We start from the raw sequence: 71,720 nt of genomic DNA on the forward strand, positions 1-71,720 counted from the left end.
CGCGATGCTTTTGAAGTTCATTTTGCCAATATTTTTTAATGAAGGCAAAACATGTTTCGGATGAAACATCATCCATCGTCAGTTGTATAATGAGAAAACAAAATGAAATTATGAAATGAATAGTATGGCAAAGTGTAATGTTAACAAGAACAATTAAACAGAAAAAAAAGTGAAGCTACTTAAGCTAAGAAGGGATAAAGGGATAGGATGTTTGACCTGTGAATTTAAAGACGGCTGCTCTCCATGGATGTGCATGGCTTCCTTGATTTTCAATTGGAAGCTTGTGGAAGCAGAGTCCAGAATTTTAATACAATCTTCTGAACAAAGGGAGCGACAATTTCAGAACCATTCAGGTGCTTAAAGACGTGGGAATGTCTGTCAGAGGAGAGATGTTCGCAGATGGCGACGTTCTTGTTGGTTTCACCAACATAACAGGCGCTACAGCCTGTACTTGAAAACTGATAAGTAGCTCGCGATCGTAAACCCACAGGGATAGGATCCGTGAACCCAAGCCAACTCTTAATTTTAGATGGGGTGAACACCACCTTAATGCAAAGGTCACTGCAAAATGTGCTTACTAATTTCTAAATTCTGCCTTGCGTTGTGAAGGAAATAGGACCGATATACGGTAATTTAAAATACAGACAATTTTCCTTACGAGCATCACTCTGAGAAGAATCGGAGGTGAAGTTGTTGTCAAGAAATTTTTCTTACAGTCATCGAAAATGTTGTAAGTGTAACCGGTTACCATTTTAATTTCACATCATCTTTCAAGGTCATCCCTTCGCTCAGAGTATTAAATGTAAAAGCTGTAAAACTCAAGCAAGACCTCTCCTCTAATAGGAGGCGATTAAATGAAGCAAGGAAGGGCGACTGAGTTTTCATGGGCGTTCACTTCCAAATTTCAAATTCACTTGCAAATCAGTATCAAGGTGATCTGACTCATAAATATAACATAGTAAATTCTGGATGGTAATAGTCGTGAACGGCCTTCACAGCGGGGTTAACGGTCAATTCGCCACCACTGAAAGTCAAATCGCCATCGCTGGCGATTTTCACTTAACGGTTTACATTTCCGAATTGAGAGGCTACCCATAAATTCCGAGGCCCTTTTCCTTTTCGCAATATACTGCTTTACCTTAGCTTTCGTTTAATGTAACTTTCATACGACAGGCTACACATAACGAAAAAGGTAAATCGCCGCCGGTGGCGTTTAGTGTTGTGTTTTGTGATGGCGAGTTTGTTGTGTTGGCGAACTGACAGGATACCCACAGCGGGCTTAAGTCTTTGAATCCAGATTTTATCTGCAGGGCATATGGTTAACTGCTATAACTAGTTACTTCATCTGCATCACCATTTTTATACAGCTGCCCTGTATCCGTGCTACTCATTAACATCAAGCACCGATTGTCGAAAAGGGATTTCACTCTATGTAATTATAACAGAGCAGTGTTTGAAGTAAATTCCCTCCATTGCAGGCCAACATAATTCCCTAGGATTATTCAATCTTAACGAATTTGAGGACCACATAGGTATAATCAATCAGCATAAAAGTCGATATTCACAGGACGTAAATCTTACTTTTTTTGAAAAATGTAATGTGACATCAATTGGTTTCTTTTGCATCGCCACAAAGTGAAATCTGCTCAGTACACTAAAGGCCACGCTTTTAATACTAGGAAATGCATGTATTTTCTTATACATCAGGCTTCTTACGACAAAGTAACCTTACCGATTAACTCTCTCACCTAAGAGGTGGGAAGGCCGTAAATAACATCCCTATTTACCTTTGTTAGTTCATGTAGTAATGTGAAGGTATCATCCAGATATCTACGTCATAAAGGAAGTAGATTCTTGGCCAACGTCATCGCTCCCTCCTCGAATTTCTCCATGTAAATAGAGGAATTGGAAGAATTTGAAGAGAAGTTAAGATGCCAAGTGCAAATTGTTACAATACTCTGACGAATGAAAACAAACAAACAAAGAAACAAGAAAAACAACCGAAAAACCAGCAGAAACAATCAACCAGCCGCCTGTACCACAGTAGTATCTGTAAAAGCATTCAGCCACCCTCGCACTCATTATTACCAGAACAGAAATCCCTATACCAAGTTATTCAATGTGAGATTAAGCTGTAGGCTCGAAATCATCCACTAATTCCTTGAATTTTGTGAATCCCCAAAATCTGGCACGTTGAATATTGGAGATTATCAAAGCCTAGTGTTGCGTTCTGTGAGGATCACTCTATTGCTGAATCATGATAATGCTGGCCATCGGACCAATGACTTCAACGTCCCTGGAAATCGTGAAACCCCGATATCTGGCATTACGGATATCGCATATCGTGGAAATTCATTCAGGACCCAGCTTCGACATTACGAAGCTCTCGACATGGTACAGGAAGAGCAACCAAACAAATTTATTCTACTAGAAAATGCACGCTGCTCGCTTATGGTTACAGTTTTTATTTAAGGACGCGTTTTAACTTTCGGGGTTTAATATACATCGAAATGCATGCTCATTCCACACTTTGAGTGTTCATTAGCTCACTGTAAATGCAATAACGACAACAATTTGTCCAGTGCTTCCTCGGCTAAAGTTTCTCAGCAATAGATATGTAGAATTTAAACAAAACTTTATTTTTTAGCATAAATTTCCTTAAAGTAGGCTGAATACTGCTTAAAGTTCGCAGTTATCCAAATTAAATCATTGTAATAACCATTGAATGTATATCGATGTAAAAGGTAAATGGTCACCAATTTAACTACATGTTAGCAACAACTGCTTGCTTTACTTCGACTTGCTTTACTTCGACTTTTACTTTGCTTTATGGGCTGGGTACTTCCCTTGGTTGTTAGCTGCATAGTAACAGGAACATCAAGTTTTAAAATGTATATTTTCAAAGAGTGTGTAGAAGAAACTGTTTCCGCCTATGGGGCTAATCCATGCTTGCGTAAAGGATGTTATCATAATGTTGCATGTTGATGAGCTTCTGCAAGGAAAAATAAAGAGAAAGTCGATTAGACGACTTCTAAATCAAAAAGTGACTAAGCCTTACTTAAATTTATTACGAAATATTTCACCTGATGTTGATTTTCCATTTCCTTCAAATCGTTCCTTAGATTCTCAAACATTGGGCGATCATCTGGATTCTCTTGCCAGCAGTCTTGCATTATCTTGTAACTAGATAAAATTTTAAAAAAACTTGGGTTTTGATGGTACGAATTTTACTGAAAGGCTCCTCACAACATATTCTACACAGTTACCTAAGCATGAAAGTTGGAGCCCCTATGCTTAAGAAGTAGAAGAAAGTAGTGATCAATACATTGATATTTGATTTTTTTTAGGTATGTAACCATTCTCATAGCTAAAGAGTTATAGAGGTAATGAAAAAAAATTCGAAACTTTACATATTAATTTCATGAACAGTTAAATGAATGCACCTATGGCCTTACAGGGTATCCTCCACGTGCCGTGGCTTAGGCATCCTGTAACCCTGAGTCAGTAAATCTGCCATTTTTCGTCCCTGAATCCTTGGATAAGGAGAGCCACCTAAAACGAGAGGTTAAACGTAGACAGCGGATCGATCAAAAAGTGCGCTATCCATCTAAAATACACTAAAACACGATTATCTGACATACCTATGGTGAAAATTTCGTAAAGCACAATTCCAAAACTCCATCTAAGTAAAGAAAATGTCACCAGGCTTCATTGTAAGTTCACAAACACAGGTATAATTATATTATAGGCCAATAATGTTTAGATTTGAAATATTTCTTTTCATTCTTCAAAACTGTTTATCAGCTTATTAGATACACTTACACATCACTTTTCGTCGTATATCGTCCGTATAACAGCGCTTCACAAGCTGTCCATTTCACCGGCAGTCTTCCCTATTAAAACATGTTGAAAGGAAATGTTGACGAGAAAGAGCAATGATTCTTCATTTTTTTAATACCCGCAGACTTTCTGGCGATGATGTACTGTGAAGAATTATTGGGAAACAAAGTGACAAGAGGTTGAGATAGCATATATCAATGCTAATAGATAACGATATTAGCCAAACACGCAACATATTGAGGTATTGAAACCAGAAACCTTTGATTTCCTTTCGTAGATGTTTTCCTGGCATACGTCTCTTGCCATTCCAAAATCGGTTACCTTACATCGTTCTCGTTCTCCAACCAAGACGTTCCGGGCTGCAAGGTCGCGGTGAATAATCTGTCGAATATTATACAAGGCATTAATGAATCATTAAAAAGCGTCCACGGAATATCATGTCCATCCTCTTCTGATCATTGATTTTAAGCCTAAGTGGACAGGGGCCGTTTTGAGATGCGAGACTTGCAACTCGTGGACGCAAGTCTACGAGTTTCTTCCACGAAAAACACTTTGTTTTGAAAAAATAAACTTTAAATTTTATTCTTTTATTAGACGTATATAGAATTTTTCACTGTTTAAATATCATTAATCTTGAAAAATTAAGCAGAAAATGCTCCCTTGAAAATTGCAGAGCTTTCTTGAAAATCTTTTTGTTTTACAAACAATAACTCAGTTTGCGCTACTGAAAAGCGTTTGAAGATAAAACTTTCTTGTTTGCAATGAGACAAAAGTGACTGACGCAATCGACGCTTTTGATCATTTCAAACAGAAAGCTCTCACAGGACGAAATCACATGTTTCCGTATTTCTGAAACGTGGCGGAAACATGCAACTCCATGTTTCCGTTATGTTTAACATGCACAAAAAGTGATCCGGTTCCGTTGTATACGCAGCAACGGAAACGCGAGAAAACGTCACGAAACCGGTGACGGAAACACAGGTTATCCGTCGTGTTTCCAGAACGGTTTAACATGTTTCTTTAGTCGCTTGCATCCAAGTATATTTTATCCACATGAAAATTTTAATTAAAATTGAAATGAATAAAGTATTCCCTACATCAACTGCCGCCGAGATAGCAAAGTTATTCGTACACTGAAATCAACTTACATTTTTCGACGACAAATAATGCATACCATCAGCCACTTGCCAGGAAAACTTCATTAGCTGCTGGGAAGTCAAACTCGTCTGTGGCTTAATATCCGAGTCCTTGAAGTAGTTATCTTCTAATTGTCGGCTCTTTCTCAAATAGCCCAGGAGATCTCCATACGGGACATACTCGATAAGTACAAGCAAAGGATCTAAAAATATGTTTTTTTTTCAAGAAAACAGAGCACTCGTCTACATTATCACTTAACAGTGGTAATTACAGCGATGGAAAACGGAAATAATTTGTATTAGTGTCGAGGCTATTCAAATTTCAAACAAGGATCTGCAGTAAACCGGATCGATAAAATTAAGTAAAATGAATTAAAGGGAGCTCGTAGCGATAAAAAGATAGTATAATAACAATCTTTCACCGGTTACATATGTAACAAACGCCCTTTGTTAATGCTGTTAGGATCAGCAATGACGAGACTACATGTAGCGAGAGAGAAAGAAATATGAATTCAGTTAAAGTTCGGGCATTAAATTAAAATTATTACTTTAGTTGTCGAATTTATTTTCTGTACCCGATTCAGTGACGCATCCCAGCAGCCTGATAACGTGAGGATGAGGCTTGAGTTTCTTCATGACTTCAAGCTCTGACAGCAAATCCTTCCTCTCTGTGTCTGTGGCGTTACCTAAAGCAAAGGACGACTGTTCAGTAACAGTTAAGCCTTATCCTCACAAAAACGCTTTTACGACAATGAACAGAGTACCTTTTAGCATTTTTATGGCAACTGTCATTGTCTCCTCTCTTCCTCGAAGGTTTGAAGCTTTTCCCTGAGCGACTTGACCAAAGGCACCTTTTCCGATAACCTTTTCAATCGTTACATTTTCTCTTTCCACTTCCCATGAGCGCGTTCCTGGATGCAGGGGAGCATATTCGTTTATTTCTAAATAACATCGCGCTGGGTCTGTGGTAGGTTCATTCAGTGGTCTAACTTCATTCAGGTCCATGTAATGTCCAGGACCATGATGCACCACGGTGCTAAGGTTCCCATTGCTACTTTCCAGTTCAAATACCTCGTTCTATTTTCCAGCGAAAAGAGATTCACTCTTAGTCTGGCCTGTGTTGATGGATCGGTAACGTGCAAGGAAGAGGTCTCTTAATTCTTGGGGAAGTCTCATGCGAAATTTAATGGGAGCATCATCTAGTCCATGGTATTGTAGGTTTTTTCATTTAAATTCCCTCGTTTTGCGACCAAAACAAAGAAAAATTACACACCACCGTAACTTCTGTTATGACAATCGGATAAAATTTTAGAGAATTCTGGAATACTATGATGTCATCCACTAAACTTAACCTCTTTTCGGTCAGCATTTGCGAATCAATACTAAGAAGATTTGACTCGTTAATACAACAGCAATTTCTTGGAATAGTGTAAAAGTTTGGCAAAGCGCACTTTTAATCCAAATTTAATCTGTGTGGTAGATGATAGACTGCTACAAACTAATCTTCCTTGTGTTACTTCCTATGTGTCGCCATTTTTATTCAACTGCCTCACGATATTGAAGTCCCATGGGCCTAGAAAAAATACTGTGGGTATGCGTGCTTTGCTTTATCTTTAAGCATTTAATTGCCAAAAAGATATTTGCTGATCATCACAGGGTAAGTAGATTATTCGAACAAAGTGCACTCCATACTTACAAAGTAAGGCTCACGTGACTCCTTAATGCCTGTATCAAGTCTAAAAGAAAAATGAAATACTATAAAACTAGTTTCTGGAAAACTAACTAAACCTCACAAACAAAATATTTTTTTGTTGTTTTTTTTTTTTTTAACTGACACATGTTGGTTTCTCGTGCAACGCAACAGCAACAAATCTGATTCAGTCAGTTTTCTTTCTCTTACTCCTGCGTTTTTATTTAGCCAAATAAATCAAAATAAAGTTCTCCTAACGATAGAAACTTTTTACACAACGATAAATACGAACAAAGGCTATTTTCTACCAATCTGATCTACGGATGCTCTATTAACTTTTCATGGCAATGCCATCTTACCGATCATCTTTTTCACCTAAGAAGTGTAGAAAGAAAGAAATGATATCAGATAAAGAGAAAGCAGCTGCATTTATTAATTTACCTTTCAAGAAGTCTTCATCAATTATGCTTCATGTATTTCCAGCTCTTTCGCTTGTAAGTACTTCCAATCAGTAATAGTAATACTATATATTGCACGAAAGTAAGCATAACGCTGCTAATTGGGTCATGAATTGAAAGACTTTGCGAAATGTGTAGGCAATACTGCAAGTTGTCCGACTCCTAGCTGTTTTCCTTCTTTCCCCCTCTCAGTTTCCATGCTATTCCTCAACTGGATCTCCCTTTGTCAATCGTTCACAAATCATAAATCTCAGTTACTAGCATCTCGGATCAGAACTTTTACCAACTGAATAAAGTAATTTACTCTACTTACGTTTGTATCGTTTCCAGGCCAAGAAAATGATGATGAGAGCGAGAATCAAAGCGAGGACTCCAATAACTGAGCCATAAACAACATCCTTGTTCACCTTTGCTGGTTCAGATGGAACTGGACCAGGAACAGTAGCTGAATCTTAAATAAATGACCTACATTTCACCCAAACAATGCCTTCCTTAACTGTTTAATTGAATTACTTGGAGTGAAACTAATTTAAACACAGCTATGCACATGTATCTGCAATCCAGAACGGGTAAAGAACTCTTAAAATATCGCTGAAGTTTGCTTTCGCCTTGTAATCAAATAATGTTTTTGGTGTACACCCAATGTGCAAGTGCATCACGAAGATGATTTTTAGACGAGCTGAAAGTCAAAAGCGTAGGTTCAGAGAGTTTCCACCCCGGAGGTAATGCATCTGTAGTACAAATTTGCAGTTCACGGACCCAACTTTTATTAGAGGCACTCTGAATTACCTTCGTCGAAAGTTTATACACACCTGAAATAGTTGGTCCTACGGAAAAACTTTCTACTTTTAGGTTGCCAAGGCTTCCATCATTACTTGCGTCTAGAAGCAATGATTCTACTTCACTTTCTCCAACAGGCTCGTCAAAGGTGAGCGATATTTCTGCAATAACACTTCCCTCTCTATAAAAAATTAAGAAAAGTAAATCCAAAACACCTTCAAATTTTTTGTTTTGAAGAATATCTCAACTAGAATATTAAGATTTTTGTAAACAGAATAAGAGAGATGGTAAGTTTTTAGCTCGGTAAAGAAATAAATGAAGATGGTTTTCGTCTCCTCACGAGCGTGGGATCAAGAAAAATTCAAATTCCCATAAGGAATCAAACCTCAGACCTTCGGATTCCGCGCTCCGATGCTTTACCTTCTTTCATCGGCCAAATTTCGATATTTTCATCTTAATCGTACAACGTGTTCATTAGCATTTATGCACTCTTCCTAGCTTTCAGTAAAATTTTTCAGCTCAGTGCTTTAAGATTCCATACTCAGCCAAAACTACTCATTGCTTACAATTACTAGAAGGCATAGTATATTGGTCGTTTGCGGCCTGAGCTAAATGCTCAGATACAAACTAAGTAATGATTAAAAAAAAACTTTTACCTCAGTTCGAGGACCTTAACGCTAGCGAGACTAGTACCTTTGAATTCTTCCATCGTCTGACAAAGGAAAAAAGACTTAGAATAAAACAATTTAAATAACTCGTGCACTTTCCCAATTTTATAGTGAAATGGAATTTCGTTCCTACCTGTGTTTTAAATTACAGAATTTGAATTTATGCCCCAATCTGCTGCTTTAAAACGATATTAAGAGCGAAGCCCTTCATACGAAATAAATTCTTCTCCTATCAAAATAAACGATGATTTCTTAATGAAAAGCAATACACTCTGCTCTATTTTTAATGAAAAGGTGCTAGGGTAGAAATTGGACCCTTTTAAATTATGATAAGCAGCGGTCTCTCTTACAAAATAATTCTTGCTTTCCGCAATATATTACATTATTTTTTCTCAGTTCGTAAGCATATCAAACTCATGGAGTACAAATAGTCTTAACATGAATATAGTGACCATTCCCACTTCAACACCCCACTCAAATCGAGTGTAATTTTCGAATGTTTTACCATCGTGCGGATTCTCTACGGAAAAAAGAATTCAATGTACCTCTGAAATATTAAACTATAATATTGTGGCTTTCTATTTCGCTAATTTTCTAACTTGAAGGTAAAGTTTTTCCCTCGTCATTTTTACCTTTTCTCCGAGCGGTTGCGTGAAATTAACAAGGCGTTTTTGATCAAAACACGACCGAGCGAAGGGTCTCGGGCGATATCTCTTTTACGCAGGCGCAAACTAAAAATGGACGGTCAGAATCAAAAAGAGGAACAAATTTCCTTTGTTTTGATGTGTAAAGTGTCGAACAAAAAGCAGATTTAGGCTCGTCAAATGGCGTTTCAAAACAGCTTTATTTCCTCCCTTTTGATTTTTCCTATTTTGTAAGCGTGAAAGCAGTAGGAGAGGGATCGGGAAACTCAGAAAGCGCTTCGAGAATTAATCTGACATCGTTTATTTACAAGATAAACAGGTAAGATTTGTGAGGTTCGTTGAAATATGAAGTCTAAATAAATGCCCCTTTTAAGCTTGTTTGCTGGATTTTTCGTAAACTTCCTTGATTAATTTTTCGTTTCAGCTTACTAATCAATACTATTTCAAAGCAATGTAAAGACGAAGACGGAGAACCATGAGTCGTTCCTTTCAAAAATCGTAAACAAAGTGTTTGAGCAATCAGATCTACGAGGTGTAATAATCAATAGCCGCATATCAGAAGTCTTCAGAAAGAAAGTATTCTGTCTTCAGAAAGCTGTCAAGAAAGCTAGTAATCGTGGAGGAAGGCAACTAAATGCACTTCTTAGCAAGTTGGAAACGGGTCCTCGGTATCGATTTAATATTATATCAATCTCAATATCATACAGTTTTGTATCTTTCATCTGTGGATTCGCCTTTCTAACGAGGGTGTATGTTGAGTGTTCATTGCAAAATCGCTTTGTTTTTTTCATTTCCCTCTTTGGCCTGTCCGCTATTTTGAAAATTCGTAACGGAGAGCATGCGCATTACGTGGGGTTAGTGGTTGCGTACACCTGGAACCGAGCAAAAAAAATGTTCGTCGCACTGGGGAAAGAGTGGAGAAAGGAAATATGGGGCGGTATTCTACAAATCCTGCAATCTGATTGGTTCCGAGAGCGGGCAGTATTCTTCCCATCCGGGGAAAGACTGGAGAAAGGAAATATGGGGCGGTATTCTACAAATCCTGCAATCTGATTGGTTCCGAGAGCGGGCAGTATTCTCCCCATCCGGCCCGCTCACAGCGGGCGGTATCCGAAAAAATGTTTCGAAGTTTTCTTGGAAACCTTTTAAATCACCTCTTAATATCATTACGCAAATAAATATGTTTTGATGAAACCTCTCTCTTTCATTTGCATTGCCCTTGTTTTCTCTACCATCTACTCGCTCATAAATTGTTCCGTTTATGGAGAATCTTGCCGTAATTACAGCCCTTTATCATTCATTTTCTTTTCGCAAACATTTGTTAGGTTTTAGAAAAAAATAAAAATTTTATTCACCAGCCAAGGTCGGTCCGTATTGGGAAAAACTGTGCCCTCTGTCTTGTGTACCGCCCTAAGCCGTAGGCCGTAAGCCGAGGGCGGTATCCAAGACCTCGGGCACAGTTTTTCCCAATACGGACCTCCCGTCTGGTGAATAACATATATATACTAACTTAAAAGTTAATTATAATTATTACCAGAGCACTCACATTTTCTTCAATATCTCGGACAAGCATTTTTGTCTCTGGATTTTCCAAGTTCTCGTATACTTGTTTGAACTCTCCCTTGAGTTTCAGTACCATAACAAAGTTTTTCTGGGGTTCCTCTGTTAGGAGCAAGAGAAGTATGAACGTTACAAAAAGCGAAACTGTAGTAAAAAAATAACACGTCATAAATGGTTAAAAGATCGAACACCTTCAGTTTATCGCGAAGCTAGATGTACTTTTGCGCAGCAGAAAGATCGAAAGAACATTTGCCGTAATACCGCCACTTTGGTAAATGAAAGCAAAAAGTTAAGTTAGTTTTCCATTGTACATGTTGTGGCAAAGAAGCCAAATGTACAAAATTTAAATGTACATGTGCGCATGGTTAGGTGTTGGTTTTTCCCTTGGAAGGTCAGAGTCTTATTCATTAGAGAAAAACATCAACTTTCGATATATGCGTACATGGGTATATATATTTCTTTGCTTCAGAGTGTTAAAGGATGATTCATTAGAGATCAGCATCGAGTTTGAATGATCATGCTGTCTATCTATATGTGGCTTTACCTCAGTTAAACACAAGTTTCAAAGACAAAGATCTTAATGCGAAGTATCAACAAAAAGATGTGAACAGCAGCGTGTAAAACAAATATTTCAGCAAAAGGATGGTATATTTCAACTGTATGAGCTCTTAATATAAGGCTGAGAAGATAGCAAAAATGAATCAAATTCAACTAGAGGGACTTTTCTTCTAGTAAAACTTTAAATGTTGTTCCAACCTGTTTCCTGGCAGTTTGCTCCTGTTTTTCCCGGAGGACAGATACAGATGTATGTTTCTCCAAACTTGCGACACGATTTTGCAGCAGTACATGGTTTCTCACAAAGACCACCTATAAAGAATGAGAGTTAAAAATCACGAAAGATTAACATTTCCACGTTTTAAATAAGCTCAGGGTATATGGTGACCGTAACAATTATAGATGAGTTACAGATCCTAATTCTATTCAAACAAAATACAAAACAAAACAAACCTGAAAAAAACAGAGAAAACATAACTCTTTTCAACTTAAGAAGCAGTGTAGAGCTGTAATCTGTTTTTCGAAATTTTGACGGAGGTTTGGAAGAACCATTTCTCTGGAATGTCTCCATCATACATAGGATATTTTTAATCTATTAGAGCTGTGATCACATCGCATTTATGTTGCACTTGGGGACCAGCACTCCCCATGCCTGGTTCGGGCTAATCAGGTTCCAAATGATTTCATAGCAAAGATTTATTCACTAGTAACCTAGCAATACCAGCCGACAACCTCTTTACATTCGGTTATAGAAGTATCGCCCGTATAAACTGGACGCACTTACCCTCATAAAAGATAAAGGTACTTTTTATTTCTCCTCCATATTTGTTACTGGCATTACACCTGTATTCTCCAAGTTTCTCTACTTGGATATCTTCAATACTCCATTTTTTCTGGTTCCATGTTTTGCCTGATTTTACATGAGTCCATAAGATAGAAAGTGGCGGCGTCCCAGACACACTACAGTGAAGTACAATAGTTCCACCCTTAACGACAGTGTGTTCTCCCATGGCCATAACTGCAGCAGGAACTATAAGACATATCACAAAGACTAAAAGTTAGCAGTCCTCTGGTAAAAAAGGCGGTTTTGTCATAAAATCATACACCAGACAACCTGCATGTATATGTAAAGAAATTATAGGACTATTTCTCATAACCTTTCTAAGCTCCAATCCGTAAACCCTCTTTGAATTAGTTCCTATCTGTACTAGCGCTGTACAGGATTTGAGTTTACCGGTTATTGATACTTTTGATTTTCACTGAACTCTGGGTAAGTGGTGATTTGATTGTCGCCCACAATTGCACTGCACAAACATACCAACACATACATGTATCTGTGACTGTTACCAGGCCCCTGTTGTTCGAAGGCTGGATAACGCTATCCGCTGGATAAATTTCTGTCCGATGGACAGTGTAGTACGTTTACTATCACTTATCCGTTGGATAGCGATTTATCCGTTCGATAACGTTCTCCGACCTATATAAAACTGGGCCCAGAACACTACTAAAAGACATGTATATACTTTAGCAACAAAATTTTTAATCCCCACACGAGGAGGCTAAACGAGCCTCCAAATAGGCAAAAAAGTACTTGGTGCTTTTGTTACTTAGGGGCACTTTGCAACCGAGTGTCGAAAAACCAAAACAAAAATAAACACAGCAACCAACAATGTTAGCATTATCATAAGCCGACGAGAACACGAATTGAAAACAAGCAAACTTCTTGAGGTGCGGGGAAACGCGAATGACAACGTCGCGGTTGATTTAAGTTTTGTGTAATGATTAATGTGTAATAGTTAACCATGATTGTGTAACTTCCGTTGGGTTATGAGATGCAAATAGCTCAGCAGATCAGTTTTCTTAATCGAGCGTGTGAATATAGTAGCGTTGATTACTCGAAAGAAACCGAAAGAAAAGAGTTAAAATTGGAGAAAGAGGTATGGTTTGTAGTTGTAATTTGTATTAATCTATTTAGTTATAGTATTTCTCTTATATTATTGCTCGTGATTAGTGTTATTTTGTGAATTTCTAGTACCGTGATACGCCCCCTTTTGCCTTGTTATTGTACAATCGATGTTCTGTGCGAATTATAGTAATAGGCCTTTCGTTGTAATTATCCTTTCAGTTTTTACGTAATCAAGTAAATCAAGAAATTAAAGAGCTTTGATCGATACGAGTGGCTTACTTGGTTTCAGTATAAAGCCTTATCTAAATATCGCGTTCGGAGCAACGATGGAATGTCTCTAGATCCCTCCGTCCGCTACATTTTGCATCTGACTGGTTGAGAGAATGGCGCGAGTTTTCTGGACCAATCAGAGAGCTAAGTTACGCAAAATCAAACCAATCCCGGGTTCCTTTCAACACTCAATTGAATATTGCCAGCTTGAGATCAATCAAAACACAATCATAACAGCCTTAAACTACACCACTTACAATGGACTGTCACGTTGACAAACTTAGTTACAGGGCTTCCAACACCATTCTCAGCGGTACATCCGTACAATCCTTCATCCTGACTACCACGGATGGTGAAAGGAAAGTTCACTTGACTGTTATCAGCAACTTTTATCCAAGTTATCTTTGGTGCTGGATTACCTTCCACCTCACAAAACAAGCCCACCACGTCACCTTTATTCACGATCTGCTCACCAGAGATGTTTGTTATTCTTGGTGTATCTTTAAAACAAATCATCAAAAAAGTCATAAGATTGTGAAGGGTTTTACTTCCGATACAAATTTAGATAATATGCTTTCAGATTTCCCAAGCGGTAATGTTAAAGTACGCCGATTAAGATCTCAAGTTCAAAGTAACCACAGTAAAAGCAATAAACTATCCACAAAACTTACACAGCACATGAATGGTTGCCTTCTCTGTTGCATTACCACACTCACTACTGGTTTCACATTTGTATTCACCAGTTTGACCCCTCTTAATGTGTGTAACCTCCAACGTGTGTCCATTGTGACGGTGACCACCAGGCTTAATCCAAGACACCTTTGGTTGAGGCACTCCAGTTGCACTACATGTCAAAGTTAAATTGTCACCTTCGGTTACATTCTGATCTTGAATTGATTCGATGTTTGAAGGCACTGTTGACAAATACAAACTTAAATACTGTACCAAAACCTTTAGTCGGTAAATAACTATTTGTGTAAGCATTTCATTTATTAAACTTTGCATTTATCAAACAAATTTACATCGACATATTAAAATACATGTATGCGTTGCTGGGGTCCCTTGAAACAATCTAATTGAATGATTGCATCCAAGGAGTTCGTCAATTTTTGATCGAAATCACTTATTGGGAATAAAAACAACATAATTTCTTTTTTACATTGCTCGATTGAACGATTGTATCCAAGGCATCCGTCATTTTTGCGTTCTTTAGTCCAGAGCAGTTACAGGGAATGAAAACAATTTAATTGGTGTCTTAACTTTTTCAGATTGCTCCATTTCTTTGATTAGGTAACTCGGTTAACCGTGGTGGAACTAAATGTGCGGAAGTACGCATTACTAAAAAAGAAAAGGATTTGACATCACATACTTTTTCCCTTTTAATCAGAATCATTTGACAAGGACAAAAGCAATACCCAAACGCGCTTATCCAAATCTCTAAAACCCCAATCCTCACTCTATACTGTATATATTCTCCGTATACACATGCACTAATTTGTTTCAATAAGCAGAACAGCTAACTCAATGATGTACATTGGTAAGTGTATGCAAAAGAACAGCTTTCAAGTGTCAGTACATTGCAAAGTTATCTCTTTTCTATCAAAGTCGTTTGAAAAGGATGAAGATAATGTTCGGACGCTTTCCGCTTCTTATCCCACATTAAAAATTCCCACCCCTTCCTTGACTCTTTTAGTGTCCCCAGTAAACATATGAACGAGTTTGTTCCAATAAGCAGCGCAGCTAACACAATGAAGTAAATTAATAAATTTGTGCCGAGAAAAATATTCACAGCTTAACTTAACTTACCATTCACTATGATCATAACAGGTGAACTGACTTCTGATCCTAGAGAGTTGTTGGCCACACACTTGTACATGAACAGTCCGCCCGTTAGCACGTTCCTTTTCCATATTCCTGAAAGGTTTGCGTCTACGATGACTGTCCCGTTCTCAAACAGCTGGTATGACGTCACTGATGGATTAGCCTCGGCAGAACAGGTAAAGCCAATCATGTCACCCTTACATGCTTTGTTATCCATGACAGATGTTGTCAATTGCACATTCCCTGGTTTGTCTACAAGAGTTACAGAAAAATTGTGTCAAACACTGTAGATGGTAGAAAGCTCACTGCTGGCAATTTTTTTTTAATTTAAGTGAAAGTTTGTATGGGACGTCAACAGAACCATAAATAGAATAATATACTTTACAGCACTGTATGATGTAAGACATTGAGTGTTTAAAAATGTAGTAGGTTATTTAATGTACATAGGTCAGTGTAAAAATAAAAAAATTGAGGGATAATTTGATCAAGTAGTAGAATAAGACCGAATGTAATATGATAAAAGTCTTAAGATGAAGAGATTAATTTACGACGATCCTTTGGTGTTTGCAGAAGAGAGGTCTGACTGTATCACAAATTGTACGCATTAACCTGCGTAAATTTACCGACACCTTAATCCCAATTCATACAAAATGTACACATGTACATTATACATGTAATAATAGCAATCGAAAGTGTATGGATTTATAATTACCAAACTCCTTTCCTGGCATTCTCAGAAACTCTACTTATATCCTGGCTAAATATACTCTCTTATAGGAGTAATTATTTTCAATTGATAAAGGCTTTCAAAGATATGTTGAGCAATGTATGAATCTTTGAAAAAATTGTTGTAAACTTGATTAGTTTTCAAACAAAATTTTGATGGTCTTATAGACTGAAACTATTTGACTTGCAAACTATATTCTAGATTAAAAATACATGAGAACCTTGTTGTCTGTCTTAAAGGCAATCTGATATGATCTTTCAGGTTGCCGCTGATGCCATTGAAAGTTCAAGTAAACTTTTAAGGAAAAGAAACTGCCATACTTACAGTGCACAATAATGGTTGCCATCTCTGTTGCATTGTCACACTCGTTACTGGCTTCACATTTGTATTCACCAGCTTGACTTCTGTTAATTTTTCTAACTTCCAGCTTGTATCCACTGACACGTTGACTATACGGTGTCATCCAAGACACCATTGGTGTAGGCATTCCGGATACATTACACATAAGAGTCACATTGTCACCTTCAGTTACATTCTGATCTTGTGTAACTTGGATAATTGAAGAAGGCGCTGCAAAATTTGAAAACGAGGACAGGTTTAAATAGCAATTTAATCTTCACCTCGATCGCCTTTTACAAATAAGAATAAAAGATTATGCACGTGTACACTCGACTGCAAAAACCTTGACACCTAGAAACATGTTGGCTATGAGCGATGAGACCCAACAGCTTTATGGGTAAAATGGTACATGGTAACCTTATTTGCACATAGCTGCATGTGGCAAATGATAGATGCTTCTATGTTTCCTTGATAGAAAAGAATGACCATAGACAGATTTTCCATGAATAATAAAATGCCATTGAACAGACATTTCCCATAAAGCCATTGAGTCATATCATTTATAGATCATACTTTTTAAATGTCAATGTTTTAATAATCGAGTGTCTGTACACTGATGCAAATGCTGTCTTTGTGCGAACAGTTTTTCAAATTGTTCTCAAACAAGCATAACTTGGACTAAATTTCCTCACCATTCACGGTGATAGTAAAACTCATGCTGTATTCTGATCCCAGAGAGTTGTTAGCCACACATTTGTAAACAAACACTCCTTCACTTCCCAAAGTCTTGCTCCACATCCCCGAGGCACCCGTGTTGAAAATGGCAGTTCCGTTCTCAAACAGCTGGTATGACGTCACTCCTGGATTAGCAATAGCTGAGCAGTTAAAGCTGATGACTTCTCCCCTACATCCTTTGTCATTCATAGCAGAGCTCATTAACTGGACATTCTCTGGTTTGTCTAGGGACAAAAGAGACAATTTATAAGTTCAATTTCATTGACCTTTGCAAGTTATGTATTACGAAATAGGCAACGATTCGTCCTCTTTTCTTAGCTGATGCTGAAGCTACAAATAAACAAGTCTCTCCATCAAAAAATTGACAGAGAAGCAAATCGCTAAACTGTGACAGAGAAAAACGAGAAACAAAATGTAACAAGGGATAAATTTTACAATGTACTTACACTGCACATCAATAGTTGCTGTCTCTGTTGCATTGCCACACTCGTTACTGGCTTCACATTTGTATTCACCAGCTTGAGTCCTGTTAATGTATGTAATCTCCAATATGTGTCCATGGTGACGCGGACCATCAAGCTTAATCCAAGACACCGTTGGTGAGGGGATTCCAGATAGAATACATTTCAGAGTCAAATTGTAGCCTTCAGTTACATTCTGATCCTGCATTGCTTGTATAGATAACGGTACTGTAATTAAAAAACAAATAACCACATTATTTTTATCAGATGAATGTTATGTCATGGGAAAAAATGGGTCTCCAGAAAGTCCTAAACCTCTCGTCAGGATTTTGCTATTCACAGCTCTTCTAATCATCTTCATTTTAGGTGTAAAGATTATTGGTAAACTAGGTTGACCGTTGACAACTAAGCACAAACATTTCCACTTATTAAATGGTAATGAATGTACACGACCTTGCTTTAGATCTTTCCCCTAAAGTCACCAGTACCAGATGCGATCACACACAGTTACATAACTCCGCTAGCATGCAAAAGCATCCTATAGCTGAACGAGAGGTGACTCGATTTTCTGGCAATCTTTCATTCCCCACATGTCATGGCTACTAAAGAGGGCATTGGCTGAGCAGAGAGAGTAGTGCTGCAAGCTTCTGTTTTCTTTCTTCTTTTTTCCTTTATATTTCATATTTAGTATGTTAGGACAGCTTAGTTGTCATAGTGCTCGACTTCCCTTTACTGCTTCTACCTTAAATTGTGCTGCTTGTGGAGCCCAGGGATCTCTTAAACCAACTTGTAGGGTGTCGTTATCAGTTGTGATTTTAGGATTATTTTTTACATCTTACACCCTGATGCAGATTTTTTTCACTTGAACAGATTAGAGGCATAAGCAAATCTCTGACCAAGTATTTGAGGAGCTTCTTCACTATGGATTACAATGACTGAATTGCCACGAAAGCGTATATCATTGATCCCACATGGGCAATTCCACATCAGACCTGGTGTAAAGATAAAAGTCAGCTGAAGCACAGTTGAAGGCATGAAGAAAAGATGCAGCTATGTTTGATACAGCTGTTCAAGTACATGTAAGTAACTCAGAGTAAGTGCCATCACCTCGTGTTTTGGGCTAGGTCACAGTGGTGATGCAGCGCATGTCTTAAGTAACTGAAACCACCCCAGCTTATGCTGGGCTGACCGTATATGCTCAATAGCATACACATCAAATGCAGTGGCAGAGAGGTTCTTTTGATCTGACAAGAGAAGCAAAGCTCTTGCAATGCAGACATGTCACAATGGCACAACCTCTGTACCTCACAGTGATTGTGATCCATGCCCAGTATAGAGAACAAAGAAGTACAACCTTAACAGCTGCCTCAATCATTGCATTGCATTGATGAATTGCATGCATGAAACTGGTCCATTGATTTTTTTTTTCATAGATAAGGGTAAGGACATACATGTGAGCACCAAACATGTTGACTGGAAATGTAGCTGTGTCAAGAATGTTGGACTAAAGGCACTCACTACTCACTCACTACTCCCCTAGATAGGCTCTTTCAGGAAGATGAAACTTTCTTTTTTTTCATTCTCTGCTCATGCAGAAGATGTAGATTATAAAGCGTGCATCTGCTTATGAAAAAAACTTCTGTAGGTAATTTGGCATGGGGAAATGGTCACAATACATTGATTAGTTCCTCATCAATAATAGCCATTTTCTTGATGTTGTCAACTTCCTGAAGGTTTGTAAGTATCCTCCACCTGGCAAATAAACTTTTTAGAGAGATCAGTTTTCTTAGCTTAGACTTCACATAAACTAGGAAATCCTGATTTTCAAGGATCAGGATCCCCCTTCAGCCTCACTGATCACTTATCCTCTCTTGTAGTTCCATAACTCCTTATACCCAAACCCCTAGAATGAGTGCTGATTAAGTCGAACTGATTTTGTTGATTGTGTTATAATACATGCAGCATTTAACTCTAACCATTGCAAGTTCGGTGATGAACTGTCAAGTGAGTCAATACGTTATTTTCAATATTGAAGTTTTTTATGTGAATATTTCAGCTGACTTCAAATGATATATTTCTTAGCTCAGCCATACAATGGGAAAAAAAGTCAAGTCAAAGCAACTTTGTAATAAATCATTTCTGCTTCCAGAAATTTGTGTTTCTTCACTATCTTTCCCTTGACCAGTAATACAATCTTTTAATTTGCCAGGGAGCATACTTGCCAATTTGGCAAATAAAAGTGTTGCCAATCTACAGTATCATTAGATTCACTAGACTTTCATGTAGCATAATATGGAATGTGGATGGAGCGACCATTTTTTTTCTTTTTCTTCTTATGATGACCTTTTTTTAATTGCAGCCCTAGATAGGAATGCGTCTAGACAGTCATCAGTTAACAGTTGAAGAAACAGATGATTTCAACAGAGTAAGACTGTAAAAGCCTTCAAAAGACGATACTGCAAAGTGCAGTGATTGCTTTTCAACTTAAGAGGACAGGCTTTGAGTTTGTTTGACTTACATGTAAGTAACACCTGAATTAAGCTATTACATTAAAATATAAACTACAAGGTCAAAAGCAACCTCCCCAACAATATCAAAAGCAACCTCATCTACAAAAATACCCCTGTGACTTTTCCCCCAGCCCACCCCATCATTGCAATAGTCCAGTTACTTTTTAGAAATGGCCCCCAACTTTTGAAAGCCTAGGGCCATAAGTCCTTATGGTATAGACCCTTTTGCCTGTTTTGCCTTTTCAATCTCTTTTTAACCAGAGGACACAAGAAAATGTACATGTATTTCTTTTGCTTCAGTTTTGGTGTATAGTCTGACTTTAACCTATTCAGTGATTAAGACATTTGTGGCACCCTGATCATGTAATGTCCCTTTTGCTCTGAATTTGCCACTTGAAGTTATATAGTAGATACTCAGTACACAACAGAAGGGGGAAAATGGCGTTAAAGGCATCACACACCACACCATTGTTAAACAATCATTAATTTGCCATATGTAAGCTAATAGCTGTAACAGGTAACTACTACTTTCTTACACTGTACCTTTTACTGTAACATTTAAAGTCTTCTCAGCTGTTCCAACAGTGTTATTAGCCACGCATCTGTAGCTAAGGTCTCCTCCTTTCAAATCTTTCCTTATCCATACCCCAGCTGAGCTGTTTCCATCATTGACTGGTACTTCACTCTCAAACAGTTGATAAATATGCACTGCAGGTTTGCCATTTGCTGAGCAGGTGATAATGACAACATCACTTTTACATACAACCGATTCATTCACCATTAACTTGACATTCTCTGGTTTAACTAAAGAAAGAAAACAACAATATTTGATCATGCATCGGTATCAGAGCATGTCATGATGTACATCATGTCGCAAGAGCCAAATATTTTTTAGTCCACTACAATGCCATAGGCGACTGATTGCTTCTCCTTTCCTTTCTTTTTTCTTTTGTTTTTTGTTCTGACTTGCAGCTTTTTTTTATATCATCTATTCTCCCTGTATCTCACAAAACCCTATGCTGGACAGCATGGCTTTTTCGGGCCCGGCTTCCATCATCACAACGTATTTTAATGAAAGTTCCCACATGACTATACCACTCATAAAAAGAGCAAATCTTCACATATCCTTTTTTTTTTTTTTTTGTGGCTGATTTATACTTTTTTTCATTTTGGAGTTTTATTTTGCAATATTTTTACCTACTATGGCAATCAATCCTAGATTGTACGAAAAAAAAACCATTTATAGGTACAATATACAATTATCTACTTACAATTAACTTCTACTTTCACTGTGCCATTTGGTACAGTTCCTATTCCATTAAATGCTGTACAGCGATATGTTCCACTGTTATTTCTGTTGGTTTCAAGGAAAAACTGATTCCCAGTTGCCAGTACACCACTGTCACTGCCGTTAGCATATATTTTGGTCCAGGTGATGTTTGGTGTTGGTTCACCGTCTGCGATACACTGTAAAGTAATATTGGGGTCACCTTCCACAACCACTACATCGCTACTTACGTTGTTAAATTCTGGTGGATCTGTTTAAGAATTAAAGACAAAAAAACAACTTTGCATACTATCCGCGATAAACTCCAATATGACACTTGGGTCACCCTCAACAACAACTACATCTCTACTAATTGAATTGAACTTTGGCGGTTCTGTTCAGAGGCGACAGCGGTGATAAATTATCCCATATTCAAAATTTGCAAAATTGAACCCATCTGCCCCAAAACTTTAATAATAAAATCATAGTCGAAAATTTAGCCTAAAAGTCAACAAACTAGTCCCTCCAAACTGCTGCTGTGACGATTTCTTAACTTTTACCTATTCATCCACGGACATATGGCCGATGCCGACGCCTTTGCCGGGCTAACTCGTATGAATTAACTATTCCTCAATACGATTTGGGAGAACTCGATTAAAGTCTTACAGATTTGGTTTTCCCATTTCGATTCAAAGTAAGGTAATTAATTTGGGCGTCGTCAAGGGTGACTATAATTTAATTATGGTCGCTATGGCAATGGTATTGCATGGAATGTTAGATAACTTTAAAAGTAATAACGTCGCCGAAATTTGTTAAATTTGATCTTCTACAACGACCTTGAATGAAAAAGTAATTTGTTTGCCTCGCTTTCACGACGTACCCATGTCTTAACGTGCCTGAGTATGTCGTCTGAATGGGTGCCATCCTGAAATATCTGAACAATTACCGCTTTCAATTCCATTATTCCAGATTATTTGAGGATGCTACAGGGGTTTTGTGCTGCTGTAAGGTTTCTAGGTTAACTATAATAAAGACAGTACTCCTGTGAGATTAAAGAGCGCAAAAAGAATCCCTTGCATGCACACTCTCTCCTTAAATCTGCTCTTTAAAGCACGATTGAAATTACACAAAAACAAACAGCTTCCTAAATACAAGAGTTTAAATATCGACATTTTCCCATTTGAACACTGTTCCACATCGAATAAAGGGGGTAAGTTGCTCAAGAAACGATGGTGCTGCGTCGGTAGGAGAGAATAACAGGTTAATTTGGTGTTGTCAATTGAGTTGGAAACGTAAATTGGCCACCGTAAAGAAATTAAGGGCTGAGGTTTCGAGCGTTAGCCCTTCGTTAAAGCGATTGGAGGAAGTGTGGGTTGTGTGTGGCTTTCTATGTAGAAAATGGAGCTACGCTATTGGTGGGAATATGGTGACGAGAAAACAAGAATAAATTACTTGAATGAAAAGCGCTCGTTGACACCGTGGGGATTTAGAGTGCCGATCTGGGGGATAAATTTCTTTTTTTAAGTTTTGCGACTTTCCAAACTGCCTAAATGTAGGGAGAGACTGCAAACCGCCATGTGTTGTTTAGAATGATTAGGGAGATTAAAGTGTTTAGCGACTGATTTGGATGCGTAATTGTCGTTTATTTCTAAGTCGGGAAGGTTTTTGTCGGAATCGGTCACTAGTCGCCTTCCTGTTTCACCAAAACTTATAGGCAATAAGTACAAGTTATTCAGTAAACGACGTTGGCGGGGTGCACGTAAAGTGATCAGTGATCTTAATGGATCTCTTGGGTTCCGACATTTTCTCTACGTTATGAATAACAGGACAAGTTTTGCATCGTGAGCGAGCGCACTTGAAGTTCCAGGTTGATTATTGGTTTGAAATAAACTTGTGACCAAAAAGTTGCTTCAGTGCTATATTCCTAAGCTACCCGGAAAATAGTAGCAGTTTGCGTCAAGAATAAATAAAATGAAATATCCAACAACGAAACGAGATTCACCTTTACGGATTGATTTCAAAATTTTTCAACAAATAGAATCAATAGAGATAATATTCATGAAAAGTTTGGTGGTTTACTTACACTGTACTTGAACAGTCACTATGTCACTGGCAGGGTCGAACGTACTGTCTGTCAAATCAACACTGTATCCTCCACTCTCAGATCGCTGCAATGCAAAGATTGTAATTTCTGCTCGTGTAGCATTGATGTTTTTTTGAATGCGACCCATATAAAAACTATTTGGAACCAATGCGTCGAGGTTTATGTCATGTTTGACCACAATGATGCGGGAGGGAGAGCTGCTGACGAACCGAAAGAAAAGTCTGTCAAACGTTCCATCCAAGTTGTATTGCCACACAAACGTGATATTGTTACCTTCCAAAACATAGAACGGACTTGGAGGAGTATCCGTAAATGTTGGTGCTAACTCTACAAAACAAACAAAAAAATCATGTAAACAGCACAGATCCTTTAACCAGCTTAGAAATATGACACGACAGTCCAGCGCGAAGCTGTTTTTCGCGCCAACAGAAACGCTCGCTCAGTAACGATGAGCTCGAGTACCTACCTGTCTTACGAATAAACAAAACCAAACATAAGAATATAGACACATTAGATATGACTGTAAACATTGCGATTTCCACGCCGTGAAGGCGAACTACGCTTCAAGATGCGACGGTAGGGGAGTAAACGAATACTATGCAAACTTTATATTTAGGGGCCCACGAACTGTAAACCAGCGGTTACACCGCGTTTGCTTCTTCTGCCTTAACCGCTTCATGTCTTATCACTCATTAGATATGGAACACTGATGCGGGAAGTTGGGTCTGTTTGGCGGGTACGAAACATGCGTAAGAGTTGCCCAGGTGAAGCCAAAATCGGCTCTTTCAAAAACATGCTCAAATAAAACAAGAACAGTTCAATGCCTTACCAGAGAAACATATGCCACCCGGAATTAGACATAAAGCTCGAAAAAAAATTTCAAGACTGAAGTATGTCAAGACAAAGGAATGGCAAATACGCTGTTAGAATTGGAAAGCGTACAGATATCCAGGATTGGAACCCGCGTTACAGGTTCACCGTATCACGGCCAGAAAACTGCGAAGTGTTTCGTTGAAATTGTTGACAGTTATTGGAGTCATTTTCAAAATCTTCCAATGAACAATACTTTGCGTATCAACAACTATAAAAAAATATTTACCGACCCATAGAACGGATCTGGAGGATTTGCTGTAAATGATGGTGCTAATTCTACGAAAAAAAACACAGTGGTCAGGGCTGTGTGTGCTTTCAATGGCGCAACGTTAAGTGAGGAAACTTTGTAACTAAAACATTTTCGCAAATATGGCTGTCAATCTCCAGGAAAATCCCCTTTATTTTCGCATGTTTCAAGTTTTAGTGACGCTAAGTGTGAATATGAAAGTCGATTTATGTCCCCAGAGTACGATTCAGACTTAATACCATTTACTCTGCGGTGAGATCCAGCGCCACCAAGCACTCAGCCATCCTTCCTTACTCGCGTTTAGATTACAACCAAGGTTAATCTTAAAGAAAATCTCGAAAACAGACTCGGCGTTTCATGGTTCAACTGCATGAGGCTCAAAACATTGTTATGGCGACTGTAGGAAGAGGATCGGAATGTACGGAAAAACATCAACGGTAAGGGCTGTAATCGTTGAAATTATGCTTTAAGACTCTTTAGTAGAATTTTAACACATCTTGTCCATGTTGATGGAATGTACGGTACATTTTCGGAACTCTGGTTTCTTTGAAGTTTTCTTATTTTATAGAAAGGAAGATTTAAAATTTTCTTGAACATTTGTCCGATAATGCATGATTTCTCCCACCATGCAAACGGAAATGTTATTTACTCCTCCTGACAGTCACACCATCTATCGATACATGTACGCCATGTACGCTGTAACTAAATTTCCAGCAGCCGGGTACGATCTCAAATAGACTAAATGCCCGGCAGTCAAACAATTTCATGCAATTTCCGCCAAAAGGTTCTTTCCAACTTGCTAAGAATGTCAATTGTTTGTTAAGGAATGCCAACTGAATCTAAAAATTGATTTGGTTTTTTAGGGGACAAATTCTCCGAGCTTGTGCTTACTATAGTATCGCTGGTTGTTGTTGTTGTTTTTTTTTTTATCGCTCGGTTGTCGACAACTTGGAAATTTTACGCCTCTGATTACATTGCTGGGCATGGTCTCAAATGGACAAAATGCCCGGCAGTTAGAAATGTTCATCAGAATGCCACTGAAAGGCTCCTTCAAACTTCTAAAGAGTATTAGATGTTTGTTAAGAAATGTAAAGCGATTCCAAAAATTAATTGGTTTTTTTAATGGATAAATTCTCCGAGCTTGTGCATAACTAATCCGCTGACTATCCATCGCCTTAAGGCGATGTTAATACATTACGATTATAGTAATTCAGCTGATTTTTTGTAAAATGTTGGTGGCTAAAGGGTTCTTTGGGGATCTTTTGTCGGCTGCTAAATAGCAGTAAATATTAGCCCATCACGAATCTAACCTGACCTACATTTAAGTATGCTGTATGTTGAAATATTTATCATGTTGAGAAAAGATGATGAAAATTTGAAAATATGGCACTAAAATTCTTTGAGATCATTCATGTCAATCAAAAAGCAACGCGTTCACCTCGCGATGTTTTTTCGATTTCGTTACGCATCTCTCTTGGCAAATGTGTTGCGTGACGTAAAGGAAAGAAGACTGAAGTTTCCCATTTTGGGAAAAAAGTTTGAAAAAACGATCTCGCCAAGATATGTGTGGAATTGTCAGGTTTTTTACTGAAGGATGCTTCATGTGTTCAACGAATGTTGTAGAATATGGCAAATTTACTTACTTCGTAAGCATGCTTCTACGATGCGAAATTTTTCTTTCTAAACCATCGCTCACGAAAGTGGACTCTTTGCCTTACAAAAAAATAGTACACAAGTGTTCCTCTGGAGAATATGGACACTTTTCTCGGTTCCATTCAAACGTTTGATTTATGACAAATTTACTTGCCATACATCTCTTCATTCTGCGATTTTAATTTTAATTTATTAAGTTAATGTGATTTCTCCCACACGTTTTAACCGACGCCATTCAAACTGCTCTTAACGCGCAGCTCTTTCAGAGCTTTTTCAAGTGAACTGGATCCCACCGGCCATAAATATCAGAGACAAAAATGTGGGACTGAAATTCTCATTTAATTTCTTCAACTTCTCTTGTCTCTTTCTTCTGTTTAAGGAATTCACCAAGAACCAAGAGGACACTCATCTTTGTTTCGTGACAATTGTGTGTGAGGTGATTACACGTACAATTCGCATAACTGCTTTCTGGAAAGAGAACGTGGAAATATTGTGTTGATGACCGTCGATTCGAAAACCTGAGTGGAAGTTATTATCACAGTAAAGTCACTTACTTCCAGTTTTCCCTTTCCTAAGAGAAGCTACAGCGAGGTTTTTACTTCTTAATACGTGGTACGCATACTTTTGTCCATGACGATCGCTCACTGCGAACGCGTATGACTTAAACATTAACGACTGGTTTCAGGAGAAAAATATGCGAAATCGATGCTCCGATCGAAAAATTAAAACTATTGCCATCCTTTTCTTATTAGGATTTCATTGCAGAAGTCATTAACAACACAATTTATGTAAGACATCAAGGACTGCGCTAACAACAAAGCAACGATCAATCACGTCACGCACGCGTGATTTTCTTTGGCTTAAAAGCTGGCATAAAAATTTTAATGCTATCATGAAAAACAAATCGACGTAATATTTCATTATTGTCTGTAGCTTTATTTTTTTCATAAAAATGACGTCTCCTAAAGTAATCACGAGGCACAGTTGAGTGGTTTCAATTTAGTTTTAGACATTGTTGACACTTCTTTGATCATTAAGTTTCTAGACGAGGAAAAATTGTGGTCGATTTGTTAACCTGAGTTCTAAATAGATGAATAGAGACAAGCGTTCCATATCTTTCTGCTCGTGCAGCCGGTTTATAAGGATGTTACATTTATATTGCCGCCGCTTATAATATTCCGGAAACTAATTTTGCTCGTTTTCATTAGAGTCTCGTTCACTTTGAGCTGTAGAACAAACAAAGATCGGCCAGACATGTCTTAACGCATACTGTTATATCTTAGTTATGGATTCTTTTCTTTCAATTCTCTTTTGAAATCTACAATTATATTTATCTATGGCATATATCTCATCATACCTGCACAAGGGACAAATAGTAAGAATGGAATCAGTGCACTGACAATAAGTACGATCCAATTCTTCATGGTAAGCTAAGATTATTTCCTGTTGGCGCTAGCTCTACCGCCATGAAAGTTGATATATTTAGCTTATGATTTCTTCATCACTATGTATGTCAAAAGGTCAACTTAAAAAAAATAGAAAAAAAAAACATATCGTTTCCTGTCCGGCTGTAAAAGAAGGGGCATTGTTCCTTCGCTCTGAGTTTAGGAAGCCTTTCAAAAAAAAGGATAAATTCCGCACATTCGTAGCTTTTTTGAGGCCATTAAGCGTTCTATTCCGTAAGTTTTCAAGCACAAGCACATCATTTAATCAAGTAAAGTATGCACCCTTTACCTAGACCCGTTCCTACGTGGCATTCTCAGCCAACAACTCAAAAACGATTTCGAAATTTTCCAGCGCTGGTTATGCCATAAATTTCAAGTCCTCCTTTTATTACAATCTACACGAACTTAGATAATCATGTTATTATGTTTATACAATGCTATTACGTCAGTAATGCTGAAGTTTCGCAATGGAAGGAAAAGAGAGTTAATTCATGCATTAAAACTTGGATTTAACGTATTATCGCTGGCTCCTCTACTAAGTTTGCTTCTATCACTCAAATACAACATTGGATAATTTTCCATTTGTGCAAAGTTAAGCATTTGCCACTCAAGTCAAGCGTGCTAAAATATCTTATTTACATATTGTGTTCTTACCGTTTCTCTTTCCAAATCTATAATTATCTTTATTTATGGTAAAAATCTCATACTACCTGCATAAGGGACAAATTCTAAGGATGGAATCGGAGCATTGACGATTACAACAATCAATTTCATTATGGTTGTGCCAACTCCATCAAGATGAAGTTTGTTATATTTAGCCTTTGATTGGCTTAGTCGTTGTGCATGCCTTAAAGTCAACCAAAACAAAGAGTTAAAAAAGATGTCGTTTCCTTTCCAGTCGTAAGAGTTGGGGCATTGATCCTTCATTCTGTCTTTTAGGCAGTCTTTCAAAAAAAAATAATGATCAGTGTACACATTCGTAGCGTTTATGGGCCATATTATAAATGTCCTATTTCGTAAGCTTTCGAGCAAAAACACACCGTAACTTTGTTCAAACAAAATGTGGACCCTGTTTTTTAGATATTCCTATTGATGACCTTTAAACCCCGAAATCCCACGTAGTACTCTTGCACCGCCTGTGCTGAGAGAAAAGAATTATTCAAAGGGTTCGACAATAGGGTTTCAATAAGAACTTTATGGCCATAAATCGTCGCTCCACAGTTTCGACAAATGGTAGAAAAGAGCGCACTCATATTCATCAAGCTCGGTGAGCATGTGATTTTCCGCCAAAGATCACATTTCAAAATCATGCCCACACTTTTTGCTGTTAGCACGTTTTACAAGGGTAACACATAAAAGTGAATAAAACTCTTTGTCCCCGTTCCAGTTACACATCGAAAGACGTATACCAGAAAAAAATTCCACAAAATTCGAGAACGCACACTGTCTCTAGTTTCAGTCAAATTTACTTGAGCATATGTAGTAACTATTTTTGTTACACAAACAATAATGCATGCGCATCCCACGGTTTGCAAATCTCGCTATGAGCCCACGGTTAATGCTCAGCGTCGTGTCAGCAGCACATTGTCAAAGTGTTCAAAACTTATTAGGAATTAATAATTAGCTGTTAACCAGCAACTAACTGTTAAGTATATATATATATATTGTGATAGGGAAAAAAAACAGAGGGACTATACTTTCATCCCTACAAGCCTGTTTCGTAATTATTCACTCATCAGATGAGTGAGTAATTATGAAACAGGCTTGTAAAGATGAAAGCATAGTCTCTCTCTGTATCTTTCCCCAATCGCAATATATATCGTGCTCTACTTCTACGTATCGAGCGCTGTAAAACTGACAAATAAGTACACAGACTTCCTATATATGTATATTTTTTTTCACTCGAAGGGCGGCCGATGTTTCTGAGGCTTGCTTTACTTTGATGAACGGAGATCGCCATGATGAACGAGTCGCGATGGACTTCAGCACGATCATATTCGCTAAGACACCATCATGATTAGTATGAATTTTTAACAGTTATACCAGTTTGGTTATATTTTTCATCATTTCTGTTTTGTTCTGTTTTGTGTTTGAACACTGAACTTTATATACTATACGAGTGTTAGCTGTGTTTGATTTTTACTACCGTACGTAAGCTTGCAATCTAACCGAGCGTGAAAATCTTTAAAACTCGGAATGTCCATTTTGTTTTTCCTTTGAGGATTTTTGTATCTGCTCACGTTTTAATAACGTAAATTACGACGCCTGGTATGTTAACAAACCTTTGTTTGGTTCTTCTGTGGCTACTTGCCGGCTCGCTTGTTCCGAAATTTCACTTTCAATATCGGAAAAAAGCTAAAAAGAAGTCCCGGAAAAGGTCTATCTTAGTACAATTTGGCAGATGGCGTGACAGCTTTAGCTCAGTTCTATGCTCTATACTCTCATAGAGCACGCTCTTTCAACCAATGACAGCGCGTGTTAAATCCGAACTTTATTATAATTATATTTAGGGTCTGCATTCGCCAAAAAAAGTAGGACTTTCGTTGGATTCTACTTCCCATGGGAATAGGCTGACACTCTCTGCAACTGAATTAATAATCAAAGGCTTTGAATATTTGACTTGCTTTATATTGATCAGTGTTCCTCATAAGCTAAGTTATTTTCCATTTTGACTTTCATACTACCAAATATCAATTTAACTACATGTTAGCAACAACTACTTGCTTCCCTTAGTTGTTAGCTGCATATTCAGAGGAACGTGTTCCAGCCTTAGTGTACATCTAGTTTTTAATTGTTCATTATCAAGGAGTATGTAGGAAAAACAGTATTTTCCTATGGCGATAAGACTAGTTTCCACAATTTTTAAACTAAAATTCAATTTATATTCTCATGGAGTGGATTGTCATAATGTTGCGTGTGGACGAGTCTCTGCGAATGACAAAAAAAAGGCAAATTGATTAACGATAATGTAAAGTGATCTTATATGAAAAGATGATCAAGCCTTTTCATTTCCTTCGAATCATTCTTTAAATTTTGCCAAAGGTTGGCCGGAAGATAAGCAGGATTCTCTTGCAAGCAATCGTGCATTATCTTGTTACTGCAAACATGAAACTTTCCGTTTCGGTGTTAGTAATTTCAAAGGTCCTTAAAAAATATATTCTTCAAAGCTACATAAGCAGAAAAGGTGGGGAAAGTGCGCCAAAGCACTCGGACTTGGTGACAAATAGTATCAATCACAGGTAAGTGATTGATGGAACCATTACTCTAGTAAAGCTAAAAAAAATAAACGGTGCTCAATAGAATGATATGTGTTATCAACGTAGGAAATACTATCCTCATCAGAGAATCGATTTAAAGAAACATACATAGAAAACTTCGTAATGCAGGTCATAAAATAAAGATAAAAGGATTGATAGCTTTATAGGGCAATGCTAACGTGCAGAGCTTTAGGCATCCTGTAATCCTACCATTTTTTTTCCTTCGATCTTTGGATGAGGAGAGCTACCTAGAAAGATAGGCGAGACCCTTTATGAATTATGCATTTGCATTTGTTTCCAGCTACAATAGCATTTTTGAGGTAAACTCTCTCTACAATCAATGCACACACAACCACATATTAATGAAGCAGTTTCATAATTATAAATCAGCGCCTGATTTAGTGACGTATCCCAGCAATCGAATGACGCGGAGATGGAGCTTGAGTTTCTTCATGATTAAAATCAGGCAATTGCGAATCAGTATCAAGATGATCTGACTTGTGAATACGACCCAGTGAAATCTGGATGGCAATAGTCGTGAACGGCCTGCATAGCGGGGTATATGGTCAATTCGCGTCCACAAAAAACTCGCCACCACAAAACTTGCCAACACTGAAAGTCAAATCGCCACCAGTGACGATTCTACCTCGTTACCATGCTGACAATGCTGAGATTCCATGAGATAGCAAGCGCATGCGCCGATTAGTGCAACGTTTGTCGCCGATCGGGTTGGCTTTTTATTGCTGTGTACGAGGATTTTTTCCAAAAATACAGCTTTATTCAGCAGTTAGAATGGACGAACCATTACAATTAGCAAACGCAACTACCACATAGAGTTTATCAGAGCTCCGCTCAGTCTTAGACGTCAGTTTGAGTGACTGGAACCAAGAACTTTCCGATCAAACAAAACACGCCTAATTTCCCTACCCACCCCTGTGCTATTGGGTAACACGTACATTCAGTCTCTAAAAAACCTGATCGGCACATGCGCTTGCTATCTCATGTAATCTCTCAGCACCCTGTAACTCGGTAGAATCACAATCAAACTTCAACTTACAGGTAAGTCTCGTTTAATTTTTAAATTTTCATTTAACGGTTAACATTCCGTAACTGAGAGGCTAAACAAAACTTCTTAGTCCATTTCCCTTTTCGCAATATAATACCATATCTTAGCTGTCATTTAATGTAAGTGTCATACCACAGGCTACACATAACAAAAATGTCAAATCGCCATTAATGGTGATTTGAGTGGATACCCACAGTGGACTTGAACCTTTAAACCCAAATATTTTCTGCATGACATATGATAAACTACTGTAACTAGTTATTTCATATGAATCACCATTTTTATAAAACTGACTCGCGTCCGTGCTACCCATTGACATCGACACCGATTGCCAAACGGGTATTCACTACATGTGATTATAACAGAGCAGAGTGTCTGAAATAAATGTAATCCATTTCAGGCTAACCTGATTCTTTAGCTCTATTGAATCTTAAAGAATTGAACGACAACATAGGTACAATCAATCGTCATAGGGGTCGATATTCACTGGACACAAATCTTACTTTTTGTGAAAACTACGATGTAATATACATTGATTACTCTTGCATCTTCACAAGATCGAACCTGCTACACTCAAGACCACGATCTTATTATTAGGAAATGGCTGACCGGCATATCATAAAATTCTCTAAAGTAAGAAGATTTTGAGACAACTGTAAACATGAAGAAATTCTGGTTTAAACAAATGGGATGCATATATTCTCTTATATATTACACCTCTTATTTAAAAGTCATCTTACCGATCAACTCTCTCACCTAAGAGGTGGTAAAGCCGTAAGTAACATGCTTATTTACCTTTGTTGGTTCGTGTGGTATTGTGAACTTATCATTCATATATCTATACCATAGAGGAAATGGATTCCTGGTCAATTGCAACGTCCCCTCCTCAAATATCTCCATGTAGATGAGGGAATTGGAGGAATTTGAAGAGGAGGCAAGACGAAATGCAGAAAATGTTTTAATGCTACACTCACCACGCTCACACTCATCATTGCCAGAACAGAAACCCTAAACCGAGTTATTCAATATGCGATTAAGCTGCAGACTTAGTGGAAATCATTAACTAATTCCCTGACTTTTGTGAATCCCCAAAATCTGGCACGTCTGATATTGGAGATTATCAAAGCCTTGTGTTGCATTCTGCGAAGATCACTATGTTGCTGAATCATGGCAATGTTGGCCATCGGCCCGGTTGCTTCAAAATAGCGCCACCCATGTCCCTGACAATCGTGAATCCCGACATCTGGCATGACGGATATCGGGAATTATTATACAAAAGAGTGCGAGGATCCCCGAAAATTCAGCGACTTCTACAACATCGATGTAAAACGACATTCACTATGCCAGCGTTCGTCGGGTAAGATCGTGGAAATTCATTCTGAACCCTTCTTCGATTTCACGAAGCTCTCGACATGGTACAAGAAAGAGCATCCAAAAAACGTATTCTACTGAAAAATGCACACTGCTCGCTTGTGGTTGCAGTTTTTATTACAAAAGCAATTTGTCCAGCATTTCTTCAGCTAAAGCTTGTAAGGTTTATCAGCAAAAACATTTAACAAAAACCTCATTGTTGCGTATAACATTCAACGACGTAGGCTGAATACCGCTTAAAGTGCGCAGTTATCCTCATTGAATCTTTGTGATAACCATTGACTATTTATCATTAAAATAGGTAATTGTTGCGTATAACATTCAACGACGTAGGCTGAATACCGCTTAAAGTGCGCAGTTATCCTCATTGAATCTATGTGATAGCCATTGACTATTTATCATTAAAATAGGTAATTGTTCACCTTGACTTCCATACCCAATAGCAATTAAAGTACATGTTGGCAACAACTGGCTGCTTTACTACGACTTTATGAGTAGGGTACTTTTTTTTTGTTGTTAGCTTCATAGTTAAGGGGACTTGAATTAGCACTAGGACACAACTAGTCTATTTTCGAAGCGTACGTGGGAGAAACTGTTTCCGCCTATGGTGATAAGAGTTCTTTCCACAATTCTTGAACAAGAGCTTAATCCATGCCTGCGTAAAGAATGTTGTCATAATGTTTCATGTTGATGAGCCTCTGCAAGGAAAAAGATGAAAAGAAAATCGATTAAATAACTTCTACATCAAACGGTGACTAAGCCTTGTTTGAATTTATGATGTAAATATTTCACCTGATGTTGATTTTCCATTTCCTTCAAATCGTTCCTCAGATTCTCAAACATTGGGCGATCATCAGGATTCTCTTGCCAGCAGGCTTGCATTATCTTGTAACTAGAATAGAGAAAAAAAATTGTTCTATGGTCTTACGATATTTAAAAAGTACTTCACAGTATATCCTGCGCAGCTACATAAGTACGAAAGTTGGGATCCCTTACGTTTAAGAAGTTGAAGAACGTAGTGGTCAATAAATTGATAGCTGTTTTTTTTAGGTCTGGAATACCATTCTCATTTCGAAACAGCTATCGAGGTAATGAAAAAAATTCGAAACCTTACATATTAAGTTCATGAATAATTAAATAAATGAATACATCCATGGCCTTACAGGGTTTCGTCCACATGCCGTGGTTTAGGCATCCTATAACCTTGAGTCAGTAAATCTGCCATTTTTCTTCCGGGAATCTTTGGATAAGGAGAGCCACCTAAAACGAGAGGTTAAACATGAAGACAGCGAATCGATCAAAAAGTGCGTCATCCATCTAAAATACACTGAAACACAATTATCTGACATACCTATGGTGAAGATTTCGTAAAGGACAATTCCAAAACTCCATCTGAGTAAAGAAAATGCCACCAAGCTTCATTGAAAGTTCACAAATAAGGTATAACTATATTATAGGCCGAAGATGTTTAGATTTGGAATTGTTTTTTTTTTTTTTTTCATTCTTCAACACTGTTTATCAGCTTATTAGATCCACTTACACATCACTTTTCGTCGTATATCGTCCGTATAACAGCGCTTCACAAGCTGTCCATTTCACCGGCAGTCTTCCCTATTAAAACATGTTGAAAGGAAATGTTGAAGAGGAAGAGCAATGAATCTTCATTTTGTTTATACGCGCAGACTTTCTGGCGATGATGTACTGTGAAAAATTATTGGGAAACAAAGTGACAAGAGGTTGAGATAGCATATATCAATACTGATATATAACGATATTAGCCAAACATGTAACATATCGAGATATTGAAACCAGAAACCTTTGATTTCCTTTCGTAGATGTTTTCCTGGCATACGTCTCTTGCCATTCCAAAATCGGTTACCTTACATCGTTCTCGCTCTCCAACCAAGACGTTCCGGGCTGCAAGGTCGCGGTGAATAATCTGTCGAACATTATATAAAACATTAAAGAATAATTAAAAAGCGTCCCACGGAATATCATGTCCATCCTCTTCTGATCATTGATTTTAAGCCTAAGTGGACAGGGGCCGTTTTGAGATGCGAGACTTGTTTCTTCCACGAAAAACACTTTGTTTTGAAAAAATAAACTTGAAATTTTATTCTTTTATTATTTTTTATTAATTTTTATTTTTTCTTGAAAATCTTTTTGTTTTACAAACAGTGACTGAGTTTGCGCTACTGAAAAGCGTTTGAAGATAAAACTTTCTTGTTTGCAATGAGACAGAGGTGACTGACGCAATCGACGCTTTTGATCATTTCAAACAGAAAGCTGTATTACCGTCGTAACTAAACCACATAGAAAAGATTCCCCAAAGTATTTAAAAAAGTTCGTACTTTAGTCAATTGCATCCAAATGTATTTTATCCACATGAAAATGTTAATTAAAATTGAAATGAGTAAAGTATTCCTTACATCGACTGCCGCCGAGATAACAAAGTTATTCGTACACTGAAATCGACTTACATTTTTAGACGACAAATAATGCATACCATCAGCCACTTGCCAGGAAAACTTCATAAGCTGCTGGGAAGTCAAACTGGTCTGTGGCTTAATATCCGGGTCCTTGAAGTAGTTATCTTCCAATTGTCGGCTCTTTCTCAAATAGCCCAGGAGATCTCCATAGGGGACATACTCGATAAGTACAAGCAAAGGATCTAAAAAGATGTTTTTTTCAAGAAAACAGAGCACATTATCACTTAACAATGGTAAATACAGCGATGGAAAACGGAAATAATTTGTAATAGTGTCGAGGCTATTCAAATTTCAAACAAGGATCTGCAGTAAACCGATCGATAAAATTAAGTAAAATGAATTAAAGGGAGCTCGTAGCGATAAAAAGATAGTAATAACAATCTTTCACCAGGTACATATGTAACAAACGCCCTTTGTTAATGCTGTTAGGATCAGCAATGACGAGACTACATGTAGTGAGAGAGAAAGAAATATGAATTCAGTTAAAGATTGGGCATTAAATTAAAATTATTACTTTAGTTGTCGAATTTATTTTCTGTACCTGATTCAGTGACGCATCCCAGCAGCCTGATAACGTGAGGATGAGGCTTGAGTTTCTTCATGACTTCAAGCTCTGACAGCAAATCCTTCCTCTCTGTGTCTGTGGCGTTACCTAAAGCAAAGGACGACTGTTCAGTAACAGTTAAGCCTTATCCTGACAAAAACGCTTTTACGACAATGAATAGAGTACCTTTCAGCATTTTTATGGCAACTGTCATTGTCTCCTCTCTTCCTCCAAGGTTTGAAGCTTTTCCCTGAGCGACTTGACCAAAGGCACCTTTTCCGATGACCTTTTCAATCGTTAAATTTTCTCTTTCCACTTCCCATGAGCGCGTTCCTGGATGCAGGGGAGCATATTCGTTTATTTCTAAATAACATCGCGCTGGGTCCGTGGCAGGTTCATTCAGTGATCTAACTTCATTCAGGTCCATGTAATGTCCAGGACCATGATGCACCACGGTGCTAAGGTTCCCACTTCTACTTTCCAATTCAAATCCCTCGTTCTATTTTCCAGCGAAAAGAGATTCACTCTTAGTCTGACCTGTTTTGTTCCCATACGGATTGGTAACGAGCAAGGAAGAGGTAAATCGTAATTCTTGAGGAAGTCTAATGCAAAATTTAATGAGAGCATTATCCAGTCCACGGTAGGTATTTTCATTCAAATTCACTCGTTTTACGACCAAAATAATAAAAGTCACACACAACTGTAACCTCTGTTATGACAATCGGATAAAATTTTGGAGAATTCTTAGATACTATGATATCATCCACCAGACTTAACCTCCTTCCGTGAGCACTTGAAAATCAGTACTAAGAAGATTTGACTCGCAAATACAACAGCAATTTCTTAGAATAGTAGTAAAAGGTTGGCAAAGCGCACTTTAATAATACTTTAAGTCCAAATTTACTCTGTGTAGTATATGATAGACTGCTATAAATTCATCTTCCTTTTGTTACTTCTTATGTGTCGCCATTTTTATTGAACTGCCTCACGATATTGAGGTCCCTAGGGCCTAGAAAAAATTGTAGGTATACGTGCTCTGCTTTATCTTTAAGCATTTAGAGGCCAAACAGATATTTGCGGATCATCGCAGAGTAGGTTATTTGAACAAAGTGCACTCCATACTTACAACGTAAGGCTCACGTGACTCCTTAATGCCTGTATCAAGTCTAAAAGAAAAATAAAACACTATAAAAGTAGTTTCTAGGAAAATGACAAAACCTCACAAACAAAATATTTCTTTGCTTTTTTGTTTTTTGTTTTTGAAACATGCCAACTGACACATGTTGGTTTCTAATGCAACGTATCAACATCAAATCTGCTTCACTCAGTTTTTTTTCTCTCACTGCTGCGTTTTTATTTAACTATATGGCACCAAACAAACTTCTCCTAACGACAGAAACTTCACACAGCTATAAATACGACCAAAGCCTGCTTTCTACCAATCGGCTCTACGGATGCTTTATTAACTTTTAATAGTAATGACATCTTACCGATCATCTTTCTCACCTGAGTGTGGAAAGAAGGAAAGAAATAATATCAGATAAAGAGAAAACAGCTACATTTATTTTTTTAATATTCAGAAGTCCTCACCAATTATGCTTCACGTATTTTTAGCCTCTTCACTTGTATTTCCAGTCAGTTATAGTAATATAATATATTGAACGAAAGTAAGCGTAACGCTGCTGGTTGGTGTCATGAATTGAAAGACTTTGCGAGATGATTATACTATACTGCAACTTGTCCAACTAATTGCTGTTTTTCCTTTTCTTTCTCTTTCTCAGTTTCCATTCTGTTCTTCATTTGAATCTCTCTTTGTCAATCGTCCACAAAATCATAAATCTCGGTTACTAGCATCTCGAATCAGGGCACTTACCAACTGCGGGTATAGTAATTAACTCAACTTACGTTGTCGCCTTTTCCAGGCAGTGGAAATGATAATAACAGCGAGAATCAACGCGAGGACCCCAATAACTGAGCCATAAATAACATCCTTATTCACTTTTGCTGGTTCAGAAGGAACTGGACCAGGAACAGTCACTGAATCTTAAATCAATGAATACATTTCAGAGAAGCAATGCTTACTTAGCTGTTAAGTTAAATTACTTGAATTACCTAGAGTAAAACTGATTTAAACACAGTTATGCACATGTATCTGCAATCTATAACAGTTAAGGAACTTATAAAATGTCGCTGAAGTTTGCTTTGGCCTTGTAATCAAAAAATACTTTACGGTGCACACCCACTTTTCAAGAACATCACAAAGTTGTTTGTCACACGAGCTTAAAGTCAAAAGCATAGCTTCCTGTAGTTACCACCACAGTGGTAATGTATCTGTAGTACAAATTCGCAGGTCACAGACCCAATCTTCATTAGGTGCACTCGAAATTACCATCATAGAAATTTTTATACACACCTGGGATAGTTGATCCTACGGAAAAAGTATCTACTTTTAGGTTACCAAGGCTTCCATTGTTAAATGCATCTAGAAGCAATGATTCTACTTCACTTTCTCCAACAGGCTTCTCAAATGTGAGCGATATGTCTGCGATAACACTTCCCTCTCTATAAAAAGATAAGAAAAGTGAATTCAAGCTTTTTCAAATGCAATGCTTTTTAAAGCATTCTTAATGTTTCTGTTTAAGATACTCCTACTCCTACTGAGGAGTATCTCAAACAGAAACAGAGAATTTTGAAATCAAAGGAGAGTAAGTAGATTTTGTCATCGATGAATGATGATACCTCAGGTGTATTACATTAATTTCTCTGACGCCGGAACCTTTGAATTCTTCACCCACCTAAAAAGCAACGACATTCAAATCATAAGCCAGTATAGCAGAGAAACGATGATTATCTATCACACCTGACAGTAAAGATAAGCCCCTTAGCATACAAAAGTACACAGGAATGTTTTGACTTGTAAATTACAATTTAGTAATAGGAAAATGTTTTTCATTCTGTACGTACGAGACTCCTTACTTTATATATACGTATACGTACTTGAATAGAAAACGAGTTTTATTTCCCTGGTAATATTAAGATCAATTGGATTAACGAAATCTTTTCTATACAAAGCAAAGGGGACTAGGATAACTTTCTTCCTTCTGTTCCTTCTGTTTGCACGATTTAAAGGAGAAAATCCTGACTAATTAGGATACTACGGCTATGAGTATATTGTAGGATAGAAAATATTTGATTTCTTATTGACTTTTAACTTGATTATGTAGTAAGCCCTCTAAAAATTATAACACCAATGACTTACCGAACGTGTGATTGTTCCAACAAACAGTTGTGTATCTAAGTCAGATAAGTCTGTAAGTTCTTCTCTCCACTTTTTATTGTTAATTTTAAGGCTGATCATGATAACAGTTGCCACTGTGTCTATTGTAGAAAAATGAAGCGAAAGTGAAAACTTGATTAGCCTGAGGATGTACCTCGCAACATATTAACATTTATTACCAACTATCAAGCAAAGCAGCGAAATTGTAACAAAGAAAGAGTGGCTCCCTCATACCACACTGATAATTAGGTTTCTGGTATTTTATACTCAGTAAAATCCTGACCTATCGGGTAATAATAAGGAACTAGCGTACTCACATTCCTGGATTATTTGGGGCATTCTAACAGTTCTCCTCCTTTTCCACATCCTCGAGTCTCAATTCATTGACGCCTCGTTAACCAATGAGTAAAAATATTCGTCGTTATTCGCTCAACTTACCATTTTCTTTGCAATCTTTTCCTTTTTTCCCCTTTGGACAGAGGCAAAAGTGTTTTCCAAATTCTCTGCAAGCTTGTCCATTGGTGCACTCTACGAGGCAAGGGTTTCCTGCACGCACAAAAGTCAAAAGACATTATTGGATGAATGAAAGTTCTGCTAATGTTTTCAACGGGAAAGACAAAAACTTAATCTCATAACTTCTCAAACCATGGTGTACATTTACTAGTGGATAAATATTTCCTTTTTGATGATGTTTTCATTTATTTATTTATTTTTTTTTTTTTAGAGAAGCGTTTCACGGCTCAAAATCCCAGCTTTAAAAACTGTATTGTGTTTTTTACTTGTCACTTGAAATTAGAAACTTGGAAACAATAATTGCAACAGAACTAAAAGTTCTATTTGCAACAGAACTATTTAAAAGTTATATTTTAGTGATATCATATCACCGAGGTAAGGAAAGGGAATTCCTGTCAATGGGCTGAGCAGTATTTTATTATATAAAATGTTGTTATCAATCGTGGCTCGCGATGTAAATGTCGCGCCAATCAATCGAGTATTGATCGCGACGTCACGACTGTTTTACTCCTAGTCAGACGAGAAGGTTGAAAGTTTTACGTGCAACGGGGGGGGGGGGGGGGCGTTGTTTACAAAATCACCTATAAATTGAGTTGCTTTCGCATAACGAAGACTCGTTACAAGGAAGAAAAATTGACAGTCATGAATAAAAAGGGACGGGGGAAATGATGATTTCGAATTCACATTCATTGACATGGTATTAAATTAGGAAGGTAGGCTAGTAAGGATACGTGTACCGGGCAACTTGAATTGGACGAGAATGCTTGCTGTCTTTGTTGCATTACCACACTCATTGATGGCTTCACATTTGTATTCACCAGCTTGACTTCTGTTAATGCTTTTAACTTCCAACATGTAACCACTGCGACGCTGACCATTAGGTGTCATCCAAGACACCACTGGGGAAGGCATTCCAGATACACGACACAACAGGGTCACATTGTCACCTTCAAAGACTTTCTTATCATCTATCACTTGTAAGGATGAAGGCACTGTAAAGATAAATAACGTAAAATTAGATTTGTTTGTCAACCAATTATGGAAATAAGTCTTAAGTTTATTTTCATTCCTTTAAACAATTAAGACAGCAAAGCACAAATAACAGCGTCTCTTTCCGGACCAACGCTTGAGTAATGTTATGAGTAATGCAGTAAGAGCATGAATCTTGGTAAGGTGAATAATTTGGTACCAAGGCAACTTTCCTTACTCCCTGAAAAAGACTGGCAGGATGCACTCAAAATGTCGCAATTTGCGCCGAAAGTGAGTATATTATGAGACAAGCAGTAATGATTTCGTAAATATGAAAGCGATCTTCGCAGTAATGAACGCTACTTGAGCAATAAGGAAATAAGGCCTGTACGGGATTTGAACCCATGGCCTCTGCGATACCAGTGCATTGCTTTACCAACTGAGCTAACAAGCCAACTAGGACCTGATTATTATGTTGCCATCCATGCTTTCCTGATAGGGTTTGTTGTAACCTCTAACCTGTATCCACTAACACGTTGACTATCAGGTGTCATCCAAGACACCATTGGTGTAGGCATTCCCGATACGTTACAAATAAGAGTCACATTATCACCTTCAATAACTTTCTTATCATCTATTGCTTGTATGGATGAAGGCACTAAATTACAAGACAAAGTAAATATTACTAATTAGTATACAAAGAGTACGAATAAACATGCTTTTGAAACTTTATAGGCCCCTTGCCTTGTACGATGTACTCTTAAAGATGCAGTGTTCAACCACAGTTAAGCACAGTTAAGATCATAACGATTCAGTTCGTGCATTACAAATATTGCAAAATTCGTGTCATCATAGGAATTTAACGCTAACTGTCACTCTAACATCATGTGCAAGTCTTTTGAATCTCACGAATGGGTTTAAGAATATGTACTTTCTCCTACTTCATTTGCTATGATGTGCAGTAGTTAAGATGGATCGACAACATGAAAAGTTGAGAACAAGAGATACAATGATGTTAGATGTATGTTCTTCATGTAGGAAATACACACTTGCTTAGTCACATGATCCAGAACGAGAAGATGTAGAGCTAATAAGTAAACTGTTCTCTTTTTCAATCTCATATTCAGCCTCAGGGGATTTCTTGGTGTGTTTTCAATCATGTGCATGTATCTTCACTGTTGAAAACCAGTATACTGTTAGCTGAAATGAATTGGGATATTATTTTAGCATTCTCTGGTCCTACGCACTGGAAAGGCTCAAAAAAAATGTATAAAAATCATTCTTTTTGATGAGCAAAAATTTGATCAAAGGACTCTAGGTGACGTAACTAAACTAGAATGTATCAAAATAAGCGCAAATAACAGGGTCATGCTAGATCTGAGCGTGGCTGATATTATAGCGAATGTTGAAACCTGACACCTGATAAGATAAATAACTTCGTACCTAGCAACCGCATTCCTCGTAGAAGACTGGCAGGGTGTATTTTGAAAAGAAGCCGAGGAAGCCATTGGTACACAAAGAAAGTGAAACAGGCAATTCACATGAGACTCAACCTTAGAAAAATGATGTTTTCTTATTGTGGAAGCCCACAATAAGAAAACATCTAAACCAACGACGCACGAAAAACCAGCGAACGCCTGAGGAAACCTTGGTACAGGGAAACAATAGCCGGATCGAAATGCACCAATCACAACAAACCACTATCGCCTGAAGAAGACTTGCAGTAAGCAGTCGAAACGTCGCGTTCCAAATCAAGTGACTTTGTCGTGAGACAACAGAACAAACTTATAATATCATCCAACTACCACGATGAACAACAACCTATTTCATAATAATTTAATTTTTGTTTTTCACAGCTACAAAAATGGTCCAGTAAGTATGAAAATGAGATAGAAATTATCTAAAAGGTCCAGAAGACGCATGAAACATTTCTCAAAGAACAGATTACAGCCATAAAATTCACAGCAAGTATTTTTAAATCTAGAGCATTGTCATGGCTTAATACAAAGAGCACGGCTTACCATTCACAGTAACAGTAACATCCGTACTAGCTGCTGTTCCCAAACTGTTCTTAGCCACACATTTGTAGACAAGCACTCCTACACTTGCCAATGTTTCGCTCCACATCCCTGAAAGGCTGACGTCTATAGCAGTGTTATTCTTCGACAGGTGGTATGACGTCACTGCTGGCTTAGCATCAGCTGAGCAGTTAAAGGAGATAGTATTACCCTGACATGCTTTGTAGTCGATCACAGAAGTTGTAAATCGCACATTCTTTGGTTCATCTACGAGATTTACAAAAATATTACAATCATTAATTTAACATGATTTGATTAAATATTTAATGAGCGTAACCGAGAAGTTACATGTACAACGATTTAAAGGAGCGTGGGCGGAGTTGATATGCCAGGTTTCAAATGGTGATAGTGGTGATAATTTTAGACTTATCCCACCCAATTTTATGCTTGGTTGGGCATGTGTGCTCAAACAAAGCTGTTTTTTTTTTTTATGGCAAAAAATCAACTGGCATCAACTCCGCCACGCTCCTTTAAATCGTGATGAAGGCAGCTTACTACTTGACGCCTATTTACACCTCGTCAAAAAACAGGGCAGCTTATTCGTGAGCATATCAAAGGAACTCTTGCTGCAGCGATTAGATCACCCCTGATAAAGGCACTAGACAGGAGTGTCGAAACGTGGGGTCTACGAATTGTAACTTCTCGGTTACATTCATCGTATCTTTAAACCAGAGTAGCATCAAACCATTTCTGATTGTTCACCTGGTTGCTGTGTGAACTTTGATATATCACTTTAATGTAAACTTCCTATAATTCCAACTTGATACATGTTGGACTTACAAAACCATGCACGGACATCATCAACTTTTCTTTACATCTTTGTACACACGTCAAGTACAAATAATTAACATGTGGGTTCATAAGAAAACCGCTTGGTGACTTAGTTTCAAAACTTAAATACCCACAAGCATTCACCATTTGTAAATTCAATCTATAAGTAATTACTTACACTGCACATCAACAGTTGCCGTCTCTATTGCATTGCCACACTCATTACTGGCTTCACATTTGTATTCACCAGCTTCAGTTCTGTTAATTTGTGTAACCTCCAACATATCTCCATTATGACGCTGACCACCAAGCTTAATCCAAGACACCTTTGGTTGAGGCATTCCAGATGCAGTACATATCAAAGTTAAATTGTCACCTTCAGTTACATTCTGATCTTGAATTGATTCGATATTTGAAGGCACTGTGGACAAATACAAATTAAATAGTGTACCAAAACCTTTAGCCAATGAATAAATATTTGTGTAACTATTCTATTCATCAAACTTTACATTTATCAAACAAATTTACATCGACATCCTAAAATACGTGTGTAATCGCCGTTGCTAGGGTCCCTTGTAACAATTTGGTTGAATGATTGCATCCAAGGGATTCGTCAGTTTTGCCTTTTTTGGTCCAAAGCACTCATTGGGAATGACAACAATTTAATTCGTGTCATGGTTTTTTTAGATTCCCTAATTTAATGATTGCATCTAAGGCATTCGTCATTTTTGTGTTATTTGGTCCAAAGCTATTAATGTGAATGAAAACAATTAATTGGTGTCATAGCTTTTTCAGACTGTCCCATTTATTTGATTAGGTGACTCGGGTAACCGACAATTGAAGAAGGAACTGCAAAATGTGAAAATGAGGACAGGTGTAAATAGCAGCCTGCCACTAGCTTGCGGCCATAAACACATAGATCATAGCTTCCTTTTAGTCCTATTCAACTCGATTGCCTTTTACAAATAAGAACATAAGAATATGCACATACACACTTGATTGCAAAAATGTTGATACCCAAAAAATGTTGTCAATAAGCGATGAGACCCAGAAGCTCTTTGGTTAAAAATTTACATGACAACCTTATTTACATATTGTTGAGTGAAGCAAATTACAGAAGCCTCAATGTTTTCGTGAAAGAAAAGAATCATCATCACCAGAGACTTGCCATAAATAATGGAATGCCATTGAGCAAACATTTCCCATAAGGCCGTTGAGTCTCATCAATCACGGATCCTGTGTCAACATTTTTATAGTGGAGTGTCTGTACACTCATGCAAATGCTGTCTTTATGTGTGCAGTTTTTCAAATTGTTCTCAAACGAACATAACTTGGACTATTTTTCTTACCATTCACGGTGACAGTAACACCCATGCTGTATTCTGATCCTACAGAGTTATTGGCCACACATTTGTAAACAAAAACCCCTTCACTCTCCAAAGTCTTGGTCCACATACCCAAGGCACTTGTGTTTAAAATAGCAGTTTCATTCTCAAACAGCTGGTATGATGTCACTCCTGGATTAGCATTAGCCGAGCAGTTAAAGCTGATGACTTCTCCCGCACATGCTTTGTGATCCATGGCAGAACTCATTAACTGGACGTTCTCTGGTTTGTCTGGAATAGGAGAAAGAGACCATTAATAAACAATATCTCACTTGCATACGGCTGATTAATTTTATTTACTGTGAATTTGAACATTTCTGGTTTATCCGTAAGATTTAAATCAGAAATGGAATGCCACAGTTCACTGCATTATAATTGTCAATCAGAGTTTTCCAAAATTGTAGGGCAAAATGTTTTATTATATAAATCTGCAGATTTTAAAATGATTTATAGCCCTAAGGAAAGCTGTAACTGTATATGACTGTGTAAATTTAAAATAACTTTTTACATGTTTGATATTGCCAATCAGCTGCCAACACATCACTTGCCTTAATGCACCATTCTGTCTGCTGTTAAAATGACTGAAATAGCATTCAGCATTCTCAATCCAAGGTTTTTTGTCAAAGTGTTTTGATTGCTAACCAAACTGAGATGTTAAAACAAGAAACAAAATAATGCATGGTTGGTTATGAATATAAATTAATCTTGTCTTCTCGTGTGGACTTTGATATATCAAGTTGAACACTTCAAGAAAAATTCTATATCTAGTGTTATTATCTAGCACCTCACATTTAGCAAAGAGTAGAAAGTGGGCTACAAGATAAACAATCTAGACCTTAATGCATATTTTTATTGGATCATTATTAAATAAATAAATATAATCACTTCCAGAGCACAGTGAGGAAAGTGCTGGCAGAGCTATTTCTACAGTCATTTGTAGCTTCACATTTGTATTCACCAGCATTTTTCCTGCTGATGTTTGTAAGATAACGCACGACTCCACTGGACTGACTACGGCTGCTTACTTCTGTCCATGTTACAGTCAGCACAGGACCTCCAGAAACATTACAGGTTAAAGTCCTGTTTTCACCCTCAATCACTGTGATGTTCTCCAATGGATAAACTATTGAGGGCACTGAGCAGAAAAAAAGATAACAAAAGATTACAAGTGTAAAACTACATGTTTATGAACCTAGACACTCGTCAAATTTTCATTTTTCTTAATGCATTTGCATAACCCAAAAGCATTCCTATAAGAAATAAGGAGATTGTACTGCTTTAGCTCGTCTCATAAGTAGAAAGTTATTCTTTATGGATTCACGATTAGTACTTTTACTAGTACATCATTAGATCCAGTAAAAAAGAGAGAAATGAATTCAAAGTAAATGTAATATCAAATTTGTGCCTATGACTTTTGAGATAACATGTACCTTTTCCCAGGACTGAGACATGTTTCAATTTCTCTTTCATTCATCAGGGTTTTCAGTAAGTACTGGCTTCCAGCTAAATATACTGGCTAAGAAAAATGTGACTTCTAGTAAGCACTGTACAAGCGCTGAGATTGGGAAAGCTGTGCGCTATGGGAATATAGCATGCAAATAAAGGAAATGGCATATAATTAAGAAAAAACACTAAAACAGGGCCTAAGCTGCGCCCGAGTTATCGTGAGTGAAAATAAATGTATCTTTTGGACTAAAATTTCAACAAAAATCACCAATGGGGCACTTCCGAGTTCTCGCGGTTCAGTGATCTAGAGCCAAAATTACCGCGCAGAAACGAGGCTAAGTGTGAAGTCGCTCTTATCCGTGTTAATAATTAAGTACCGCAGTGGTGAAAATGAGAGAAAATTTGTCGAAATTCATTGTGTGAGAGTGAAAAATTATTTGTGTGAGAAAGGCACTCAGCTAAGTAATGACAGCAAAGGGAAAAAAAGGAGAACTTTTCGATTTATGCCAGAAAGCTGCAACAATGAAGCAGATCAAAATAGCCTTCTGCCAAAGAATACAAAAGGCTGTTCAAGGAGAAATTATAAACAAGTGAGGGCAAATTTCCAGTCCAAAAAATTTTTATTGCTTGGACTTATCATCTCCCATTTCTCTCTCATTTTAACCACTACTTCACTTCACTCTTTACACAGTTGACTTCACACTTAGCCTCGTCCTCGTCCTCGCCCCGTAATTTCGGCACCAGATCACTGAACGGCAAGAACTCAGAAGTAGCAACCACCAGATAAAGAAAAAGAAGAACATGAACAAAATTTCTTGATTGTTGGTGCAATTCTCTTTTCCTCTCCTACAGTTCCATAATTTAAGTCTAACCATTAACTTTGCATTTGGAAGTTTGGTGATGAACTTTAAAGTGATCCGAGACGTTATTTTCAATATGGAAGTTTTTACATATGAATATTTCAGCTCACTTCGAATGAGAGACGTTTCTCATTCTTCACTCTCTTTCCCTTAATCGGCCAGCAAGCATACTTGTCAATTTGGCAAATAAAAGTGTTGCACACGTACAGTATCATTAGACTCACTAGAATTTCATGTAGCATAATATGGAATGTGAATGGGGTGAACAAATTTTTTCCTTTTTTTTGGCGACCATTTTTCAATTAGAGCCCTGAATAGGATGGAGTCTAGATAGTCATCTATTTACAGTTAAAGAAACAGGGTTGTTTCAACAGAGTAAGAATACAAAAGCCTTCATAAGACAAAACTGTAAAGTGCAGTGATTGCTCTCCACCTGAAGTGGACAGGTGTTGAGCTTTTTTTACTTACATGTGACACCTACATGTGCTGATGTTAAACTATATTTTCATTATAATGTAAACTACAAGAACCTGTGGAACTAATACACAATATCAAAAACAACCTCACCAACAAAAATACTCATGTGTCGTTGACACTTGAAGTTAAATACGCAATACACAACATTACGGGGGAAAATGGTATTAAAGCATCAGCCCCTACACCAGTATTCATTTACCATATGTAGGCTGATGGCTGTAACAGGTAAAAACTACCTTCTAACACGGTACCTTTTACTGTAACATTTACAGTCTTCTCAGCTGTACCAACAGTGTTATTAGCCACACATCTGTAGCTTAAGTCTCCTCCTTTTAAATATTTTCTTATCCATACCCCAGCTGAGCTGTTTCCATCATTAACTGATCTTTCATTCTCAAATAGTTGATAAGTATGCACTGCAGGTTTACCATCTGCTAAGCAGGTGATACTGATAACATCACCTTTACAAACAACCGAGTCATTCACCATTAACTTGACATTCTCTGGTATATCTAAAGAGAGGAAAACAACAATATTTGATCATGCATCGGTATCAGAGCATGTGACGTTGTACATTATCTCGCAAGAGCCAAACATTTTTTAGTCTAGTGCAATGCCATAGACGACTGATTCCTTCTCCTTTCCTTTCTTTTTTCTTTTTTTTTTTTTTTTACTTCTGACTTGCAGCTTTTTTTTAATATCATTTATTCTCCCCGAATCTAACAAAAGCCTATGCTGAGCTGTATGGCTTTTTAAGGCCCTGCTCGCATCATCACAACGTATTTCAATAAAAGTGCCCACATGACTATACCACTCATACAAAAGCAAATCTTTACTTATATTTTTTGTTTGTGGTTGATTTACACTTTTTTTTCCATGTTAGAGTTTTATTTTGCATTATTTTTACCTACCATGACAATCAATCCTACGTTCTATGAAAAATAAAAACCAGCCACAGGTACAATATACAGTTATCTACTTACAGTTAACTTCTACTTTCACTGTGCGATTTGGTGCAGTTCCTATTTCATTATATGCTGTACAACGATATTTTCCTCTGTTATTTCTGTTGGTTTCGAGGACAAACTGATTCCCAGTTCCCAGTACACCACTGTCACTGCCATGAGCATATACTTTGGTCCAGGTGATGTTTGGTGTTGGTTCACCATCTGCGATACACTCTAATGTAACACTTGGGTCACCTTCCACAACAACTACATCACTACTAAAGCTGTTGAATTCTGGTGGATCTGTTAAAGAATTAAAGACAAACAAACAACTTTGCACACTATCTGCGATATACCCCAATGTGGCATTTGGGCCACCTTCAACAACAACTACATCTCTACTGATTGGATTGAACTCTGGTGGATCTGTTCAGGAGCAACAGCAGTGATAAATTGTCCCAAATTCAAAATTTTGTAAAATTGAACCAATTGCTGTAAGAATTCTAGGTTGACTATGATAAAGACAGTACTCCCGTGAGGGTAAAGTGAGCAAAAAGATTTCCTTGAATTCACACTCTCTTTTCTTGAATTTACTCTTTCAAGCACGATTGAAATTACACAAAAAAACAGCTTCCTAAATATTGACGTTTTTCTCATTTGAACACTGTTCCACATCGACTTAAGGGGGTAAGTTTCTAAAGAAACGGTGGTGCTGCGTCGGTGGGAGAGAATAACAGGGAAATTCAGTGTTATCAACTGAGTTGAAAACGTAAATTGGCCACCATAGGGAAACTAAGGGCTGACGTTTCGAGCGTTGGCCCTTCGTCAGAGCGATTGGAGGAATCGTGAGTTGTGTGTGGCTTTCCATGTAGAAAATGGAGCTACGGTATTGGTGGGAATATGGTGACGAGAAAACTAGAACAAATTAGCTGAATGAAAAGCGCTCGTTGATACCGTGAGAATCAAGAGTGCCGATCTGGAGGATAAATTTTTGTTCTAGAGTTTTGCGACTTTACGAACTGCCTAGATGTAGGGAAAGGCTGCAAACAGCCATATGCTGTTTAGAATGAAGAGGGCGATTAAAGTGTCTAGCGACTGATTTGAATGTGTCCTTGTCGTTTATTTCTACGTCAGGAAGGTATTCTTGGAATCGGTAACCTAGTCGTCTTCCTGTTTCACCGATTTATAACTTATTGCAATAAGTGCAAGTTATCCAGTTAATAACATTGGCCGAGGTGCACGTAAAGTTAAAAATGATCTTAATGGATCTCTTGGGTCCCGACAATTCCTCTACGTTATGGAAAAAAAGGACAAGTTTTGCATCGTGAACGAGCGCATTTGAAGTTCCAGATTGGTCATCGGTTTGAAATGAACTTATGACCAAAAAGTTGCCCATGTTTTCGTCAAGTTTGAATGAAATTAGTGGAGATTGCGAAAAGACAGTGTATCAGTGCTATATTCCTAAGCTACCCGGAAAACAGCAGCAGTTTGAAATGTTGTCCAATACACCCAAACTGAGTGCGATGGACGAAGGCCATGAACAACCAGACTCACCGGAGGTCAGTTCGTGAGAGACTTATTAAATATACAGCACAGTATAAAGTCGCAGACTGGGTGGAAATACATGTAGGCAAACGGCAAGACTCCATCAGATCCGATGGAGACGGGCTGCCGTGGCAAGAGACGGATTGCCGTGCCAAGAGTTCATCGGACTCGCCGCGTGTCAGTTCGCGATAGTCTTAGAAAATTTACAGCAAGGTAGGGTAGAAGAGGAGGTGGAAAATGTCGGCTAACGGACTCCATCGAATCCGATGGAGACGGGTCGCCGTGGAAAGAGTCCATCGGACTCGCCACATTTCATTGCGCAAGAGACTTACGGACTTGCTTAGAGAAGGAGGTGGAAAATGTCGGCTAACGGAATCAATCGGATCCGATGGAGATGGGTTGTTTTGACAAGAGCTCATCGGACGCGCCGCGTGTCAGCTTGCGAGACACTTAGAAAATATTATGGCAGCGTCGAGCGTGTGGAGGGGATGTTGATCACTGATTAAAGAAGTATACACCAGTGTATATGTACAGTGGATAAGGTAAAGAATAAAGGGACAAACCTCAAGTAACGAATTAAAAGCAAAAGTCCGTAAGTAACTAAAGATTGATAATAACGGATATATCTAACGTTGATATATCGGTCGACTGTCGGCCAATCTATCGGTCGACTATCGACCGATAGTCGGTCGACTGTCGACCGATAGTCGACCTATAGTCGGTCGATAGTCGACCGATAAATCGGCCGATGTATCGGTCGATATGTCGACCGAGGCTACCTATAGTACACATGATCCGACATTTTTAATTTCTCTTTTCATGGAAGTAATTTGCACAAAAGCTCCCTCAAAAGAAATTCAGAATAAAGGCATAACTGTTTCTGTCAATTTATAGCTACATCAGAGAAGATGTCTGCTGGTCACATCAATATCAGGCTTTTGTTTACACCGTAGGAGCCAAAAATGCAAATAACATTAAGCATGAGCACATTCCCCATTAAGACCCAAAATAGAAAAGGAGGGGGAAATGATGAGAATTCGCACAGTCACCGTAAAAAGGAACAATTGAGCATTTTTGAGACATTACGTCGTGAAGAAAAAAATGTATGCTTTTTTCGGTATTACTCGCCCTGAAATTGTTCTTTAAATGTAACTTGAGCCTTCACAGATCACGGAAAAAAATGATGACAGGCATTGAGCGAAAATACGGGGCATGTCGGCAGCAGTACTCGAGGAGCCGAAGAGCGCCGCATTCTGCGCGTTTCATTGTTTAAATTAAATATGTGTAATTTAAAAACGTAGGTCTCGAACCTATTTCGAGATAAGACTGCAGCAAGTCTCGACTTCTTCCCCCATATTTGGTAAATATCGGCGCTAAAAAGTTTTTTTGAAACAATTCAGCGACAACATTTCGTTGCTTTGTACTGTACCACGCTTCCCGCTTGAGCGTGGCGCGAGGCAAGTTTGACGCCCAAGTTTTACCTTTAAAACCGTGATGTTGTCATTGGTAACAGCGCTTGTTTCCATTGGAAACATCTCGCGGTATTGACGTTATCAGTGTTCGGCTACCGCGAGTTCCCACTAAATGTATGAATGTTTAGTCGAGTTACTTCTCAGCTGGTAGTTTGAATGTCAAATTGTCAACATGCTTCAGTTGAAAGTCTTTTACAACGTCTCTTTTCCCGAGGGGGAAAGATGCGAGGTTATTTTTACGGATCAAAACATTCAATCTTTTGAAGAACTTATGGAAGTAGTGCGAGGTAAAATCGAATGCTTGATATTCATCCCCGACTCCGAACTTCGAGTGCAGTATGTCGACGACGAAAATACCTTGATTAATCTACGTGCCAACGACTCATTTATGGACGCTTTACGATGTGCTGTTACAGTACCAGGAGCGACTTCTCACCGGTTGAAAGTTAACATTTTGTAGCAGCCGAAGTCTACACCTGAGATGATTTCTAAGAAGCGTCAAGAAATGAGAGCGAGTACTACTACGTGTACCGGGAAGAACAACAGCGCGGAGTTGAAGGACCCTCTAAAGAAACAACTTAATTTTGAAAATCCCGATTCACCGGCTGTTTTTGACTAAGAAACGGAAGCCACCGCACTAAAAGACACACCTGTAGATCGTATGTTGTCAAAAAAACGTGCAGGCGTTGAAGGGGCAACTAAGGCTTTAGAACATGCGAAAGTCCAAAAGGACAAATTTGAAAGGGAGTTATCAAGAGCAGCGTTTCATAATTCCGGTTCTCTTTCTATCTGTGGGAAATGTCACTTCAAGGTGGGACAAACCAGAAGAAACTGTGATGGAGATGAATGTACATCCGCCATGCTGTGTGGAATCATTGACAAGCATCCTAATGACAAAGCTGTAAGACGAAATCTATCACAGCAAGTGACTAAATGCGAGACTGAATTAGCAAATCTCCAAAGCGACTACAACAGCAAACTTAGCGCTTACAAAGCAGTTGAAGATTCGTTTGCTAGAAAAATTGAGGCTGATATTGTCGCCTCTAATCCAGATAGATACATTGTTAATGGGGTAAAAAACTGGGCGCTTCTCAATAAACATCTTGCGTTACTTCATAAAAGATGCAACGGAAAACTGCCTCCAAGACATAGTGTAGTGAATTTATTAAAAGTAGCAGTTGAAGAACATGAATTAAAAAACACAGCGATCGCACGCCAAAGAAAGATTTGTGAACCCGAAAAGCACACTTTAGACGACGAATATGCCATTAGATTTCCTAGACGTAGTCCATCAACTGCAAGAGCATGTTCGTCTTCTTCCTTTCCCGGTTCATCATTGTTGTCAGCAGAAGAAGGAAGTGATTTTAGAATGGCAGTTCCTCGAATAGTCAATCAACTGCAAGTTCGTCTTCTACTTTTTCCGGCACACCGTTTCTGTCAGCAGAAGAAGAAAGTGATTTAAGAATGGCAGTTCGCCTGCAAGCCGAATTAAACAACCAAACATTGTGCGGTGGATCCCGTGAAGGAAATGAAGAAAGTAACTACTGTGGCAGGGCTGGAAAGCACCTACGTCTGAGCCTGAATCATCAGCTCAGAGAGAAGAAGAAGCGGTGAATGCTCTCGCACAACTTAAAAGAAATAACATACCAGAGAACACACATTGACAATTGACATGTTTACATATGTTTCATGTTTACATTTACGCAATAGATCGTAGATCTTGTTTTACACTTTTCGATCCAGTTGTGAAAGGTGCATGATATTTGTGGTTTTATGTGTAACAAAAGTTTCAATAGTTCAAGTTCTATTTACATCGAAAACCGTTTACTGTGAAAAATAATGGAAGCCGGTTCAAAAAAAAATTTTCTCACGCGTGGACAGGTTTCTATTTTTAGCAATACGTTCTTTTCGCCGACACTGAAGTTAGATGTATTATGTGAAGACTGCAAAGAAGTAGCCACTTCTTTATCAGATGTTTGGCCTATTTTTTGAGGCAATTATTGATTTAGCGAGGAATAATGACTGGCGTCAGTATGTGTGTGCGAGTGTGTGCACAAATTGTTGAGTTTTTGAGTATCTATTCCGCATCCATTTAATTTAAACCCTTTAATAAAGTTGTCGTTGTTGTTGTAAGATAAATGTGTCAATATATCATTACACAAATGCAATGCATGCAACTAAAGCGAACACTGAAATTATAGAAGGCTTTTAATCAGTCATACACTCGTGTTTGACAAGGGTTGACAAACAGAATTCACCAGAATATTTATAGTTTATACAGCATATGGAGCTAACAACTCTGCGGAAACAGAAAAACACTTTATTTTCTCGTGCTAAATATTAATGTAGGACGTATGTCTAAAAGAATTCGCCATATCATGTGATGTTATGTGGTCTACAGCTCCATAAGCAGCAAGTTCAATATTTTCATTTGTTAGATCCCAAAGATGATAACGCATCACACTCCTCATTTTGTTAAAAACAAACTCTGCAGGATTAAAATCCGGAGAATAAGTTGATATGTAGACAAGCTCAATGTTTCTCTCATTTAATCATTCTTGTAATGCTTCCCGGCCAGCAAAATGGTGAGTAGCGCAGTTATCCATCACAACAATGTCCCCTACTTCAAGCGCGGGTCTTGCAGTTTCTATGTCGGCTGCACTTCCTGCTTCACCGAATTGAAGAAGCGAAGAAATTCTATAGTATCTGATGCACCATCTACTGTGTTCATATATTCTATCCCATGTAGCCCAGCTAATAGGTTAACTGTTATGTTAGGTGAACTGTGATAACGCAAGAGTTCAATGCATCTTTCTCCAACTGGTGCATGACCATATAAACGCTTACCATAAAATGGTAACTTTAAACCACATTCATCAAAGAATTTGAGCTTAAAAGGATCTTTGGCATGGAGATAATCTATGAACATTTGAGTGTAAGCCATATTCTCCACAGTAAATCTTTCTTCGGCAACAGTGCTGATTTTTTTTCCATTAATATTTTAAACCAGACAACATATTATTGTTTAAGGCGCGTGAAATTGCCGACCTTGAAGTTCCCTTTGGAATGTCACCAAATTCAGTTAATCCATCGTAAATTTCTCTCAGTGATAAAGTTGGCCTTTCTCTTTTGATAGTTTCAATCAACTGCAAGTCACCTTGAGTTAAATTACTGTTTTTTCCACCTCCGTGCTGGCGTGGTTCATTGGTACGTTCCATGTAGAGTCGCTGCCAAATATTTTTCCAAGTAGTTCTACTTACTTTAAAAGCGTTCGCCACATCTGAAAATTTGCCTGGAAAGTAGCCAGTGTTGATATCCCCACCATTCCTAACTATTTCATCTACTATTAATTTTCGCAAATCTTGCGAAAGGGCACAACCATTGACGAAAGTCCTTCCTTTCGAATTTATTTTTTCCATGTTCGTCGCTTTGTCGTTCGCGCGCTTAATGCATATGACGTCATACCGCAAGATGTTTCCGATGGAAACAAGCGCTGTTACCAATGACAACATGGGGGTTTCAACGGTAAAAAAAAAACTTGGGTGCGAAACTTGCCTCGCGCCACGCTCAATCGGGAAGCGTAGTATGTTTTCCGAAGCTACCCGTAAAATAGCAGCAATTTGCGTCAAGAATAAATGAAATGAAATATCCAACAACAAAACGAGATTCACCTTTACGGAATGATTTCTAAATTTTTCAACAAATAGCACCGGTAGAGATAATATTCATAAAACTTTTGGTGGTTACTTACACTGTACTTGAACAGTCACTTCGTCACTGGCAGGGTTGAAAGAACTGTCGGTCACTTGAATTACGTACTCTCCACTCTCAGATCTCTGTAATTCAAAGATTGTAATTTCTGCTCGTGTAGCATTGATGTTTTCTTGGATGCGACCCTGGTAAACACTTTCTGGAACCTTTGCGTCGAGGTTTATGTCATTTTTTAACACAATGGTGCGGGAGGGAGAGCTGCTGAACCGAAAGATAACTCTGTCAAACGCTCCACTAAGGTTGTACTGCCACACAAATGTGATATTGTTGCCTTCCAAAACATAGAACGGATCTGGAGGAGTTGCTGTAAATGATGGTCTTAATTCTACAAAACGAAACAAAAAATTATTTAAACAACACAGATCCTTCAACCAGTTTGGAAATAAAACCCGACAGTCCATCGCGAAGTTGTTTTTCGCGCCAACGGAAACCGTCGCTCAGTAAAGATAAGTTCGTGTACCTACCTGCTTTAAGAATAAACAAAACCAAGCATAAGAATATAGACACGTCGGATACGACCGAAAACATTGCAATTTCTACGCCGAGAAGGCGTACCACGCTTCGAGATAGGACGGCAGAACCACGTTTCTAAATGCAACGGTAGGGAAGTAAAGGAATAATATGTAAACGTTCTATTTAGGGGGTCCACGAACTGTAACCAGCGGTTACATCGCGTTTGCTTCTTCCGCCTTGGCGTCTCATCATCCGTTAGATATGGAACATGCGGGAAGTTGGGTCTGTTGGGAGGGTACGAAAGATACGAAAGAGTTTCCAGAGGTGTAGCCGAGAACAATAGTCTAGCTTCTTGAATTCAATCCAAATTATCCAAATGCTTCATATCTCGATAAACGCAAAATTGACGAATGAATAGCTACATTTCTTACAGTTTAAATATTGATTTTTCACAAATCAAAATATTTGGAGAAACAATTCGCATTAACACTTTATAAATCGGCTCTTTCAAAAACATGCTCAAATATAACAAAAACAGTTCAATAGCTTAGCAGAGAAACATATGCTGCCTGAAATTAGACATAAAGCACGAAAAGAAATCATCAAGACTAAAATATGTCGAGACAAAGGAGTGACAGATACGCTATTAGAAGCGGAAAGCGTACAGATATCCCGGATATACGGAACCCTCGCTACAGGTTCACCATGCTTGAAAGTTGATTACCACACTTCACGACCAGAAAACTGCGTGGCGTTGTGTTGGAATTGTTGAAAGTTGTAGAAGTCATTTTTAAAATCTTCCAATGGACAACACTTTGCGTATCAACGTCTACACAAAAATTATTTACCGACCTGTAAAACGGATTTAGAGGAGTTGCTGTAAATGATGATGTTAATTATACGAAAGAAACAAAGTGGTCAAGTGGCTGTGATTGCTTTCAATGGTGCAACGTTTTTAAGTGAAGAAACTTTACTATTAAAACAATCCCCTTTATTTTCGCATGTTTTAAGTTTCAGTCACGCAATGTTTGAATTTGAAAGTCGATTTAAGAGTCCCAGACCACGATTCAGACCCAATACCATTTGCTCGGCGGTGAGATCCAGCGCCACAAAGCACTCAGCCATCCTTCTTTACTCGCGTTTAGATTACAACCAACGTTAAACTTAAAGGAAATCTCGAAAGCAGACTCGGCGTTTCATAATTCAACCACATGAGGCTCAACAGTTTTAATATTTTTCGCTTACTGCTTTAACCTGTTGGTTGTTTTGCAATTCTTCTGTTTTTTTATTTTACACCCTTTCGCTAAGCAGGCTTGAAGTGCAAGGATACAATACATGTAGCACAGGGACAGTGGGCGCATAGAGATTTTTTCTCATACAATAAATTTCGTCAACCAAGTGCGATACACACATGCTGATAGAACGTCGACCCCACGGCGAGTTCCTTACAAAAAGGACCGAAGAGGCTGATTAAACTGATTCATTACTAAACTGAAAGTTGCTTTGTCTTACGTACCTTCCCCCCCACCCCAAGGTGAAACGGAAGTGGGAGAACGTCTACGCAAAAACCGGCTCTAAGTGTGTTCCGTGACGTCACTCTAATTTATGCAAAATGATGTCATTTGATAATAATTTTTTTTACGAAGTGGCACGTGTTGGCGTGAAGGTTATCGAGATAAAAACAACATTTAAGTGAATTCATTTTCCATTTTTCGGGTAAATTTGCAATTCAGTTTAATTATATACTTTGCTTTAAGGATATAGGCAAAGATTGTGAGCGATTATTGGATAGAGTAAGAAGAGGACGATGTTCGATTACCATCGCGCCTACGAAAGTAGATTTTCAACGTCCACGCGGTTTCTGCTTGCATTTGTAAACAGTGCCACGTCGTCGAAAAAAGTTGGATCATTTGCCGCTGAATCTCAAAGTTTTAACCGATTTCTCTGGGGGATGGTTACGCTGCAAGTGTGAAGAAGGAACGACTCTTTTCTCAGTCGAAAGAATTACTACAATAAACAACTAGCTTTAACTTAATAGCTTCGCAGCACCGTTCACAAAGAGACCGAAAGTTTCAGGCGGACAATCCTCTTGGCCCAAGTATATTAAGATAGTGCACCTGGTCTTCTGTGAGAGCTTTAACGGGCGGCGCAATAAATACCGTAGCCGGTTTCATCTAGAGAAGAGAGGCGATATATTAAATATAGGATATATTAAAAATTTTTCAGAGCCAGTTGGTAACGAAACGGAGACATCGTTACCTTCGGAAAACATATCTATGGCTTCCTGCTGTTTTTCTTGAAATGTCTCTATTAAAAAAGTTCGCAAATTGCCTTAAAACCTCGTCGTAGATCGCTGAAAAGTTGACCATAAAAGGGTTTTGTTCACCAAATCTGGCCAATCAAAATTGACGAAGAATCGGCAAAACGAGTTAACCAATAAAAAGTCACTACATATTTTCTTGCAAAAGAGTGACGCCACGGAACATGATCAGTGTCAGGTTTGCGTGGACGTTGCCTCGCCTCCGTTTCACCTTAGTGGGAGGAAGGGTGCAGCTACATGTAGGCTAAAGTTGCTTTAACAAATTGATTTCTTGTAGCTTCAATAGCTTTGCTAAATCAATCAAACAAACCAAATGGGAAAAAATTAAATACAGGCAGGTTGCAGCTTCCTGGGAGAAAAATTCCCATTACATGATAATGTTTGGATGAACCGTTTGTACCCGCCGTTGAAACCGTGTACCATGCCATGACATTTACTCTGCTTTAGATCACATGGTACGTGGTGAAAAAACTAAAAATGAATAATCGAAGACCAAAAAAAAACAAAAATACTTCAACCAAAGACGTGAGAAAACGAAAATAACGCAAAAAGAAACCATGACTTACATTGTCCAACCCCCAAGAGTTGAATACGAGGTATTTTCCTTCTGCTTAATTTTCCTAGTGCGATTTGAAGCCTCCATGCGTGATTTCATCCCAAAATTAGGTTACGAATTACGATTATTAAGAGTATGTCCACGAGAGCACCAGGCAGTAGTGTTACATGCCATCTCACCAATTTTAATGAGACTTGGCCAGTTTAAAGGGTCTACCCCAAAACTCGAACAGACAAACTGGTTTCTGTTTTGGTTTATTCCGGGGGAGATGAGTACCCCCTGGTTTTCTTGGTTATCACTAAGGAAATCGCTTCAAAATAGGTAAAATGTATGAAGGTTTCACTGCTATGGTATTCAACCGATTACTCTGACGATTTGCTTACATATTATTACATCCCTAGTTAATGTCCGACGCAAGTATCAGTCAATTTGATATACAGCTTGTCAATCAACAGAGGTAAATAAATGACTGTGTTGTTAGACTCCTCGATTCATCCAAATGACATCTTCGAGGTTAAAAATTTCCCCTTGCCAGAAAGCTACAACACTAGTTTTAATTCCCCTTTATAATCTATCATTTCATCCCTGAAAATCATCAAAAAAATGCTTGGGCAATACCGAATTTTTGTCATTGATGCCTTTTATGACATGCATGTAGATGCATGGAGATGCATGTAGATGCATCCATGGAGATGCACGTAGGCGAAAAGTTGATTGGAAAATCGTAGCGTTTCTGTCTTCTGTCGTTTATTACTTTGGAGATTTGCTAAAATCAGCAAATATGGCTTTTGTACGGCACAAAACGTTCATTAGTCTATATTTAAATGTTTATCATCATTACCGCTTATTTTAGGAGATTTTAAAGCCACACGCTGCGCGTTAGTTGACATTATTACAAGCTCCAGTGTTCGACAACCTCGGCTTTCACGGAAGAGAAATTCTGCGCTCTTGCTTGAGAGGAAATATCAATAGCTCTATCGAACTAAAAACTGTGTTGTCGTGCTTTCAATCTTCTCAAGAATATCAAATATTTGTTAAGGAATGTCAACCGATTCCAAAAATTTATTTGATTTTTTAGGGGACAAATTCTCCGAGCTTGTGCATACTATAGTTTCGCTCGGTTGTTGACAACTTGGAAATTTTACGCTTCGGATCAGACTGCCTGGCACGGTCTCAAATGGACTAAGTGCCCAGCAGTCAGAAATATTCACCAAAATGCCCCTGAAAGGCTCCTTCAAACCTTATAAGAGTATGAGATGTTTGTTAAGAAATGTAAAGCGATTCCAAAAATTAATTTGTTTTTTTAGTGGGTAAATTCTCCGAGCTTGTGCATACTACAATATCGCTCGGTTGTCGACACTGAAATTCTACGCTTCTAATAAGACTGCCGGGCACGGTCTCAAATGGCTAAATGCCCAGTATTCAGAAATTTTCTTCAAAATGCCACTGAAAGGCTCCTTCAAACTTCTAAAGAGTAGTAGATGTTTACTTAGAAATGTCAAGCGATTCTAAAAATTGCGTCGGTTTTTCAGTGATCGAGCTTGAACCACATAAACATGTTATAAAGCTTGTGAGGTCAGGCTGGTTTCGTAGAATATGTCGCCTTCGGGCGATGTTAATACATTACGATTTCAGTAATTCAACTGATTTTTTTTTCAAATGTTGGTCTTTTGGTCTTCATTTGAAATCATTCATGTAACGCGTTCACTTTGCAGCGTTTGTTCGATTTCGTTACGCATCTCTCTTGGAAAATACTTTTGCGTGACGTAAAGCAAAGAAGACTGAAGTTTCCCGCTTTGGGAACAAATTTGAAAAAACGATCTTGCCAAGATATGAATGAAATTGTCAGGCTCCTGCATAAATCTTTAACCACTGAGGAACCTTCAATAATAGACAAAATGAAACTGTCTATAAATTACTGTGATTCTGAAGCCTTAATCAAACAACAGGAGATTGGTTCGTTTAATATTCCCCCTCCCCCCTCCCGACCAAAATTGCCTTCAAATGCCCCACCTGAGTATGATTTTTTACTGAAGGATGCTTCATGTGATCAACGAATGTTGTAGAATATGGCAAAGTCACCTGTTAGTTTTGTTGCTACTCTTGGATTACTTCGCTCGTAAGCATGTTTCTACGATGCAAAACTTTTCTTTCTAAACCATCGCTCACGAAAGCGGACTCTACCTTGCAAAAAATAATACACGAGTGTTCCTCTGGAAATACTGAACACTTCTCTCGGTTCCATTCAGACGTTTGATCATGACAAATGTATGTACCATACATCTCTCTATTCTGTGATTTTAATTTTTGTACATTAAATTAATGTGACGTCTCCCACATATTTTAACCGACGCCCTTCAAACTGCTCTTAGCGCGCACCTCTTCCAGTGCTTTTTCAAGTGAACTAGATCCCACGGGCCACAAATATCAGAGACAAAAATGTGGGACTAAAATTTGAGGCTAGACAAAGTTTTTACAGATTGGACTGTAACCCATGTTTTATGACGTCATGGCAGGTATAGAATGAACTGTCTACGGCCGGACTGTCGACTGCTTCTGAGTTTTGTTCTTTTTCTTGGTTTCCCCTCCTTTCCCTTTAAATATGTTTCATTTTCCTTTTGAATTTAGTGGGCCGTACAGTGAAATACGGTCCGCTAAATAGACCATTCATAGTGAACGAACAAACTGAAGCTCGACGCTAACAAGGAGATATGATAATTGAGAAGGGCCTTCGAAGGCTTAATGGTTCGAAATCCTCGCCATCTTTTCGTTTGACGCCTAAAATAAATACGCACAAGTATTTATTGAATTAATCTAGTTTAATTCCTTTAACTATTCTTATCTCTTTCTTCTGTTTAAAGAATTTACTAAGAACGAAGAGGAAACTCATCTTTGTTTCGTGACAATTGTGTGTGAGGTGATTACACGTATATTTCGCATGACTGCTTTTTGGAGGGAGAAAGTGGAAATTTAAATTTTAAAAGGGCTGTTGCGTGTGTTGATGAAAGACAGTTCGAAAACCATAGCTGAGTTATCTTCGCATTTACTCCTAGTTTTCCCTTTTGTCAGAGAAGCTACAGCGAGGTTTTTACTTCTTAATACGTGATACACATACTTTTTTCCGTGACGATCGCTCACTGCGAACGCATATAATTTAAACCATTTACAACTGGTTTCAGGAGAAAAATATGCGAAATCGATGCTCTGGTAAAAAAATTAAAACTAAGAGGGCTATTGAAACGATTCTGGGTAGCAGAGTCTATTGTCATCCATTTCTTGTTAGTATTTCATTGCAGAGGTCATTAACAACATAATTTATATAAGACATCAAGGACTGCGCCAACAACAAAGCAACGATTGATCACGTCACGCACGCGTGATTTTCCGAAGACTTTGGCTTAAAAATTGGCGTAAAAATTTCAGTGCTATCATGAAAAACAAATCGACGCTAATATTCCATCAATTTCTATGACTTAATTTTTCATAAAAGTGACGTCAACTTAAATGAATCACGAGGCACAGCTGAGTGGTTTCAATTTAGTTTCAGACATTGTTGACATCATTTCTTTGATCATTACGTTCATAGAAAACGAAAAATTGGGGTCGATTTGTTAACCTGAGTTCTAAATAGATGAATTGAGACAAGCGTTCCAAGTTTCTCTCCTCGCGCAACCGGTTTCTAAGGAGTTTACATTTCAATTGCCGTCGATTATTATATCTCGGAAGCTAAATTAGCTTGTTTTCATAAGAGCCTTGTTCTCTTTGAGCTGTAGAACAAACAAAGATCGGCAAGACATGTCTTGACGCATACTGTTATATCTCAGTGATGGATTCTTTTCTTTCAGTTCTCTTTTCAAACCTACAATTAAGTTTATCTATGGCATATGTCTCATCATACCTGCACAAGGGACAAATAGTAAGGATGGAATCAGCGCACTGACGATAAGTACGATCCAATTCTCCATGGTAAGCTAAGATTGTTTCCTACTCACCCTAGCTCTACCGGCATGAAAAGTTGATATATTTAGCTTATGATTTGCTTCATCACTATGCATGTCAAAAGGTCAACTTTACAAAACAAATAGAAAAATAAAAACATATCGTCTCCTGTGCGGCTGTAAAAGAAAGGGCATTGTTCCTTCACTCTGTCTTTAGGAAGCCTTTCAAAAAAAAGGATAAATTCAGCACATTCGTAGCTTTTTTGGGCCATGTCATCCAAATTCCATTCCGTAAGTTTTCAAGCACAAGCACATCATTTTATTTAGGTAAAATATGCATCCTTTATTTTAGACCCGTTCCTACGTGGCATTCTCAGCCAACAACTCAAAAACGACTTCGAAATTTTCGAGTGCTGTTTATGCCGTAAAATTCAAGTCCTCCTTGGATTACATTCTACATATACGGACTTAAATTTTCATGTCATTATGTTCACCCAATGCTATGACGTCGGTAATACTGATGTTTAGCTTTGGAAGGAAAATTCACTCACTCGTTTACTCTATTTTGATCTGTTAGAGAATTAATTCATGCATTAAAACTTGGATTTAATGTATTATCGCTGGCTCCCCTACTAGGTTTGCTTATACCATTCAAATACAACATTTGGTAATTTTCCGTTTGTGCGAAGCAAAGCATTTGTCACTCAAGTCATGCATGCTGATATATCTTTTTTGCATATTGTGTTCTCACCGTTTCTCTTTCCAATTTTATAATTTTTATCTTTATCTATGGTAAACATCTCATCCTACGTGCACAAGGGACAAATACTAAGGATGGAATCAGAGCATTGACGATTACTACAATCAATTTCATCATGGTTGCACTACCTCCACCAACATGAAAATTTTTTATATTTAGCTTCTCACTGGCTTTATTGCTATGCATGCAAAAATGTCAACCAAAACAAGAGTTGTTCCAGTTGCATATCGAAAGACGCATACCCGAAAAACAATACACAAAATTCGAGAATGCACACTGCCTCTGACTTCAGTCCAATTTACTTGAGCATATGTGGTAACTATTCATTCCACGGTTTGCAAATCTCACTATGAGCCCACGGTTAATGCCCAGCGTTGTGTCAGCAGTGCCCTATCAAAGTATTCCAAACCTTTTAGGAATTAATAATTAACTGTTAACCAGCAACTAACTGTTGAGTATATTATATATATATATATATATATATATATATATATATATATATATATATATATATAGGAAGTCTGCAAGTCGATTTTCGCGTGGAACAGTGCTCAATACGTTAAAGCAGAGCAGAATAAATATTATGAGAGGAAAAAAGGACGCAACTACATTTCCCGACAAGCCTGTTTCGTGAATCGCTTCACTAACCCCTGAAGAGTGAAGCGATATATATATATATATATATATTTATATATTGCGATAGGGGAAATAACAGAGAGACTATACTCTCATCCCCACAAGCCTGTTTCGTAATTACTCAGTCAACAGACTTGTAAGGGTAAAAGTATAGTCTCTCTCTGTCTTTTTCTCCTATCGCAATATACATCGCGCTCTACTCCTACGTATCGAGCACTGTAAAACGGAAAAATTAGTATACAGACTTCATATATACATATGTATACATAAGTTAAAGAATTAAAGAAGACACATCGATTCTCTGTGACTAAATTTCGCGCCTAAGCTCTCGTCAGACAGAACTTTGTTCAATGAAGAACATACCTCCTTATATACAAATTAGGTAAGTAGCTAATTAATTCACTAGTGTGATGATCTGATCTTCGTGTGAAATAAAGATTCTATAGAGCTATTGTTGGCGGCTTGTGAAATTTGCTAAGTAAAACTTATTTTCGTGGCGGCATTTAGAAATGAGTTCTGTTCTTTTGTTTAATAAAGACGGCTTCTTAGCTCTAACTAAGTAAAGATTACGATACAACGCCAACGTAACAACTGAAAGTGACACAACCGGAAAGAATTACATTGGATTAACAGAAGGAAAAGAAACTATTCAAACAGCACGGAACTATCGAAACATATCTGGACACTCAAAGACAACAACACCAATTTTACAATTAACTGGAGTATTTTAGCGACCGCCCCGGCCTACAGCAGCAAAAGCAAGCGGTGCCACTTGTGCCTCACAGAAAAACTTTAAATTCCAATTCCAACCATCCCCCTACAATAATAAAACACCTACCAGCAGCCATCGGCCGACGAATCTCCGACATTTCCTCAAGCAAATAACTCTTTAACAAAGCCAAACCACACTACGAAAGTGCACTTAAACAAAGTGGTCATGACAAAAAATTAATCTACACTGAACGCAAGAAACCTGTACGTCACACCGCACTGAACATCTGCAAGAACAGACAAAGAAACATAATTTGGTTTAATCCGCCCTACAGCATGAACGTACAAACAAACATCGGCAGAGAGTTTCTGAACCTCGTCAGTAAACATTTTCCGAAAAATCACCGGTACAACAAGATTTTCAATAAAAACAACGTAAAGGTTAGTTATAGCTGCACAGACAACCTACAAACCATAATAAAGAAACACAACAGAAAAATCCTCGAAACAAGCAAGACACCCTCCACGGAAAACAACTGTCACTGCAGGAAAAAAAACGACTGCCCTCTGAGAAACAACTGCCTCACTTCAAGCGTCGTCTACATCGCCAACGTAACAATAAAAAGTGACACAACCGGAAAGAATTACATTGGACTATTAGAAGGAACTTTTAAACAACGGTACACGCAACACAAGCTTTCTTTTCGGAAGAGAAACTATTCAAACAGCACGGAACTATCGAAACACATCTGGACACTCAAAGACAGAAACACCAATTCTACAGTTAACTGGAGTATTTTAGCGACCACCCCGGCCTACAGCAACAAAAGCAAGCGGTGCCACTCGTGCCTCACAGAAAAACTTTATTTAGTTAGAGCTAAGAAGCCTTCTTTATTAAACAAAAGAACAGAGCTCATTTCTAAATGCCGCCACGAAAATAAGTTTTACTTAGCAAATTTCACAAGCCGCAAACAACAGCTCTAGAGAATCTTTATTTCACACGAAGATCAGATCATCACACTAAAGAAACACCATCTAACCATCAAAAGAAACATTCGACAAAGCCAAGCCTCTCTACGACAAAGCCCTCAGATCAAATGGATTCAACGCAAACCTTCACTACTACAAGACACAACCACACCCACGAAAAGAAATGGAAAACGAAACGTCATCTCGTTTAACCCCTATACAGCAAAAATGTCCAAATCAACGTAGCTAAAACCCTCCTCAATCTAATCAAGAAACACTTCCCACTAAAACAAAATCTGCACCCCGTCTTCATCAAGAACAACGTGAAAGTCAGCTACAGCTGCATGCCGAACATGGGTAGCATCATCAACAACCACATCAAGAAAATCCTCATCAACAACAACACCACACCGCTAAACGGATGCAACTGTAGAAAAAAAGACCAATGCCCACTAGGGAAACAACTGCCTCTCACCAGTGTAATCTACAAAGCCAACGTGACCACAGACAAGGACGACACAGGAAAGAACTACCTCGGACTAACAGAAGGAACATTCAAACAACGATATACGCAACATAAACTACCATTCCGTAACAGAAATACGCCAACCACACCGAACTTGCAAAACACATCTGGAAACTCAAGGACATCAATGAAAACTACAAAATAAGCTGGCCTATCATCTCTTCAGCAAGCGCCTACAACAATATTTCCAAACGATGTAACCTCTGCCTAACTGAAAAACTCCACATTATTAAAGCTGACAAAGCAAGGCATGACGGATATCGGGAATTATACAAAAGAGTGCGAGGATCCCCGAAAATTTAGCGACTTCTACAACATCGATATAAAACGACATTCATTATGCCAGCGTTCGTCGGGTAAGATCGTGGAAATTCATTCTGAACCCTTCTTCGATTTCACGAAGCTCTCGACATGGTACAGGAAAGAGCATCCAAAAAACGTATTCTACTGGAAAATGCACACTGCTCGCTTGTGGTTGCAGTTTTTATTCAGGGACACGTTTTAACTATTTGGATTATATATCGAAATGCATGCTCATTCCAAACTTTGAGTGTCCATTAACTCACAGTAAATGCAATAACGTAAACAATTTGTCCAGCATTTCTTCGGCTAAAGCTTGTAAGGTTTATCAGCAATAACATTTAACAAAAACCTCATTGTTGCGTATAGCATTCAACGACGTGGGCTGATTACCGCTTAAAGTGCGCAGTTATCCTCATTGAATCTTTGTGATAACCATTTACTATTTATCATTAAAATAGGTAATTGTTCACCTTCACCTTCATACCCAATACCAATTATAGTACATGTTAGCAACAACTGGCTGCTTTACTCCCACTTTATGAGTAGGGTACTTTTTTTTAGTTGTTAGCTTCATAGTTAAGGGGACTTGAATTAGCACTAGGACACAACTAGTTTAAAAAGTCTATTTTCGAAGAGTATGTGGGAGAAACTGTTCCCGCCTATGGTGATAAGAGTTGTTTCCACAATTCTCGAACAAGAGCTTAATCCATGCCTGCGTAAAGAATGTTGTCATAATGTTTCATGTTGATGAGCCTCTGCAAGGAAAAAGAAAATCGATCAAATGACTTCTACATCAAGAGGTGACTAAGCCTTGTTTCAATTTATGATGTAAATATTTCACCTGATGTTGATTTTCCATTTCCTTCAAATCGTTCCTCAGATTCTCAAACATTGGGCGATCATCAGGATTCTCTTGCCAGCAGTCTTGCATTATCTTGTAACTAGAATAGAGAAAAAAAAAACTTGCGCTATGGTCCTACGAAATTTAAAAGGTACTTCACAGTATATCCTGCACAGCTACATAAGTACGAAAGTTGGGATCCCCTACGCTTAGAAAGTTGAAGAATGTAGTGGTCAATAAATCGATAGCTTTTTTTTTTTTTAGGAATAAATTAAATTTTTTTTTGGAATACCATTCTCATTTCGAAACAGCTATCGAGGTAATGAAAAAAATTCGAAACCTTATATATTAAGTTCATGAATAATTAAATAAATGAATACATCCATGGCCTTACAGGGTATCGTCCACGTGCCTTGGTTTAGGCATCCTGTAACCCTGAGTCAGTAAATCTGCCATTTTTCGTCCGTGAATCTTTGGATAAGGAGAGCCACCTAAAACGAGAGGTTAAACACGAAAACAACGGATCGATCAAAAAGTGTGTCATCCATCTAAAATACATTGAAACACAATTATCTGACATACCTATGGTGAAGATTTCGTAAAGGACAATTCCAAAACTCCATCTGAGTAAAGAAAATGCCACCAGGCTTCATTGCAAGTTCACAGATACAGATATAATTATATTATAGGCCGAAGATGTTTAGATTTGAATTTTTTTTATAATTATTATTATTCAAAACTGTTTATCAGCTTATTAGATCCACTTACACATCACTTTTCGTCGTATATCGTCCGTATAACAGCGCTTCACAAGCTGTCCATTTCACTGGCAGTCTTCCCTATTAAAACACGTTGAAAGGAAATGATGATGAGAAAGAGCAATGATGCTTCATTTTGTTTATACACGCAGACTTTCTGGTGATGATGAGGTGTAAACCATTATTGAGAAACAAAGTGACAGGAGGTTGAGATAGCATATATCAATACTGATACATAACGGTATTACCCAAACACGTAATATATCGACATATTGAAATCAGAAACCTTTGATTTTCTTTCGTAGATGTTTTCCTGGCATACGTCTCTTGCCATTCCAAAATCGGTTACCTTACATCGTTCTCGCTCTCCGACCAAGACGTTCCGGGCTGCAAGGTCGCGGTGAATAATCTGTCGAACATTATACAAAGCATTAATGAATAATTAAAAAGCGTCCCACGGAATATTATGTCTATCCTCTTCTGATCATTGATTTCAAGCCGTAGTGGACAGGGGCCGTTTTGAGATGCGAGACTAGACACTTTCCGAGCTGCGTCCACGAAAGAACACTTAGTTTTGAAAAAAAAACCTTAAAATGTTATTCTTTTATCAAACGTCTATCCCAGTAGAATCTTTCACTGTTTAAATATCATCAACCTTGAAAAATTAAAAAGAAAAGGCTTCCTGGAAAATGGAGAGCTTTCTTGGAAATCTTTTTGTTTTACAAACAGTAACTCAGTTTGCGCTAGCGAACAGCGTTTAAAGATAAAACTTTCCTGTTTGCAATGAGACAAAGGTGACTGATGCAATGGACGCTTTTGATCATTTCAAACAAAAAGCTTTTTCATCGCCGTAACTAAACCACATAGAAAAGATTCCCCCAAAGTACTAAAAAAAGTTCATACTTAAGTCACCTGCATCCAAGTATATTTTATCCACATGAAAATGTTAATTAAAATTGAAATGAATAAAGTATTCCTTACATCGACTGCCGCCGAGATAGCAAAGTTATTCCTACACTGAAATAAACTTACATTTTTAGACGACAAATAATGCATACCATCAGCCACTTGCCAGGAAAACTTCATCAGTTGCTGGGAAGTCAAACTCGTCTGTGGCTTAATATCCGGGTCCTTAAAGTAGTTATCTTCTAATTGTCGGCTCTTTCTCAAATAGCCCAGGAGATCTCCATACGGGACATATTCGATAAGTACAAGCAAAGGATCTAAAAAGTTGTTTTTTTCAAGAAAACAGAGCACTCGTCTACATTATCACTTAACAGTGGTAATTACAGCGATAGAAAACGGAAATAATAATAGTGTCGAGGCTATTCAAATTTCAAACAAGGATCTGCAGTAAACCGGATCGATAAAATTAAGTAAAATGAATTAAAGGGAGCTCGTAGCGATAAAAAGATAGTAATAACAATCTTTCACCAGGTACATATGTAACAAACGCCTTTTGTTAATGCTGTTAGGATCAGCAATGACGAGACTACATGTAGGGAGAGAGAAAGAAATATGAATTCAGTTAAAGATTGGGCATTAAATTAAAATTATTACTTTAGTTGTCGAATTTATTTTCTGTACCTGATTCAGTGACGCATCCCAGCAGCCTGATAACGTGAGGATGAGGCTTGAGTTTCTTCATGACTTCAAGCTCTGACAGCAAATCCTTCCTCTCTGTGTCTGTGGCGTTACCTAAAGCAAAGGACGACTGTTCAGTAACAGTTAAGCCTTATCCTGACGAAAACGCTTTTACAACAATGAATAGAGTACCTTTCAGCATTTTTATGGCAACTGTCATTGTCTCCTCTCTTCCTCGAAGGTTTGAAGCTTTTCCCTGAGCGACTTGACCAAAGGCACCTTTTCCGATAACCTTTTCAATCGTTACATTTTCTCTTTCCACTTCCCATGAGCGCGTTCCTGGATGCAGGGGAGCATATTCGTTTATTTCTAAATAACATCGCGCTGGGTCCGTGGCAGGTTCATTCAGTGATCTAACTTCATTCAGGTCCATGTAATGTCCAGGACCATGATGCACCACGGTGCTAAGGTTCCCACTTCTACTTTCCAATTCAAATCCCTCGTTCTATTTTCCAGCGAAAAGAGATTCACTCTTAGTCTGACCTGTTTTGTTCCCATACGGATTGGTAACGAGCAAGGAAGAGGTAAATCGTAATTCTTGAGGAAGTCTAATGCAAAATTTAATGAGAGCATTATCCAGTCCACGGTAGGTATTTTCATTCAAATTCAATCGTTTTACGACCAAAATAATAAAAGTCACACGCAACTGTAACCTCTGTTATGACAATCGGATAAAATTTTGGAGAATTCTTAAATACTATGATATCATCCACCAGACTTAACCTCCTTCCGTGAGCACTTGCAAATCAGTACTAAGAAGATTTGACTCGCAAATACAACAGCAATTTCTTAGAATAGTAGTAAAAGGTTGGCAAAGCGCACTTTAATAATACTTCAAGTCCAAATTTAATCTGTGTAGTATATGATAGACTGCTATAAATTCATCTTCCTTTTGTTACTTCTTATGTGTCGCCATTTTTACTGAACTGCCTCACGATATTGAGGTCCCTAGGGCCTAGAAAAAATTGTAGGTTGCTCTGCTTTATCTTTAAGCATTTAGAGGCCAAACAGATATTTGCGGATCATCGCAGAGTAGGTTATTCGAACAAAGTGCACTCCATACTTACAACGTAAGGCTCACGTGACTCCTTAATGACTGTATCAAGTCTAAAAGAAAAATAAAACACTATAAAAGTAGTTTCTAGGAAAATGACAAAACCTCACAAACAAAATATTTCTTTGCTTTTTTGTTTTTTGTTTTTGTAACATGCCAACTGACACATGTTGGTTTCTAATGCAACGTATCAACATCAAATCTGCTTCACTCAGTTTTTTTTTTCTCTCACTGCTGCGTTTTTATTTAACTATATGGCACCAAACAAACTTCTCCTAACGACAGAAACTTCACACAGCTATAAATACGACCAAAGCCTGCTTT

At 38.0% G+C, this 71,720-nt stretch overlaps 4 protein-coding genes across 8 annotated transcripts in view; all 4 read right to left on the reverse strand.

The window, feature by feature from the left end:
- Window positions 1–2,459: 2,459 nt before the first annotated feature.
- LOC131782800 (fibroblast growth factor receptor 4-like) lies at window positions 2,460–27,720 on the reverse strand. 4 transcript variants are annotated; one of them, XM_066169124.1, is made up of 28 exons: window positions 27,602–27,704; window positions 24,575–24,620; window positions 23,451–23,798; window positions 21,372–21,638; window positions 20,644–20,904; window positions 17,576–17,818; window positions 17,087–17,353; window positions 16,380–16,625; window positions 15,314–15,580; window positions 14,179–14,421; window positions 13,765–14,007; window positions 12,116–12,361; window positions 11,533–11,643; window positions 10,763–10,878; window positions 8,561–8,616; window positions 7,937–8,085; window positions 7,438–7,575; window positions 7,026–7,041; window positions 6,673–6,712; window positions 5,741–6,053; window positions 5,552–5,662; window positions 4,989–5,179; window positions 4,099–4,221; window positions 3,823–3,893; window positions 3,642–3,682; window positions 3,456–3,552; window positions 3,084–3,183; window positions 2,460–2,992 (listed from the first exon to the last, which is right to left on the reverse strand). In XM_066169124.1, exons 2-28 carry the CDS (start codon window positions 24,576–24,578, stop codon window positions 2,939–2,941), a joined length of 4,362 nt encoding a protein of 1,453 aa, XP_066025221.1. In that variant the 5' UTR covers window positions 24,579–24,620; window positions 27,602–27,704; the 3' UTR covers window positions 2,460–2,938. The 4 variants fall into 4 exon arrangements, 3 of the variants coding, with proteins under 3 accessions (XP_066025221.1, XP_066025220.1, XP_066025222.1); XM_066169123.1 differs by lacking the exon at window positions 24,575–24,620 and having other exon boundaries at window positions 27,602–27,720; XM_066169125.1 differs by lacking the exons at window positions 24,575–24,620; window positions 27,602–27,704 and adding an exon at window positions 22,248–22,389 and having other exon boundaries at window positions 23,451–23,580.
- Window positions 27,721–33,534: 5,814 nt separating this feature from the next.
- On the reverse strand, window positions 33,535–46,459 carry LOC136282020 (fibroblast growth factor receptor 4-like). Its single transcript, XM_066169152.1, has 22 exons — window positions 46,435–46,459; window positions 45,374–45,640; window positions 44,203–44,445; window positions 43,197–43,460; window positions 41,789–41,833; window positions 40,944–41,198; window positions 40,132–40,239; window positions 39,676–39,794; window positions 39,156–39,211; window positions 38,830–38,978; window positions 38,322–38,459; window positions 37,907–37,922; window positions 37,543–37,582; window positions 36,603–36,915; window positions 36,414–36,524; window positions 35,864–36,054; window positions 35,200–35,322; window positions 34,924–34,994; window positions 34,735–34,775; window positions 34,547–34,643; window positions 34,176–34,275; window positions 33,535–34,081 (listed from the first exon to the last, which is right to left on the reverse strand). Exons 1-22 carry the CDS (start codon window positions 46,442–46,444, stop codon window positions 34,028–34,030), a joined length of 2,811 nt encoding a protein of 936 aa, XP_066025249.1. The 5' UTR covers window positions 46,445–46,459; the 3' UTR covers window positions 33,535–34,027.
- Window positions 46,460–48,387: 1,928 nt separating this feature from the next.
- Window positions 48,388–51,000, reverse strand: LOC136281848 (limbic system-associated membrane protein-like). Its single transcript, XM_066168885.1, has 3 exons — window positions 50,934–51,000; window positions 49,176–49,565; window positions 48,388–48,704 (listed from the first exon to the last, which is right to left on the reverse strand). Exons 1-3 carry the CDS (start codon window positions 50,998–51,000, stop codon window positions 48,388–48,390), a joined length of 774 nt encoding a protein of 257 aa, XP_066024982.1.
- A 16,708-nt stretch (window positions 51,001–67,708) lies between these two features.
- Window positions 67,709–71,720, reverse strand: part of LOC136282016 (fibroblast growth factor receptor 4-like) — a 29,879-nt gene continuing 25,867 nt past the window's right edge. For both annotated transcript variants that reach the window (XM_066169122.1, XM_066169121.1), the window contains 10 exons: window positions 71,410–71,449; window positions 70,475–70,787; window positions 70,286–70,396; window positions 69,731–69,921; window positions 68,985–69,107; window positions 68,709–68,779; window positions 68,523–68,563; window positions 68,335–68,431; window positions 67,941–68,040; window positions 67,709–67,854 (listed from right to left, as the gene is read on the reverse strand). In XM_066169122.1, coding sequence (XP_066025219.1) covers window positions 67,801–67,854; window positions 67,941–68,040; window positions 68,335–68,431; window positions 68,523–68,563; window positions 68,709–68,779; window positions 68,985–69,107; window positions 69,731–69,921; window positions 70,286–70,396; window positions 70,475–70,787; window positions 71,410–71,449 — 1,141 coding nt within the window. In that variant the 3' untranslated portion in view covers window positions 67,709–67,800. The remainder of the gene's footprint in view (window positions 67,855–67,940; window positions 68,041–68,334; window positions 68,432–68,522; window positions 68,564–68,708; window positions 68,780–68,984; window positions 69,108–69,730; window positions 69,922–70,285; window positions 70,397–70,474; window positions 70,788–71,409; window positions 71,450–71,720) is intronic.

The sequence above is a fragment of the Pocillopora verrucosa genome, chromosome 6 (genome assembly GCF_036669915.1).
Source record: "Pocillopora verrucosa isolate sample1 chromosome 6, ASM3666991v2, whole genome shotgun sequence".
NCBI lineage: Eukaryota > Metazoa > Cnidaria > Anthozoa > Scleractinia > Pocilloporidae > Pocillopora > Pocillopora verrucosa.

What these genes read in the sequence shown, in the direction of transcription:
- LOC131782800 (XM_066169123.1), bottom strand. Translation starts at nt 27,668, where the DNA reads ATGAAGAATTGGATCGTACTTATTGTCAGTGCACTGATTCCATTCTTA. An exon ending in AGCAACTATTGATGTGCAGT is followed by an intron (nt 17,354 to 17,575) that starts GTAAGTACATTG and finishes TTTTGTCCCTAG; the next exon opens with ACAAACCAGAGAATGTCCAG. An exon ending in AGCAAACTGCCAGGAAACAG is followed by an intron (nt 10,879 to 11,532) that starts GTTGGAACAACA and finishes TGCTCCTAACAG; the next exon opens with AGGAACCCCAGAAAAACTTT.
- LOC136282020 (XM_066169152.1), bottom strand. An exon ending in TGTTACTGTCACCGTGAATG is followed by an intron (nt 44,446 to 45,373) that starts GTAAGAAAAATA and finishes ATTTGTCCACAG; the next exon opens with TGCCTTCAAATATCGAATCA. An exon ending in GGGATGCGTCACTGAATCAG is followed by an intron (nt 36,055 to 36,413) that starts GTACAGAAAATA and finishes ACATCTTTTTAG; the next exon opens with ATCCTTTGCTTGTACTTATC.
- LOC136281848 (XM_066168885.1), bottom strand. Translation starts at nt 51,000, where the DNA reads ATGAAATGTGGCGAGTCCGATGGACTCTTTCCACGGCGACCCGTCTCC. An exon ending in CATCGGATTCGATGGAGTCC is followed by an intron (nt 49,566 to 50,933) that starts GTTAGCCGACAT and finishes GCTCCTGAACAG; the next exon opens with ATCCACCAGAGTTCAATCCA. An exon ending in AGTGAAAGTAGAAGTTAACT is followed by an intron (nt 48,705 to 49,175) that starts GTAAGTAGATAA and finishes TCCTCTCTTTAG; the next exon opens with ATATACCAGAGAATGTCAAG.